General features: G+C 34.4%; 2 protein-coding genes across 3 annotated transcripts in view; one reads left to right on the top strand and one right to left on the bottom strand.

Moving 5' to 3' along the window:
* The window catches only part of LOC123563788 (zinc finger protein 98-like), a 10,668-nt gene extending 8,679 nt beyond the window's left edge, over positions 1 to 1,989 (bottom strand). Inside the window, exon 1 of one of the 2 annotated variants that reach the window (XM_045356814.2) lies at positions 1,953 to 1,989. The gene's annotated coding sequence lies outside the window, so the exon portion shown is untranslated. Of the gene's footprint in view, positions 1 to 1,918 lie in introns of both variants that reach the window. The other variant, XM_045356815.2, reaches the window with a different exon arrangement.
* Positions 1,990 to 27,449: 25,460 nt separating this feature from the next.
* Positions 27,450 to 49,144, top strand: LOC128554707 (mammalian ependymin-related protein 1-like). The gene is made up of 7 exons (XM_053536019.1): positions 27,450 to 27,606; positions 28,915 to 29,075; positions 33,127 to 33,237; positions 40,606 to 40,684; positions 43,754 to 43,912; positions 45,353 to 45,450; positions 46,316 to 49,144. The coding sequence occupies exons 2-7, from the start codon at positions 28,926 to 28,928 to the stop codon at positions 46,385 to 46,387; spliced, it is 669 nt and encodes a 222-aa protein (XP_053391994.1). The 5' UTR covers positions 27,450 to 27,606; positions 28,915 to 28,925; the 3' UTR covers positions 46,388 to 49,144.
* The last annotated feature ends 22,945 nt before the right edge of the window (positions 49,145 to 72,089 follow it).

Here is a 72,089-nt window from a genome sequence, read left to right as displayed (position 1 = left end):
CACCGTGACACCGGCTTCCCATAAATTTTGCAACGTATGATATTCACATTTATAGGCATGATGACACTAAATGTAGACTTTTTCAAGTGAATGGGTTCTCCTGAATTCTTGTGACTAGTGAATAGTTTCTTTGTGACAAATAAATGATGCATAATATTTTTAGCTAAATCTGATTTCTTTGAGCTCGCTTTGAGGCTTTGCCTTAGTTCATATTAGCGAGCTCGAAGAGCAGGCCCAAAGGGCCTGCTCGAGAATCGAGCTTTACGGTAACGCAAGTATACTTCCACACTAGGTGATGGATTTGAAAAGTTTCGTCGGAAGTTCTTAAAAAGCGCACCCTAACGGATAGGTGCTCACAGGAATTATTTCTTTCCGGAGTGAATACAGAACTTCATTCAATTGCTAAAAAACATTTATCACTCAACAATAGTGAAAGAATGCTTTCCAGTTGTTTGAAAAAAAAAAAATTTCATTTAAAAGATCAAGCATAGGCCAGAATATGAAAAAAAAATGTCATTAATAAGCAGAAAGAAACGGGAACGCAGTAATGACGCCAACGTGACACCGGCTTTCCATAATTTTTGCAACGTATGATATTCACTAAATTCTTGTGAGTAGCAGGAAGGTCTAATACGGGGAGTAGAAACCGTATAAATCAATACATTTATCTGTATTATGCTGTCGTCCATACCTGTAATATCGACCAGTCGTTAGCGATCGATATTTTGTTTTCGCCACTATCGATTAGCGTGTAATTAGCATATTACCTCATGTTAATCATGGAGCTATAACACTTATTGTTCAAGCGGTTTACCAGTCACATGTTAAGTGGCGATAATTAGATGATCAGAGATTGATCTAAAGGGATTCTGAAGCAGAAACAGCATGCGACTGCACGTGGTGATATGCTTAATTATTATGAATTAACGTGCTCACTTCCCTGAAGAAATATTTTACCAAGTAACTTCAAACCTTTATCAAAGGGTCGATTTTTGTTGGATTTGAATTAAAAAAATGGAAAATAACAGAAAGCTGACACTTTTCTTAATCTTGTAGAGCCATAATTATAATTATTGTTCATAATGTCAGATTTCTACATACAGAAACAAACATTCTTCCTGAACGTAGGGAATGTTTTAAACAAAAGTGTTGTTTAAACTCCAAAAATTAGTTTAATCTTAAAACTGATGTGTGAAAAATACAATGTATTTAAATTAAAATAACAATATTGTTTTTAAAAAGGCCGACAACGAAGTTACATTTAGTATTCCGAACTTTTAGATAAAACTGCAGAAAATCATCTAGGTTTAACAAGCATTTAAATGGTGAAGAACAGAGCAATATCATAAACAATATCATAAACAAATATTTTCAGGCAACAGTTTACAGTTTTGACTTGCTATTTTCATTAAAATATGTCCTAATTTTTTTGTTCTAAATACTCTGAATCAATAAGGCAAATATCATGTAAAAACGACATCTTTCTCTCTGGGTAAGACAAGTCTAGATTGTGGCATTTTCACAGGGCGAAAAGTAACATTAATGTAGATATTTTCCATTTAAAAACAGATGCAGGCAATAATTTCATGGCAGAACTTTTGTTTTCAACAAAAAAAATCAACAAATGCTTTCCCAGATTTTCACTGAAAGGACGAGTTAAACTGTAAGGCGTAAGTGCTTGAGTAATAGCAGAATAACCTACGGCATACGCTTCGATTGGACGACAGCATAAGATAAGATAAATGCCGGTTTCCAGTCCCCGTATCAGTTGTTCCAGTGAGTAGGGAATAGTTTCTTTGTGACAAATAAATGATGCATAATATTTTTAGCTAAATCCGATTTCTTTGAGCTCGCTTTGAGGCTTTGCCTTATTTCATATTATTCGTCTGTTTCATAAATATCATAAAATTACATATACTTTCCAGATATAAACTTTGCTCATTGTTCATTACCCAAGGAATAATTTGCTGCAAATGTCGTCTAGATTTCTAAGGGAGGTAAATAGAGTAATTCACGTCTATAGTTCGGCACGTGATTTGGTTGCGTTCCCGAAGTGAAAAGAATTAGGAGACTTACGAAGTATTAACCTTGTCATCGTGATTTTGAATTCAACTTATTATGGTATCATTTTAAAGATTAAACGTCTATCTTATGATAAATGAAATGGAATCCTTAAAGGAATAAAATAAATCTTGTAGATCCAGTAAAATCGGTATAAATTAAAAATATTTCGGGACGGGTCAATTTTTCAAATTTACGGAAAAACTTCCTTATGCATGCTGATATTATTTTCATGGATATTGCTGAAATACAAATAGAAAGCTGTAGTTGTGTTCCTTAAATAGACCAGTGCCAACACGTTTGAATTTTACATTTAGATAAATAGGTCACGCTCTTCGTTTCCGGGGTCACGATTTTAATTCAAGAAATCATAATTTTCTACTGAAATGTGAACAATTTTAGAATTTCGTTTTAGTAGATAAGTAACAAATTATCAGCGGAAACTGAAAAAAAAAATGTATTACAAATCAAACTGTCCAATTTGTATTTAAAAATGATCGTAACCTTTTATCCGACTATATTCTCAATAACCCCAGTTACCATCATACGTTTTCTTACAGGAATGATTCCGCCTAACATTTCAATATAATATTATAATTGCATAAAGATTAATATTTCTATTGTCAAACCGTGCTTTGCATGGAAGTAAAGGCGCACTGATTAAAACAAGAAGCCGGAAAAGATATATATATATATATATATATATATATATATATTTCCAACTCCATGATACCGTTGTGAACGTGAAAACAATTTCTTTGATAACTGAATAAGGCATACAGAAATGAAATTCAAACTTGAAAGAGTACGATTGAAACATGATACATAAAGCAAAAATTACGTGTAGGTAGTTTTGTAATTACATAGATAAAATAGTCTTTTCAAGAAACAAATTGATATATTTATACATAGAATATTGGTAATTCTAACACGACCAGCAAATAACCCACATACATGTAGAGCAAAATCTACCTTGGGTTATTCTGCGATATACCACTCGCGTGCAAAGACGTCATCCGATCCAGGTGCGTAGCACGGTCGTAAAAAGTAGTTACCATTTTTTCTTACACTTTTGATACTATTATGTCCTGTTAGAATCGAAATAACAAGCTCCCAAGTGTGATTTATCGTAAAATAACCCTTGTTTTTCGTTCTTATGCGACTACGGCGTTCGTGATATATTCTTACGCATAAGAACTCAAAACTTGGGTTATTCTACGATAAACCACTTTTGGGAACTTATTATTTGTTAAACACTCTCTTTTATATGAATTAGTCCTCCTTTTAAGTTCAACGTAATTCATGCTGTGACCTCGCAAATATCTCGTTTTCATTGGATTTTTGTATTTAGATCTATTTACAAATCATATCAGTTTTTCTTTCGAGCAGAGTGTGATTTTTTTGTGGGGGCGGGTTTAACGTCGCACCGACACAACTATAGGTCATATGGCGACTTTCCAGCTTTGATGGTGGAGAAAGACCCAATGTGCCCTTTCGTGTATTATTACATCACGAGCGGGCACCATGGTAGAACCACCAACCTTCCGTAAGCCAGCTGGATGGCTTCCTTACATGAACAATTCAACGCCCCGAGTGAGGCTAGAACCCGCATCAATGATGGGCAAATTATTTGAAGTCATCGACCTTAACCATTCGGCCACGGAGGTCCCCGAGTACAGTAAAGGTGCAGTAAGTGTATGTACCAAGCGCGGTTGTTTTCATCGTGTTTCTTAATATGTACTTGTAATTAAAAGAAATAGGACCAGTAACGACAATCGGCAATTATCGTGCGATTGCGTTTTCCGAGTGCGTTTGCGACTAGCATGGATCCAGACCAGCCTGCGCATCCGCACAGACTGGTCAAGATCCACACTGTTCACTAACAGTTTCTCTAATTACAATAGGCTTTGAAAGCGAACAGAGTGAAACCTGACCAGCTGCGCGAATGCTTTTATTGCACGACATTCAACTTTTTTCGAATGTCGTATGTCGTGCACTGAACGTTATTCATATTTTGCATGTCAAAGTTCGAATGTCGTATGTCCAATGTCGTTTTTTGCACGACATTTAACTTTTTTCGAATGTCGTATGTCGTATGTCGTGCACTGAACGACATTCAAATTTTGCAAGTAAAAGTTCCGATGTCGTGTGTGCAATGTCGTTTTTTGCACGACATTCAACTTTTTTGGAATGTTGTATGTCGTTTGTCGTGTACTGAACGACATTCAAATTTCGCATGTCAAAGTTCAAATGTCGTATGTCCAATGTCGTGCAATAAACGACATTCAACTTTTTTGGAATGTCGTATGTCGTATGTCGCGCACTGAACGACATTCAAATTTTGCATGTCAAAGTTCGAATGTCGTATGTTCAATGTCGTTTATTGCACGACATTCAGCTTTTTTCGAATGTCGTATGTCGTGCACTGAACGTTATTCATATTTTGCATGTCAAAGTTCGAATGTCGTATGTCCAATGTCGTTTTTTGCACGACATTTAACTTTTTTCGAATGTCGTATGTCGCGCACTGAACGACATTCAAATTTTGCAAGTAAAAGTTCCGATGTCGTGTGTGCAATGTCGTTTTTTGCACGACATTCAACTTTTTTGGAATGTCGTATGTCGTTTGTCGTGTACTGAACGACATTCAAATTTCGCATGTCAAAGTTCAAATGTCGTATGTCCAATGTCGTGCAATAAACGACATTCAACTTTTTTGGAATGTCGTATGTCGTATGTCGCGCACTGATCGACATTCAATTTTTTTTGTCAAAGTTCGATGTCGTATGTCCAGTTTCGTTTTTTTTGCACGACATTCAACTATTTTCGAATGTCGTATATCGTGCACTGAATAATATTCAAATTTTGCATGTCAAAGTTCGAATGTCGTATGTCCAATGTCGTTTTTTTCACATTTTTCGAATGTCGTATGTACTGAACGACATTCAAATTTTGCATGTAAAAGTTCCAATGTCGTTCACATTCAACTTTTTTCGAATGTCGTATGTCGTGTACTGAACGACATTAAAAAAAATTGAATGTCGTATGTGGTTTGTTTAGCCAACTTCACACAATAAAAACAAAACATTATTCTGAAATAAAAGAAATTAAAAATAACTATTAAGTTTTAAAATATCGTTTATTTACCATAATATAGGTATTTGCATTGAACACAAAGCGACATATAATGTATATCTGAGTGAACCTGTAAAATGCACCTATCTTTGAAGAACGATATCTTAAAAAAGTCTGCATTCATAATCTGACCGGGAACTACAAGATTTTTTTCCAATAAAACATTGACTGTTGGAATAAATCATTTTTACCGACATCGGATTGCAGTTGTCTTACATACATGTATATTTTGCCTAACTCATAAGTATGAAAACAATACGAGACGCAAAATCATTTACTTACAACAACAACAACAACGAAATTCTATTGTCTAGAGATTTGAAATATAAATTTTAACAAAAAAAATGTTTTACAAAATATATTGGGTGTATATTTCAGAAATAACCTGCACCGTCAGCACACAGGAGTTGGTTGCAAAAACTTGAGTTGTCAAACTTGATTTCTAAAGTGATATTTTTGTCATTTACGATGTTTGAGTATATTTTTTTCTCTCTATAACGAAAAAATATTCAAGAGAAAGTGTCATGGGATAAATAAAATTCCTTACTCTTCATCTCTTGATTGATTTAAATGCGTAATAACAATTTTATTGAAAACAACTCATGACGTCAAACAATGAAAATTCAAAATTTGAATAATTTTATTGTTTTGTTTTGCATAGGTTGCAGAAAAAAATAATATATTAGGAATGCCGAATCTTGTACTTTCTTTCGATCCTATATTGATGTGTTTCAATTTGATTGAACAGGAAACATATAGCTATTACGAACCCATACTATTGTCTGTTCATGTATAGATGCATTTTTGTTTCTTCGTATTACGTATATCATTTACCACAAATTTCACAATTAGTGCCTCACTCCAAATATTGGTGCTCATAATGCTGGTCAACACTATTTCACACTGCAATGGAGTTCAAAAGCCGATCTTTACTTTTGAAATAGTCATTAGCTTAAATTAAATGTAGAATGTAGGCTAATAAAAATGTTACAGGTACGGCGAATTACAAATTATATATTATCTTTAGTTAATGCATATGCATAGCTAGGAATCGGACATATTTGCTAGTATCATATTGTGATCATTTTCATTTATGAACAATTTACAAAACAAAGTTTGAGATCTTTTCTTTATACCTCACTGGCGGTGTAATCTTAAAGTTGTGCAAACATTTTCTTTAAACAGATCTAAAACTTAGTTTGGCTTGTTTTATTTTCCAGATAATATCGTGACTCGTGGTTATAAAATTTTGTATGTTTATAAATTCATGATCTCAGAAACTTTAGGAGAATAAACTTTAACGTTGTTCCATGTCAGTAGTAATATTTCTAAAGCCAAATGAATTCTAATTTTCATTTTCGAAGGAAAATCAAGAAAATATTTCGTTCCACATTTTTTCTTCTTAAAAAAAACAGCTCTTGCGTGCAAATGCAAATTCAGGCAGGTTATTACCGCACATGAAACAATTTCTATACCAAAAATGTAAATTAAAAGGGTTTTGTAAAGCTGTTGGAAGTTTGCCAGAAAAATACGGACAGTGAAACGGATATATTGAGCCGATGAATGGCCTCTTACATTCAAATTACATTTTTTTCCGGTCAAACAATGCTGCTGACGCGTTGCCATCAAATTTGCCAAGAAAACTTTCAATAGCAGAAAGTTATATATGATTCTAAAGACAGTGAGGGTTATTTTTTTTTTGGGTTTCTCAAAACAACAAAATTTAATAAACTTGGTAATACTGATTTTAGGTCTAATCTACAATTCTTTTCATAGTTAAGACCCTGTTTGAGCGCAAATTAAATCATACAAATACTGACCGATGTTGAGGGTATTTTCAGAATTTTAAATACAGTCAAACATGTCCCATGATCACCATCGGAAAAGGAAAATGTGGTCTTTGTTGACATGTGGTCTCCCAACCCATTTTTTTTTACGATATTATTGGAAAAGAAATTAAGTATTGACGTATATATGCAGCTTTTTTGTAGATATTTCAATCCGGCCATTCATATACTGAGAGGTTCTTTTTCTTGCATGTCACATTCTTCAATTAATTGAAAGAATGAACTATAAGGAAAGCTTTTCTTTTATTAATGTACTCTTTTATCATAGTAGCGCATGAATTTACGCATTCATTTATACATAACAGCACGTGAGTCTGGCATATAACATCCTGGGATCTAAGACTATAAGAATATTTCACTGATTAAAGATGACTGAAATTTCTTGCTCCAGGGCAGGAGTTACCTTAAAACAGTTATCTGAGAGCCAAATATTTCCATCCGCACTTTCTACATGTACCGGTGATAGATTATTTTCTGAAGAAATACATTCTGGGTATAAGTTTTTCAAGCATCATCAACATAACACGGGTAAAGTCTGTTTTGCCTGCAAGGATAAAATGGTTCATCTGTCATAAACTTTGGAAAATAGCAAACCGCTATGGGGTAATACCCGATATCCAAACGTTTTATAATGGGCAATACATGGTATTTTGTCAAACTCCTCGAAAATCAATGAAAATGCCATTAATCTATTCTTTATGATGTAAAACGGTGGCAAATGGTTGAAAACTCTTACATTTCTTGTGACTTTGGAATGAAGATAAAATTTTCGACCAAGTGGCTCTATTTTGGTCCGTTTTAGGACCTAGTAAATGTCTTTTCTTGCATTTTAGCACTACAGTTGTCTAAATATTATTGAAATTAGCATGCTTCTGAATGAAAAAGACAAACATCGTAACAGTTAAATGGATCTTGAATGAAAATTCGACGATTAAGGTAAAATAAATTGAAATATTGCTTGCACAGGGCTAAATTTCGCGTATTTTTGGGGATGGGGGTGACCTGTAATGAATTGTCATTTCTCTACATTTTCTCAATATTTTGCAACAAAACTAAGCAGAATCATTGTAAAATAGGTGTACCTTGAAAATGAATGCAAATTCATGGAAAAATCAAACATTAGTTTTTTTCTTATAGGCTGATCACTACTAAATAGAGTGTAAGCCTCCGCTGGTCTATCACAAGTAGTCCAATTTAAATAGTACTGTTATTTCTTTCCTTTCCTAGTGCATTTCCTCGACAGCAACGTGCTTACTTTTACCCTACCGCGTTTCAGTATGTATCACTTTGCATTCTATTGAAATCCGCATGTTCTTATCGCATGCTAGGTAAAAATGGCGGCGTAAGAATTTAATGTCGCGAAAAGAGAAATTGAAAGAAGCGAAAAGTAGTAAATTCAGCGGGTTGTATTTACCGAACTGTAGCTTTCTTATATAAAAGTTAACAACCCTTTTCTTTTCTTTTTGTAAAGTAACGATCTAGTTCTTTATGGGAATATAAGTCTCTGAAAATCTGATATGCTAGAAAATGTCGAAAAACCGTTATAAAGTAAGTGGATTTTATATGAAATAAAGAAAAGCTGGATTTAGTGGTGTTCAGCCTGCCATATGTACACAATGACTATTTCCTGTTTGATTAAACAGTGTATCATTGTTTCAATTGTATGTTTACGGATCATATAGTGACATTGTAATGCAGTGACGGAGTGTAACGAAGCCACAGGAGGAAATTCAGCTTAATTCATATGAAGGTCAATAACAATCTGACTAAAGTACTTGATCTTCTAAACAAAGATCTGAGGATGACCCATTCACATTCCCGATATTGCTATTTTTATTTTCTCAAATCTATTTTTTAACCAATCAGACGACTCGTTTCAACAAGCATTTTAGTCGAATGTCAAATGGTGAGAAAAATGTGTAGTCAGTCCGGGACGCGAACCCGGACCCCTCGCTTACAGGACGAGTGTTCTACCGACTGAGCTAACAAGCTGCCTGACACCGTGACATCTGATACCTCTCAAAACACGAGGACGCAGTCATGATGTGGTCGCCTGTCAAAATAGAGTATATTTTATATTAAATTCTATATAAAATACCTGTGGTTTTGCGTGCAGAAGTGTGGCACGTGGCCGTTAACTGTTACCTATTGTAATCATGGGTTGCATACACACAATAGAATTTGAATAGCCGCGGAGCAGATCTTTAACGAACTGTAGTTTTCTTATGTAAAAGTTAATGTCCCTTTTACTTTTTGTTTTTCTAAAGTAGCGATGTAGTTCTTTATGTGAATTCTCTTATTATAAAGTCGCTTAAAATCGGGTATGCTAGAAAATGTCGAAAAATCGTTATTATAAAGTAAGTGGATTTTATATGAAATAAAGAGCAGTCGGTTTTAGTCGTGTCTTAAAAATCAATCATGCCATTAATCTATTTTAAATGATGTAAAATGATGACAAAAGACTAAGAACTCTTAAATTTCTTGTATTTTTGGAATTTATACCAAATTTTCGATCAGGTTGTCCTATTTTGGTTGACTTTAGGACCCAGTAAAATTTCCTTTTGGCACACTTCAGCACTACAATTGTCTAAATGTTCTTGAAGTTAGCATGTTTCTGATTGAAAGTGACAAACATCTTAACGAAAGAAAAATGGATCTTGAATCAAAAGTTCACGAATAATGCAATACAATTTGAGATATTGCTTGCACAGGACTAAATTTTGCGTATTTTTTCTTAAATGGGGGCGACCTGTAATTAATGATCATTTCTCTAGATTTTATGAATATTTTGCAACGGAACTAAGCATATCATCGTGAAATTGTACCTTGAGAATGCTAATTTTGGAAAAAAATCTTAAACTGAAGACAAATATCAAAATTTTGTGACATGCCCTCAAGCAGGGAGTACGAATTAATGTCTATGGGTAAATTGAGGTCACCTTTAGCTTAGTTAGAAAAACTGAATGCAGATGATGGTTAAAAAATTGATTTCTTTTAGAAACCTATATTTTAATAGTGATTACTACAATGATCAGTTTTGAGATTAAAAGTATAGGTTTGTAAAAATAGCGAGTAAAATTTCTGTAATATGCCACATTAAAAGGAATGTCAAGATACGAGTAAATAAAGGAAGGTACTTATAAAGAATAAACTGAAAAATTGTAAGATATGAATAGTACTATACAGCGACATTGAATATACATTTTGTTATCATATGTCTCGGGGTAGATGTACATGTCCTGGTTTAATCACGGGTATTCGGTCATATTTGCGTATCCACCTTTGCCTCATCGTTTTAGCAAGATTTTGGTTTAGTTTATGTGCCATTAACTACAAGTTAGGTAAGTTTTAATTTATTATAATATTTCTCTTTAAGTTACTGCTTTTCACTTGATGTATTCGCGATGAGTACGGTTACAAATTAAATTGTTCGAAAATGCTAAGTAGTTTAATATTTAAGAAGTAATATTTCCCAAACAGAGATCTGTCATTCAATAAAATATTTGTTTAGGGTTTAGATGCGAACAAGTTATATCACGAGAGCGCAGACCGAGTGATATAATATAGTACGCATCTTAACTCCAAACAATGATTTTATACAATGACAAGTAATTCACTGTCTTGGATACATTATTTCTTAAACAAAACATAGTAAATGAAAGGCTACATTTCGATCCTTTTAATTCCTTCGGTAAAATATTTTACATTTAGAAAAATATACTAAACCATATCGTTCTGTAATTCATCCAGAAATTCATGAACATTTGTGAACATCAATAGTTGTTTTATTCATGAAATACAACATACATCTACATTATTTGACTGGTATGCCATTCAATACGTCTTTCATTATGCCTATATGATATCAGAAATACATTTTCACAGATTTGGTTTTCAGCCTTTTTCAACCTTTGATGTTTAATATATACCTGTCATATAGTACACACATTTGAACAACCGAGTTTATAAGAAGTCTTGTAATACATATTTGAGCCGTCATGAGAAAACCAGCCTAGTTGGTTTGCGACCAGCATGACTCCAGACCAGCCTGCGCATCCATGCTGTTCGCTAATGGTTTCTCTGATTGCAATAGGCTTTGAAAGCGAACAGCATGGATCCTGACCAGATTGCGCGGATGCGCAGGCTGGTCTGGATCCATGCTGGTCGCAAACCCACTGTGTTGGTTTTCTCCTGACACGTCTCATTTCATTTTCAGAGACCAGTAAAATGTTTCAGAGGATATTTCTGTCCGTGTTTGTTTTAACCTCAGTGGTACAATGTCAGATTAAGCCGTGTTGTTTTCCTGACCAGTGGGAAGCTTTGCAGGGAACACTTGCTGGGTCGGTGAATGATGAGGGCGAGACGTCGATAACAAATGTAAGTGGTATTAGACCGAAATTAGGAATATGGTTGTATGCATATGTATGGTACGGAGATAAAGGGAATTACATATTAAGTATGGATTTTATGATACGGAAATACAGCGATAGCTATTTTATGTATCATATTAAGCTGATGACACCATTATGAGAATTGAGCTTTTCTTCTTGCATTCCGGACCGAAGATTCCGATCTTTTCATAGCTGCTGGAAAACTCCATTTTACACCAAAAATGGGGTGCAAAAATAACTCCTGTTTAGTAAATTCATGTAGTATCTTTAATCTTTATGCGCAGATGCCATGAATGTTGCGTTTCTCTGTTCCATGTGCCATTTCTCGAAGCAAATGAAAATTGTTATTTAGTACTTTAAGTAGGTCTAGTTGTGGTACTTGTTCCAGGCATACACCCAATTAGCGTATGACGCTAAAGAGCAAAGGATCTATCGAGTAGAAACCTTTAACTACTGGGAGCATGACAAAACAGTTCACGTCCTTGCAACTGTATCACGAGGTATGGTTTTTTGCTGTTTACATGTCGCTCTGAACGTTAAGAAATACATTTGATCGATATAGCTACATAGATAGATAGATAGATAGATAGATAGATAACTTTATTACTTTCATATAGGCTACAAATGATGACATATGATTTACATAATACAAGATATAGCAAAACAGTGGTAAACATCACACTATGCGAAAAAAAATTATTTTTTTTAATTGGAATTTAAAAAATTCTGTTCCGGAGAAGGTCAGAAATAGCTATGAGAAAAAATCTGTCCTCTTACCTTTTTACTACTGAAAATAATGCAAAAAAAGCAAAACAAAAAAAAAAAGACAAAAAAAAAAAAAAAAAAAAAAAAAAAAAAAAAAAAACATTTACTGTAAATTGTTAAACAATTTGGGACTCGTGGCAGTAACTACTCCAAAAGTGTTTGTTTTACCTGACCTTCAGTATCAAAAAAAAAAAAGAAAGAAAGAAAAAGAAGATACTCTTAGATATTTCTGACATTATCAAAATACCGGTAGTGTAAAGAGTGCAAAATTTAGAAATTGTTATCGGTATATAATAGATACATTTACATACATGAAAACAATAACAAACACATATTACACCTATCTATACAGATATACATGTGGCACATATCAATATATATTATTAAAAGATTACGAAGAAAATTACACTCACAATTTTACATATACATACATATAATTATATAACACATATAATATAATAACAAAGATGATATGTGACTAAAAACAGAACAAAACTAAACAGTTAACCTTTAAAGAAAGGAGACAAAAGACAAAGGATAACTGAATGAGTTTCATTCCGATGAGATACTACAAAAATTCAGGGGTTTTTTATTTATTTATTTTACTATATATATATTTTTTTTCTTTTGGTAGCTCTAACCGAAAACCGAAAGCGTTAAGAGTTGTTTTTTTTTTAATTTGCACACAATCGATGCTTAAACAAAAGTCGTTCCTAAATATTTATAATGAAGATGAAAGCAAAATGTTTTGAAAAAATATAATGTCCTACAAAATTGTTTTTCTGATTTCAAATGCATTATGTATGAATTTTCCTAAATTTCATACTATATTTGGGTTTTCTGAATTTAAAAGTTCTATGAATTTGAACATATTCGGTCTGTGCCAGTATCTTTTTGGTATGAATTGTTTTCGTAAGTCCTTAAATATTTGACACTCTAATACAAAGTGATACTCGTCTTCAAGTGTTTGACATACAATACATTTTCTATCATTTACTGGAATACTAACTGGTCTAACCCATCTTCCTGCCTCAATCTGTAACCTATGAGAGGAAACTCGTAAACGCGAAATTGACTGGCAAAATTTATTAGTATTGAAACAACTAAGATACGGTTGAAATCTAAACGACGAAATGTGTCTGTACAATAAAGCTCTACTTGAATTATTTAGTCTTGAATTCCAATTTTGAATAAAATGGTCACTTAGTCGTTGTTTAACTAAACACAAGAACAGATCTAAATTGCCCACACCTTGAAATATCCAAGCATCAACAAAACCTAAAGAACACAATAAATCTTTAATTAAAGAACACCAATTACGTACATTGTTTTGTTCAAGATCATCCTTTAACAAGTTATATGTCACATACATATACTTATTGTGATTAAGTTGTAGTATTCTTAACCAGTATTTTATAACATTATACATATGAACTGTTCTAAAAGAGACACGACCTAATTCACCATATATAAAATCATTTTGTGTACACTTTTTAACGCCTAAAAGTTTCTTACAAAATTGCATGTGTACTCTTTCAACTGACGGATCGTTAACAAAACCACATACTTCACTACAATAATTTAATATGGGTGATACAAGCTTATCAAATAGGTCCAACTGGTGTTTTGGCGGTATGTAGGTAAATTTATGTAAATATTTATTTAACTTAAATATAGCTTTTTGTGCTTGACCAGAAAGCGTACTTTGCACTGTGCTAAGTGAACCACCAGAGGTAAATGTAATCCCCAAATAACAAAATTTGTTAACAATTTCTATAGGCTGGCCATCATATAAAAACTCCGTATTTCTAGAAATAACTCCACCTTTTCTAAAAATCATTACTTTTGTCTTATCAACATTTACTTTAACTTTCCAAGTCTCACAATAATTATGTAATAAGTTAATATTATTTTGTAATTCCTCTGCTGAATTAGCAAATACCACTATATCATCTGCATAAAGCAATAAAAATATCTTAAACATACTAACATCTATACCACTAACATCACTATTTATAAATACATCTTCTAAGTCGTTAATGAACATGGAAAATAAAAAGGGAGATAAACACTCCCCTTGTCTGACTCCTAGCATGCAACTATATTCTTCACTTAACTTATTACAATGTTTAACTCTAGATTTTACTGATGTATAAATAGATTTAACTATGTCTAAAATTTTACCTCTTAAACCTAATTGTATTAATTTGTACCATAAATTTTCCCTTACGACATAATCAAAGGCCTTAGTGTAGTCTACAAATAATGTGTAGAGTTGCTTCCCTGATTTAAAACATGTGAAATTAAACCATTTAATACAAAAATGTTATCTACAGTTCTCATTTTAGACCTTAAACCCGCTTGAGCTTCGATATAAACGTTGTAATTTTCCGCCCAAGCTTTCAATCTGTTATTTATTAATCGAGTAAAAAGTTTTCCGATACAGCTTAGCAGAGTAATACCACGGTAATTTTCTACATTATTTATGCTCCCTTTTTAATCCCCCGCCGTGGCGGAGGGATTATAGGAATGGTCTGCGTCCGTCCTTCCGTCCGTCCGTCCTTCCGTCCGTCCGTCTTTCCGTCCGTCCTTCCGTCTTTCCGTCCTTCCGTCCGTAACAAAATCGTGTCCGGTCCATATCTCCTAAACCCCTTGAAGGATTTTCATGAAACTTGGGTCAAATGATCACCTCATCAAGACGATGTGCAGAACCCATGAGTCAGACTTGTCGGTTCAAGGTCAAGGTCACAACTCAAGGTCAAATGTTTGAGCCTTCCATTTTGTGTCCGCTCTATATCTCCTAAACCCCTTGAAGGAATTTTATAAAACTTGGGTCAAATGATCACCTCATCAAGACGATGTGCAGAACCCATGAGTCAGCCATGCCAGCTCAAGGTCAAGGTCACAACTCAAGGTCAAAGGTTTGAGCCTTCCATTTCGTGTCCGCCTATATCTCTTAAACCCCTTGAAGGAATTTTATAAAACTTGGGTCAAATGATCACCTCATCAAGACGATGTGCAGAACCCATGAGTCAGTCCCTGCCGGCTCAAGGTCAAGGTCACAACTTAGGGTCAAAGGTTTGAACCTTCCATTTGTGTCCGCTCTATATCTCCTAAACCCCTTGAAGGATTTTCATCAAACTTGGGTCAAATGATCACCTCATCAAGGCGATTGTAGAACTTATGAGTCAGCCATGTCGGCTCAAGGTCAAGGTCACAACTGAAGGTCAAAGGTTTGAGCTTCATTTCGTGTCCGCTCTATACTCCTAAACCCCTTGAAGGAATTTTATAAACTTGGATCAAATGATTACCTCATCAGAACGATGTGCAGAAATTAGAGTCAACCATGCCAGTCAAGGTCAAGGTCACAACTAAGGGTCGAAGGTTTGAGCCTTCCATTTGGTGTTCACTCTGTATCTCCTTAACCCCTTGAAGGATTTTCATCAAACTTGGGTCAAATGATCACCTCATCAAGAACTCATGAGTCAGCCATGTCAACTCAAGGTCAAGGTCACAACTGAAGGTCAAAGGTTTCAGCTCTGTATCTCCTAAACCCCTTGAAGGATTTTCATGAAACTTTGGTCAAATGATCACCTCATCAAGACGTTGTGCAGAATTCACGAGTCAGCCATGTCAGTTCAAGGTCAAGGTCACAGCTAAAATCAAAGGTTTTACCCTTTCACTATCCATAGCAGTGGCGGGGGATTTAGCTGTCTTTCAGACTGCCTTGTTATGTAAGGGTATAACATACCCTTCTGACAATCGTTCAGGAAAGTATCCAAGTTCAAAAATCTTGTTAAACAAAGAATACAAAACAGGTACTAGAATATGTTTGCCATGCATAAAAAATCATTGATAATTAAATCTGGTCCGCCACTTCTATTAGTTTTTCATTCTTTAATTGCCACATGTATCTCATCTATGGAAATTTGACGATAAAGTTCCTGAAACATTACCTTGAACTCATTTGTTTCATAGCGATTTACAAACTGGATAATGTCTTCATCTGGACAGAAAAATCTATCATTTGGATTATTTACAATTTTGAAATACTGCTCAAAAGCCGACAATGGTATATTTGATTGTTTTATCCCGGTAGACTCCTTGAACATGTTCCAGTATAAACGTGCATTTTTGTAATTTATAGCATACACTGGACAAACTGAATGATTTAAACGACATGAACGATTTATACGATATAACTATACAATTTAAATGGTATGATATATTTAAACAATATGAATATCGTTCAAACAATATAACGATATGAAAGATTTAAATAATATGATCGATATATTTAAAAGATATGAACGATTTACGATATGAACAATTTGGACAATATTAACGAATTAAACGATATGTGATTGATTTAAACGATATGAACAACTTACGGTATGAACAATTTAAACGATATGAACGATTTAAACGATATGAACGATTTAAACGATATGAACAACTTACGGTATGAACAATTTAAACGATATGAACGATTTAAACGATATGAACGATTTAAACGATATGAACAATTTACAATATGAACAATTTTAACAATATGAACAATTTACAATATGAACAATTTAAACAATATGAACGATTTAAACGATACGAACGATTTAAACAATATGAACAAATTATACAAAATATTAACAAATTACAATATGAACGATTTAAACGGTTTATTTTCCTATTTGAATGATATATAATACTGTGAAAGAGTATATGAAATAATTGGACGACTTTTTTACAGTTTAACAATTATTGTCTTTTAGAGAGCTCGATAATTGCTCATGTGGGCAATACCTAAAAGGTAACAATTGTTTTATTACCAAAATCAACTACTCATAGCCTGTTTAAAAACATGCATACATTTGCAACGGTAAGTACATTTTTCAAGGTTTTTTGGTCTTAAAATTTTTACGACGCCATTTGTTTTGGTGTGAGAATATCATAACGTCACACCAGGAAGTCCATACATGTTTTTGGCTCCACTCACGTGTGAGATTATTTTAATATCATAAATCTTTTTCATGCCATTAAACCAATAAAAATAAATGATAAAGAAAGGTTTCATAGATCATTGATATATTTCAGTGTTCAATATTCTATTGTGAACAAAACATGTACACGTTCGAAGCTAGTGGCTTGGAATAACCAAAATTGCATCCCCGGTAGGTAAATGTGGGTTTTATTTCATACCAATATAAAATTGACCAATTGAAAAGTTTTTTTTATCTGTCACGTAACGATACAATAACAATAACAACCTGGGCCCAGTTGTTCGAAAATTTAACAGGCTGTTAAACTAACAGCCGGTTAGATTTTGATTCAAATTACTATTCTTGATGGGAAACCCTAACATGATGTGTTGATTTAATGTTAAAGATTGTTCAGTTATTATTCTAAAATGTCGAAAAATAACCCTTTCAGTTATTCAAATGTTAGCTTAATCGCCTGTTAAAGTTTCGAACAACTGGGCCCAGTATTGTACTGCGTGATTTAAAATGTATTCACGGTCTTTTTAGTACTAGTTTAAGTATATATAAATATCCGAGACCTACAGTCGAGAAAAGTTATACATTTCGCTCTAATCAAGAAACTGACTGCTTCGTTGCGTTGAATTTTGAATGTTCCCTATCGACATATAAAGTATTTGAATAATTTGCTTTTCTGTCATTTTTGGTTGCGGGATTTATATAGCTAGTTGTTTTCCTCACAAAAAGTGTGTTTGTTAAGCACCTTTTCGATTTATTTCACAGGGTAATCACATAATATGCAATGGAGTAAAGGACACACTTTAGCTGGGTGATTAAGTTGTTTGCTGTGTTTCGCTTTTCAGATGTCTCGGTAGAACAAGGTTTACTATATTTTTCAGTGTTGTCATAGTATGAAATACTTACTGTATGATCATATCAGTGAATATACAAGTCCATGGAAAAGATCAGGGTGATATTGTTCCGCCAGCACACCTGCCTAGGTCCGGGAACAGTTGTTGAGGATTTAGGATTCGAACACAGAATGATCATAATTCAGGCTTAACTACTAGCATAGAGACAAGGCTGGAATCCAGTCTACATCTTTATTTTCATGTAGAACAATACCTTCAGTCAATTTGGAAACAGCGGGAGTCAGGTCATAATAATATAGGTAGTTATGGGTTAGCTTTCCAGATGACCATTATTATAAATACAGTGAGATAGGGTACCTCTCCAGTTTTCCTTTTTTTAGACATTTAAGAGTAAATCGAAGTAACCCGAAGTAAAAATGAGAAAAGTTTGATACATTAAAGGTAGATCTTTTGATCGAGACCGGGTTTCCTAAATGTTATGGGAGAATAAAGGGTAGAACGATGATAAACATGATCTGATTCCTCGGCGTTCTCAGACACAATAAAAGAAACATGAGGTCTAAAAATAAATAAGTAGCATTTCAAAATCTGACGAGACGAGTGACCTAACATTATTAATCAAGGTCGATAACTTGGATATTTACCTCAGCTGTTCAATATTTATTACCATTTATACCTGCGTGGTTGAAACAATCAGGAATTACCGGTAGTTACACACCAGAAATATAGAAATATATACATTTGTGCCCTGTCCAATTATTCACATATTTGGGAAAGAGGACACTTAGATTTGCCCTCTTTCAGAAGAAGCTTCTATTTAGGGTTTAACTTGAATAACTGTTTAAGCCTGTGCTATTTAACGCTTTGTTGTTTTAGAAACACAGGTGGAATGTCCACTGACAGACTAATTATTTACGTCGAATAGACATGGATTAAAAAAAAATCATATTTGAAACAAATGACCCTGTCACATGAATTGAATGGAAAATGTGTCAAATGAGCAAACTGTTTTACTCCTCTTGTAAAACTAGACATTTCGAAATTAGTTTAAATGCACACTATATATCCTGGAGTAGGTCTATAAGTACTTAAAGAATTTTATATATACTTGTACATTGTTAGCACATTTACAACAAGAGGTGCATTAATCGTTTTAAAAGTAATAATGTACTTTTGCAGAAATATTTTTAATTATTATAATCATATTTATTTTGAGGCAGAGGTACTTGATTGGATTCTCCAGATCTCTGAAAAATAATTTGGAGCAACTTATAAAGACAAGACTGCCGGAAGCAGACAAAAGCGAGCGTAGTTCACTGTCAGAACATTATCTTGAAGACAAAACAATAAATTAAACTTTTGTTTTCAGCCAATGCATCGTTTGTAAGCCAGTATAGACTCGGACTGAACCAAAGCATCATGGTCACGGACTTCAGCTACAACACTGGTACAGTGACGACGGTAATGACTGTGACAAATGACCTGTGTGTCCCAGTCGTTGCACAACGTACCGGAAATGTTAACGGAGGTATAGTTTCCAGATTTTCTTCTTCTGTTGGAGGATTTATAGACTGAAATTAAAGTAACTTAGACTTACTGATGCGTTTTCCGGATATTGATATTTTGTTGTCTGTATTTTGCGGGTGCCTTGTCGCCTCAGTAGGTAGATTCCTAGACCATTAATCGAGAGGTTTCGAGTTCGATTCTAGTGTTCGGTGTATGCTCTCCGTTATAATCTTAAAGAAGACATTCGTTTTTCACCGGAGAGCAAGTCGGTGCTTTTTCTGACTCTAGAAGCATGGAAATTCTTTATAAATGGTAACAGCTTCGGTTTCTTTTACAGTGGAATTATTGTTAGCTATGCACTACTCATTTACATAATTATGCAAATACGTGTTTTCACTGTGACAACAACCATCTAGTTGGAGTTCGTTTTACAGTACTGTAGTACAGATGGAAATAATGTTATGATAGAAATGTCAGAATACTTTTGTATTCCAGTGCATTAATTATGTTTGTTTTACACATTTCTCTTACTCATGCGAACAAAGTTAAATTACTTTATCCTCCAATAGACGTTAATTATCTATATCGCTCCCCCACCCCCTTTACGTTATGCAAATATTTTTGTCGAACAGATTTATTCGGTTTTACAGCGGAGTTGTGGTTTGCGTCACACGCATCTCTAGGCTTGCAAATACATTTGATCAAAGTAAAACTTTAATTAGGAACTCGTATTTCAGTGATATGATATCATTTTTTTAAATGCAAATATATTATTTGTCATAGTGCACCAAACCCTTTCACGTGTAGCATTTTATTTTCATTTTGAAAAAAAGTAGAATTGTTGTAACCTTTACACCTCTCTCTCATGTATGCAAATGCATTTTTGTTCAAAGTTAACGTTCGTTTTACAACAAAATTGATGTTACCTGGGTTGCGGGTTGTGGTCACACAATTTTGTTACATATGCAAATACATTTTGCCAAATCAAAAGTGCCATTCCCTTTAACAATGAAATTGATGTAAGCTTTAAACATCTGTTTTCATATACAAATACCTCTTTTTGTCATCGCAACAGTTTCAATTTGGTTTACAGTGGAGTTGATGCTATCTGCAGGTTTCCAGGGTATAACAGCAGGTATTAAGGACCCATCTGTATTTAACGTTCCAGATATTTGTAAATCTTGTAATGTTGTACGTATCCTACATCACCTTTAGCTCGATAAAGTTTGTAGAGGCACAGTGTGACACGTTAAGGTATCTGAATCTGCAAATAGGTAACATTTTGATGCCCATGACATGATAGGATGACCATAAATGATACGCACGAATCAATATACAGTCATGTATTTGGCTGCTGAACGATGAATCTTACACAGTAATAACTGCATTTCTTTTGAAGTCTATAAAGTATATAAATGAAATTCTATCAATATTTTTGTAAATTAATAATGTAATTTATATTTTCTTTTTCAGTAGACAATGCACTTTCAAATAATGCCAAAATTATTATATAAGCTTGCCAGGCATCAATAGTTTGATATATGAATATGTATTTTAATAGCACTGTTATACAGAACTTGCGTATTCGTGGATCGGATACCTTAATGAGGCCCAGAAGGCAGTGTAACAATATTCAGTGTTTGTAGTTTAGTAGTTTTCTCCCTGAAAATGAAACAAGTACATAAAGTTTTCCTTTTTTAATTCAATGTTTTGAACAATTCATGTAAATGAAAGCGTTACGTTCTTTCGATTCATTTTACTAACAGTGACAACGACTACTTTAGCAGTACAACTGTATTTTCACATCAATAAATGTATCATTGAGCTACTTTGTTTAAGTTCATTTTTACAAATTGACGATTGCAAATATTTTTGTGATAAAATTAATTAGAAAAATAGAAAAAATCACACCCTTTTTTAAAATAAATGTGTTTTGTTAAAGTTAATGTCGCCAGATCGGCTTTTGATTAAGAGTTCCATTATATACATAAGTAAGTTATCTAGCTTATTTGGATGGGGGAGAGGGGTGGGGATGGGGAGGGGTCAGTGGTTCCACAAAGATGTCTGAGAGGAAGGACGGCATACAGAATTTTTGTCTGTAGAAGTGCCGAGATGTGTCACAAAAAGGCGCAATACATTTCTTTTGAATTGGGTATTGCACAACGTTTAAAGCTAAATTGTATTACTAGTAGTGTGACTGATAGCTATTTACTCAAAGGCACACATATATTATTGAATAATAAACAAAAGAAAGACACGAAAAGTCATTAGGAAAATTTAGTTTTCTTCAGTTCAAAATAGTGTCAAAAGTTTCACTGCCTTGGAATAATTGTTTTGCACTTCACAAAATTATATCGCACACAATTCATACAGATACATAGACACTGTTCACACCAAATAAAATATCTCATTTCAGATCGATGACAAGGAAATGAAGAAAAGCATGTCATTCGCAAGAGAAGAGAAGCATAAACTCAGATTTCATTAAATTGCGTCTTATCATTTTGTTGTTGGCTTATTCCTTTTCGATTATTTTCCAACAAGTCATTTGATTAAAGTGGTAAAGCTGTCGGCGGTTTCGGGCTGAAGCCCAGATGAAAGCCATAAACTAGTCTTTTTGTCTATGTCTATATTTCACAACTTACTCGTTTTGCTAGAGCTTGCTCAAAGATAGAGGATTTTAATGATAGAAATCTTCATATCACCAAAACATTATTACAGCAGGGTTACCGCGGTATCATAACCTACGGAAAGCTTTCTGTAAATTTTACTACAGATCTTCTGAACTGTTAGAGAAATATAATACAAATGTACTAACCTAAAACACTTTTAAAACTTAGACTTACACATCCGGAATACTATGAAGATGTAGTTTATAAAATTCGGAAAATTAAACATAGTCCTTCTTTTAATCAGATATTTGTAAAATGTGTAAAAGGTTTATCAAAAGAGGATACGATGCGAAAATCGTGAAGGGCAGTGCATTTTATGTGATTTTGATCCCTCTACAGTTAATCGCTACGCTTTCCTATTTGATGGTGCGATGACTAATAAAGTGTAAGACTTCATGATGCTTTTCTCCTAAATCCTACATTAAACGGACGATGGGAGTGGAATTTTGTCTTGCAACTTTCTTTCTTAGTGGTGCCCTTACAAGTTAGGCTCTTGGTGCTCTGACTTCAGACAAGTTGTTGAGTACATTAGTGTAATTATACCTTAGATTTACCTTAATTTTATGTTTTACTTAATATGGTCTGGTATCTTATTCACTAATGTTAGAGCCCTTCTCAGCGGGGATTTTATCTATATTGTGTTGTCTAACTTGTTGAAAATATAGTAAGTGCGAGGCTGGCATGCCCTAAAAGAGTTTAAAGCCCCAGTTTCCTTTATATAGGTTACTGACAGTTCCAAGGCGGTGCTCCTATTTTCAACTTATTTTCTGTCGCGTATGTTGCCTTGTTTATTGTTAGCGTTTCTACCCTCTTTCTCCTCACCACCCGTATCGTTCCCATCCTTCCCCCTTGCAAGCAATGGCGCTCCCTTGTTATGGCATCCCCTCCCCCTTTACTATGAGTAAGTTATCGTGCCCGCCTTAATTTTGGTCGCCGGAATCCTTATGCGGTGCTTGATTGTTTTTTTTTCCAGGTGTGTCTTGGGCGATGCCCTAAGTGTTGTTATATCTTACTTGTGTTATGTTAGTTAGTTGTGTGTGGGTGTATGTGTTTTGTCTTTAATACATGAATGTCTGTGCTAATGTGGTTTACGTTGTAGTGTAACTATGATCAAGGAACGTAGTATTCCATTTGTATATTCATCCTTGTTCTACTTTCCCCTTCCACCCTCCCCCACCCACTTTCTACCCCTTAATCCCTCCCCCCACCCCCGTCTATTTGTATTTTGCATAAAATCAAAATGTTCTTGTTGAATTTTTGAAACAACCCGTCTGTAATATTTTTTCCGTTACAGCTACTTTTTGTTGTGGGCCTACGTCGCAATAGCTAAAAAAAATCAGCTCAGAGATGTTTATAGCGAGCGCGTAGCTCGCCTTACGGCAATGTGTAGGCGAATATAACAAAGGTGTGCCGAATGGGGCAAAGTGATGTAGCTGAAAAATTTTCCTCTCGTCTGGGCGCCGCCATTTTGGGTGCCGCCATTTTGTTCTCCTTCCGTCAAAGTCGGGAATTTTTTTTTTTTTTTTTAATTCTATATTTGAGTTACAATCTCTATGTTCATTAGGTGTCTTTATTTTTAAGAAAGTTATGTTATGGAAATAATTTCAATTTTGCTTTTATTTTACAAAGTGCGTGTCCCTAGAGGACAGGTGCTCACAGGAAATGCTTTGTTGGCAGTGAATACAGAACTTCATTTGATTGCTGAACATTATCCATCACTCAAAAATAATGCAAGAAAGATTTCCAGTTGGTAGAAAAAAAATATGATTTTCTTTTAAAAGATCAAGCATTGGCCAGAAAATGGGATAAAATGTCATAAATAAGCATAAAGCCATAGAACGCCAAAGCAGGTAATGACGTCACCGTAACACCGGCTTTCCATAAATTTTGCAACGTATGATATTCGCTGTTACAGGTATAATGACACTAAATGTTTGTTTCTTTTCAAGTGAATAGGTTCTCGGAATTGTTTTAAGCAGTGAATAGTTTCTTTACCGTTTTAAACTACGCTCGCTCAGAGGCTTTGCCTTTTTCATATTATGCTGTTACGGATCTCTGCGCTGAAACGAATCCCGTCCTGAAACCCAGAAGTCTGTCACGCTATAATTTCAACAAATGAAAGGCAATGGACTCACCTTTTACTTTAAAATATTTCTAATCCATTTTCCTTTGATCTGACGTAAAATAATAAATGCAACATAATTTTAACACAAGTTATACACTCAAGTTTCAAATTGGTACCCCTGTCTGCAATATCTTGTCCGCCATTGCAGTTGTCACATGATCAGGATACTCTTCATTTTGAAAACCAATAGGCGGTATAGAATCTTTATTTATTGACCTTTCCTGTGGACTTAAACATTCAAAGATATGTTTTTATTGATTTTATCAAAAATGATTATGTTTATGATTAAATTAAATTCATATGTACGTAAAATTTTGATATTGATTTTCAAAAATAACCACGTGCTCTGAACTATTGCATGACGTCATCAGATTCTCACGAGAGACTGTGTGAGATGTTGCGGTTTGATACTGGTTAGATAACCAAATGGGGTTTCGCCATAACTTAATGGACGCGACCATCAGAAAATAAAAAAAACAGCGTCAGTTAAGTTATGGCAGCCAGAACTAACGTCGCAAATGCGTGGCTGTGAGGCTGTGTTGCTCTGTGCTTCCGAGAAATCCACCCTTACCTATTATCTTTTTTACATGATGACAAGCTTAAATTGAGGCCGATGATTTTGTTTATTGATAAAACATTGTGCATGGTATTGCGTATGTATGTAATGACTTTTATTATCTATTGAAATGTTTAAATTTTTTGGATACTGTAAGGATGGCTCTCCGACCTCTATTATACCAGTTACGGGGATAATAAATGGGGTTACCCCGCACGGGGCCACAGACAAAAAAAAGCAATTTTGACAGTACTAAAGAGTAAATGACGGGTGGTAAACACGCAATCCATTTCCCGCTGGGAATACGCTTAAAATGGGTTGCGCGACGTCGGTTGCTGGTGTTGCGCGTAAAAAAAGAAATTGAGGTATGTGAAGTTATGATTTTGCTTAAGTATGAGACAAGAATATTTTTTTCTTGAAAAAAAAAGGAAAAGGCTGTTCGACACAAATATGATGATACATCATATATGTAAAATATCTGGTTTGTAATTTATGATTCGGTTCCATTATCACAAAAGCTCTGGCGACACGAAGCCTGAAGAAAGTATGAAATCAACAAAAATGGCACTCTCTGACCTCATATGCCTAATCTGAGAACATCTGATGCTTTTTATGATAGCTCAACTGTTATGAAGTAACACATATCAAAATCATTTGCTTCAAGTCCTGTTTACGTGGACATAATTGACAAAAATCATCGGGAATGGGGTTGCGCACCGGGAATGGAGTTGCTCGTATACATCATAATGTATATAATGTATACGCGCAACTCCATTCCCGGGGCGCAACCCCATTCCCGATTGTTTTTTTTTTTGGCAATCTTTCCCCCAAAAGCAATATTTCATTCAAGTGTATGTAATATTCATGACTGTTTTACACATGTTTGATCATTAGAAGCGGCTCATTTCCAGAAAGAAGGCACAAGAGTTAGAAAATTTGCATTTTTCATGATTCCATGCTTTTTTGACATATCGAGCCAGCAGCGTTTTCGTGATAACAGGGCTGATTCTTAAATTAATAATTTGGTATTTCAAACATATGATCTTTATTCATTTTTGAGTCGAATAGCATTTTGCTTGTTTTCGAAAACACTCGTAAATGTTTCATTATTTACAAAAACAAAAAGCCACCTACCTCGATTTTGTATATATTGATGCGCAACACCAGCACCGGAAGTCGCGTAACCCATTTTAAGCGTATTCCCAGTGGGAATTTGATTGCGCGTTTACCACCCGTGTAAATGTTCAAGCCATTTTATAAACAGTTTCATTTCTGAACGAACGAATTGATTATGATTGCAAGGGAAAGACAGGTAGGCGGGCTATTTCACTATTCGTACGGGAGTGCCGTATGAATATCCACTTCCTTAGGCAAATTAGCCGTTTCCGACTCCTTACGGAAATTTTACGGACGTATCCGAATGATGACGGTTGTGTCACTGAAATCGAAACTTAACATTTGTATATCCGTTTCCATCGGTGGAATCTATCCATTTACAAGTAAAATACAACGAAATATCTGGTTCGAGGGTTACTTGTTAGGCGGTAACGAGGCTCTGTCGAGTTACCGTAAAACAGTTACCCGAGAGCCAAATATTTTATTCGCGCATTCAACTCGTGATATACTAGTACATTTTTTTCTTTAATACCTTATTCTTCAAATATCAGGACCCGGGGTGTAAGCTAATTTTTCCCTGCACCGTCAACGAAAACACGAGTAAAGGCTGTCTTGCGTGCAAAAATAACACGTCGTCAACTTTTGAAAACATGCTACCCTAATCCTTAGGACACCGGGCATGTTTTTATGCATTCTCGCCAGGCATATGTATGTTTTTGACAACACAGAAAATGACGTCACGCGACCTTCAGCTATTTCCGGAAGTAAAGAAAATGAAAGTAGTCATGCAAAACTTTAAAACGAAAGTCGCCTTTGGATTGGTCGATAGTCAGGGGTCACGCGCTGTGATCACCCCGTCAAAATGTTTGCGCGTGGACAGAAAGTTCAACTATAGTAACTTGATTCGTCTATAATTTATCTATACAAGTGAAACTGTAGGAAACAACCACCATAATTTCCCATGATATGATATACTTAATGGATTTGTTTATTAGGTATTGAATAACCTGGCATAATAAGCATGCGAGTCGAAAATTTGATAATTTCTGGTTGCTGGTTTGATAACCCTCTGCCTCTACACATCGAAGGGCATACGAAACATAGTTTGAAGATATATATCAAAACACAGGCCCCGGACCACAAGCAGCGAATAGGAAGGCCTATGGGTATACGGAGGTCCTCTTTAACTGTATTTTAAAGCTAGTTTCAAACACTGATGATACGAAATTTTAGTTCTTTTAGAGACCTATATCTTAATAGTGATGACTACTATGAAAGTTTGTAAATATAAAATTAGGTACTTAAAATAGCAAATAAAATTTCTTAATGCGTAATATGCCACCTTAAATACGAGTTAATTATGAAGGAAGTCAATAAACTGAAAACTTGTAAGATATGAATAATTTATATAGCGACATTGAATCTAAATTTAGATTTTAACGTTATCATATGACTCGTGGTACAGATTTACATGTCCTGGTTTATGACTACGTATCACGGGTATTTGGGCATATTTGCGTATCCATCTTTGTTTGATAGTTTTAGCAGGATTTGGGTTAAGTTTATGCGCCACTAACTGCAAGTTAGGTGAGTTTTATTTTATTATGATTTGTTTTACACTGCTTTTCACTGTATTTATTCGCCATGATGCGTTTTTCAATTGTAGTGATTCGGAAATATTGTTAATCGTTTAATGCTGTACATTAAAACAGCATTTGAAATAAGTGTAGTAGAGATAGACCCTAAAATTTTCAATGATAGTAATACATTAAATAAAATCTAGAAATTGATTTCCAAGTCCTTGAAATAACCAAAAATGATTTCACAAATGTGAAGTTTATGATAGTTTTGTTAATATCAATAACAGAAGTTTTAATTTTTAATTTTAAAGGTGATCCACAAAGCTACTATTGTTCAATATTTGATATTTTGCAGTAAGCTTTACATCGTTAGAAATTGAACGTTTAGCATATTTCGTTAAAATACATTACAATGCTCGTAATACGGAAGCCCTTAAGGGACATTATAAGCTAATACTTAGGGGATTTTGTGACCATATGGTTAACGTCGCTAGTTTAAAATCACTTGTTCCTTATCGGTTTGGGTTCGAGTCCAGCTTTTGTCGTTTGCCTAGAAGATAGCACTCAAAAGTAAGGTGTCTACCGGTGCCTAAAATAATATCCAGACGGACGACAAGCGAATCATCGACCATCAAAAGCTTGAAAGTATTGTATCTGCGTAACTTCCAACTCACCTGACAAATACTGACTATTCCTTTGTTGTTGGTTTGTTGAAACTGCTGGTTAAAGGGTACAATTCATTACATTCTACTTGTAACCTCAGCACTTTAAAAACTGCTGTTTTAAAATGTTAGGATCACATTATTGTTTTCCAAACAAAATTATATAAAGGTGAAATTCTGATATGGATTTCTATACTCTGCTCCTTTAAATATTTAAGCCAGACATTAACTGTCTCGACCGTTTTAAGCAACGACGTGCAAAACACAAAACAACAAAACATACTAGTATAATATGTAAATGATTAGCTGCATTTCAATCCAGCTGATTGCTCCGGTGAAATTTTAACATTTAGAAAATATGCTTATTATAATGATAAAATCGTTCTGTAATTCATCAAGAATTTCATGAATATTTGTGATTATTTATACATATACCTTAATAGTTGTTTTTATTCATGAAATACAGCATATTGTTTACATTTATTGACTGGCAACACATTCAGTAAGGGATTTATTAATATATGACATCTGAAGTGCATTTTCATAAATATTTGTTTTTCAAGTTCTGATGTTGAATATAGACCAGACATATAGCATAAACTATTGACAAACGGAATGAATAAGAAGTCATGCAATACATATTTCACTTTCAGAAAAAAGAAAAATGTTTCTGAGGATACTTCTGTCCGTGTTTGCTTTAACCTCAGTGGTACAATGTCAGATTAAGCCGTGTTGTTATCCTGACCAGTGGGAAGCTGTGGAGGGAATACTTGCTGGGTCGATGAATGATGAGGGCGACACGGCTATCACAAATGTAAGTGATATAACACCGAAACTAGGAATATGGTTTATTGTATACCTACATGCATTCGGTCATCAATACAGCTTGCATTTTAAAAGTAAATATGAACAGGCAGAATAAATCCATATTGTACCTTTTGTGTTGTATGTTGTTGGACTACTGCCTTTAATATAGATGACCTCTCACAGTTCTATAAATTGCGCACACAAAAACGTCATTTTTTCTATTCTAACATCTGAAAACATCTAAAATTTCATTTGATTACAAAACAGCAAACAGAAATGTGGAGATATATAATGAATGAGTCTGACAACAGTAGCAAGATCTAGGATTTTGTATTCGGCTTCGTGGATATTGCAAAATTTGATCACACTAGGCGCTGGTAAAATCCACTCGAGTCGAATACAGCATCCCAGATCTACTAGTAAAATAACCCTGTGATACAGCTTTGCAATATCTTCTTCACCGGATCTAAAGACAGGCCTCGACACTGATAGTGTCCCAAAAACCGAATTCCTGCAAGGAACACAGATTATTCAAAGCTTTGTGTTCCTTTAGGATACCAATTTTAACAAGAGATCGCAGAGTGATCTTGGCACCCACCAAGTCATTTTTTTAATGTTCAAAATTTCAAGACTAGCTCAAAATTCTGCGTCGATAATTTGAAAGTTACACTTAGTTTCAAATGGTATATTTCTCGATAAAGAAAAAAGGCTATTTTACAAAAAGTATAAAAATGTTACACTGCGTATGGCCAATGAAGACTACCCAATCATAGATAGTTTGCATTATGGTCAATGAAGACTCGCCCATCATAAATAAGTTGAGAACAATATGCATGCACTATTTTTATTTGATTGGAGCAACACGGCTGTTCTATGAAAATATTTTGAAAAATGTACAATGGTATATATATTTAGAGTAATGTGGCTGCGCTACTGTAGATATTGTAGATGTGTTTAGAGCAATACGGCTGCCGAATTGTGGATATGATTTGAGCAATACGGGCCGGCTGTAATATTGTAGATATATTTAGAGCAATACGGCTGCACTATTGTAGGTATGTTAAGGGCAAAACGGCTGCACTATTGTAGATCTGTTTAGAGCATTGCGACTGCATTATTGTACATATGTTTAGAGCAACACGGCTGCACTATTAACTATTATAGATATGTTTTGAGTAATATGGCTGCACTGTTGTAGATATATTTGAAGCAATACGGCTGCACTATTGTAGATATGTTTAGAGTAATACGGTTGCACTATTACAGATATGTTTAGAACAATAGAGATGCACTATGGTAGATATGTTTAGAGTAATATGGATGCACTGTTGTAGATATATTTGAAGCAATACGGCTGCACTATTGTAGATATGTTTAGAGTAATACGGTTGCACTATTACAGATATGTTTAGAACAATAGAGATGCACTATGGTAGATATGTTTAGAGTATAACGTCTGTACTGTTGTAGATATGTTAAGAGCAAAAGAGCAGCACGATTACAGATATGTTTAGAGCAATAAGACTTGCATGTCTATTGTTGATATATTTAGAGCATTTCGGCTGCACAATTGCAGATATATTTTAAGCAATGCGGCTGCACTATTGCAAATATTTATAGAGCATTACGGCTGTACTATTGTAGATTTGTTTAGAGCAGTGCGGCTGCACTATTGCAGATATGTTTAGAGCAATGCATCTGAACTATTGCAGATATGTTTTAGAGCAATACGGCTGCACTACTGTACATATGTTTAGAGCATTACGGCTGCACTATTGTAGATATGTTTAGAGCAATGCAGCTGAACTATTGTAGATACGTTTTAGAGCAATACGGCTGCACTATTGTACATATGTTTAGAGCATTATGGCTGCAATATTATAAATATGTTTAGAGCATAATGGCTGCACTATTGTAGATATGTTTGGAGCATTACGGCTGCACTATTGTAGATATGTTTAGAGCAATGCAGCTGAACTATTGTAGATACGTTTTAGAGCAATACGGCTGCACTATTGTACATATGTTTAGAGCATTATGGCTGCAATATTATAAATATGTTTAGAGCATAATGGCTGCACTATTATAGATATGTTTAGCGCATTACGGCTGCACTATTGTAGATATGTTTAGAACAATGCGGCTGCACTACTGTAGATATGCTAAGAGCAATGCGGCTACACTATTGCAGATATGTTTCGAGCATTACGGCTGCACTATTGTAGATATGTTTTTAGCAATGTGGCTGCACTATTGTAGATATGTTTAGAGCATTGCAGCTGCACTATTGTAGATATGTTTAGAGCAACAGAGCTGCACTATTACAGATATGTTTAGAGCATTGCGGCTGCACTGTTGTAGATATGTTTAGAGCATTACGGCTGCACTGTTGTAGATATGTTTAGAGCATTGCGGCTGCACTATTGTAGATATGTTTAGAGCATTACGGCTGCACTATTACAGATATGTTTAGAGCATTGCGGCTTCACTATTACAGATATGTTTAGAGCATTACGGCTGCACTATTACAGATATGTTTAGAGCATTGCGGCTGCACTATTGTAAATATGTTTAGAGCATTACGGCTGCACTATTGTAGATATGTTTAGAGCATTACGGCTGCACTATTACAGATATGTTTAGAGCATTGCGGCTGCACTACTGTAGATATGTTTAGAGCATTACGGCTGCACTATTGTAGATATGTTTAGAGCAATAGAGATGCACTATTATAGATATGTTTAGAGCATTGCGGCTGCACTATTGTAGATATGTTTAGAGCAATAGAGATGCACTATTATAGATATGTTTAGAGCATTGCGGCTGCACTATTGTAGATATGTTTAGAGCAATAGAGCTGCACTATTATAGATATGTTTAGAGCATTGCGGCTGCACTATTGTAGATATGTTTAGAGCAATAGAGCTGCACTATTATAGATATGTTTAGAGCATTGCGGCTGCACTATTGTAGATATGTTTAGAGCAATAGAGCTGCACTATTATAGATATGTTTAGAGCATTGCGGCTGCACTATTACAGATATGTTTAGAGCATTGCGGCTGCACTATTGTAGATATGTTTAGAGCATTACGGCTGCACTATTGTAGATATGTTTAGAGCAATAGAGCTGCACTATTATAGATATGTTTAGAGCATTGCGGCTGCACTATTATAGATATGTTTAGAGCATTACGGCTGCACTATTATAGATATGTTTAGAGCATTACGGCTGCACTATTGTAGATATGTTTAGAGCAATAGAGCTGCACTCTTATAGATATGTTTAGAGCATTGCGGCTGCACTATTATAGATATGTTTAGAGCATTGCGGCTGCACTATTATAGATATGTTTAGAGCATTACGGCTGCACTATTGTAGATATGTTTAGAGCAATAGAGCTGCACTATTATAGATATGTTTAGAGCATTGCGGCTGCACTATTGTAGATATGTTTAGAGCAATAGAGCTGCACTATTATAGATATGTTTAGAGCATTGCGGCTGCACTATTGTAGATATGTTTAGAGCAATAGAGCTGCACTATTATAGATATGTTTAGAGCATTGCGGCTGCACTGTTGTAGATATGTTTAGAGCAACAGAGCTGCACTATTACAGATATGTTTAGAGCATTGCGGCTGCACTATTGTAGATATGTTTAGAGCAATAGAGCTGCACTATTGTAGATATGTTTAGAGCATTGCGGCTGCACTGTTGTAGATATGTTTAGAGCAACAGAGCTGCACTATTGTACATATGTTTAGAGCATTGCGGCTGCACTATTGTAGATATGTTTAGAGCAATAGAGCTGCACTATTATAGATATGTTTAGAGCATTGCGGCTGCACTGTTGTAGATATGTTTAGAGCATTGCGACTGCACTATTATACCAGATGTCTCGCGACGCACCTGCAACATAAAGAGTACATGAATTATTTAGATAAAAAGTTTTTATTAATCTATGAATTCTGTCTGCTTTTATTGTCATTTAAGCATTAGAAGTAAATGAAGCTTACTATCTAATATTTTAAATTGTTCTTATTGTGGCTTATTCCAGGCATACATTCAAATAGCATATGACGCTAAAGAGCAAAGGGTCTATGGTGAAGAAACGGCTACTACTGGGAGCTTGACAAAACAGTACACGTTCTTGCAACTGTATAACGAGGTATGTTTTAACTGTTTATTGTAGTTTTGATCGTTATAAAATACATTTTATAGATGTGGCTAACACTGGACGATATGAATGATTTAACGATATGATTGATTATAACGATATGATTAATTTCAATGATATGAAGAATTTACGATATGAACAATTTACAATATGATTGAGTTTAATGATATGAACGATTTATGATTTAAACGATATACGATATACGATAATGATTGAGTTAAATGATATGAACGATTTACGATATGAACGATTCAAACGATATGAATATATAAACAGTTGCTGATATGAGCGGTTATTTTCCTATTTGAACGGTTTATAACACTGTGAAAGATAGAACGATATGATATGAAATAACTTAACGACTTTTAAAACAATTTTACAATTATTATCCTTTATCATGTCGACCAGGCCTAAAAGATAACAACTGTATCATTACCAGAATCAACTACTCATAGCTTATTTCAGAAAAATACATGATTTGCAACTGTCATGTTTTCGTGTTTTGATCTCAAGTTTCACACGACGTTACTTGTTTTGGCGTAAAATATTATGACATCACAGCAGGAAGTCAGTACGTGTTTTGGCGCCACCTACTAGTCATTATATTTAACAAATAATCAAGGCCTTCGAGTGGTTTATCGCCTGATTTACCTCGGTTCAGAGTTCAGATGCGCAGAAATTGAACCACGAGGGCGTTAGCTCGAGTGGTTAAATACTGAAGCATCTGAAGAAAGAAGAAAACGAAGCTCTGTATATTCTGCGATAAACAACAGTTGACGCGCGGACCGCTAAGAGAGCATTATGACGTCAATTATGACGTCAGATTGCCACATGACGTCCGATACATTACTCATCGCGTAAATGAAGTCCAGTAAAATATTTATTAAAGTATATCATGTCAGAATGAAAACAATCAAGGCCTTCTTGTGATTTACCGTCTAATTTACCACGGTTCAGAGTTCAGATGCTTCAGTATTTAACCACTCGGGCTAACGCCCTCGTGGTTTTATTCCTACGCATCTGAACTCTGAACCATGGTAAATCAGACGATAAACAACGCGAAGGCCTTGATTATTTGTTAATTATCATAATGAAGACGAAGTTTTGTAAAAAAGGGACTGAGAAATATACTTTAGGTAATTTAGAGCTTACGATATAAATATAACGATAATGCATGTTGCTAAAATGAACAATTGTTATAAACCCTATAAACTTTTCTGAGCGATTACTTTAAATTGATGGCGATTTGAAAAAGGAGTTTCTAGCAACTTATTAAAGCAGCATGCCGCCAGATTTGGCTAAAAATAGTCTTTCTTTCAAATTGAAGCTTGGTCATATAATGAACATTAGAATATGAATTTTTGTTTATAAAATATTTTAAAAGTTCCAAATCTAGAAAAGTGTTTGACCGCGCCGGGAATCGAACCCCGGACCGCCGCAGCAATAAAAACATTTTGCCGTTGTCGTAACCAATAGCGCTGTAGCTGAAGTAGTAGATAGATAGATAGATAGATTTATTTCGATGATTGAGCAAAACATAACATAGTTACAATACATGCATATAATAAAATTTATAATCAAATATAAAAGTTGTCATATGAAGTAATGTGTTATGAACTATGTCAGTCACATCAATATCAAGGATGACACAAGAAAGAGAAAAAAAATCTCTTATTTCCATTGTGGTCCTTGGTACCAATGGTCTGACATAGAGAGGCATGAAACATTAACATGAATATATATAAAAAAATTACCGAGTTCATTATTATAAATAAACGTATATGTTATGCATATGTAATTATAATTGCTCAATTTATGATTCTTAATTAAATGAAAGACATATGAATAAATAGACACCAATATCACATCAATATCACAGTACATTGTAAAAATATAATTTCTTAAAAAAATGCATTACAACCAGGGACTAGATAACAGAAAGAACACATAAGTTCAGCAATGAAGCTTATCGTTAAGAAAGTGGTCCTTTACCGCCCTTTTAAAACTAGATATGTTGGGCAATTGTCTTATGTGGGGAGGCAGCATGTTCCATAACTTGCAGCCCAAGTAGGAAAAAGACTTTAGGCCAAAACCTTTAACTTTCGGTGGCACAAATGACCCATTTTGGCTAGATCTAGTTTGGTATGTGTGAACAGAATCCTGTTTAACGATATGATGACCCATGTAATCAGGGGATTGACCATTTTTATTTTAAAAACATGAAAAAGAGTAATTTGTTCAACTCTTCTGGAAACGGGTAACCAGTCTAGGGAAATAAAATGATGTTGTTCAATATGACATCTGTGTTCCAAGTTCAATACAAATCGGATCAATTTATTTTGTGTAACCTGTAGTTTGTCCTTCCAAAATTTTGTTAAACCAGGATACCAAAATGAACAAGCATAGTCAAAATGGCATTGAATAAGGGATAAAACCAAAAGTCTTTTAGTATGTTCATTAAGATAGGCCTTCTTTCTATAAAGAAATTTTAACCTGGCATTAGCTTTCTTAATAATGGAACTAGCCATAGATTCACCAGTTAAACTCTGATCTAAGGTTGCACCCAAGTATTTGACAGCTGAGGTAGGATTAATAATTTGACCATTACACTTTATATTAAGGTCCCTATTAGTCCTAAGTTTAGGCTTCGAACCAAATATAATAGATTCAGTTTTACCCAGATGTAGAGACAATTTATTATCAATTAACCATTGACTAACCATTTCAAGATCTTTAGCTAGATCATTTTCAATAGATGACTTAGTTTTACCAGAGACCATTATAGCAGAATCATCAGCATAGAGTAACAGTTTATTTTTAACCACTGCAGACATATCATTCACATAAATTAAAAACAAAAGAGGTCCTAGTATTGACCCTTGCGGAACACCACAAGTAATTTTACAAGGCTTAGAAAAGTTCCAGAGACATCTACAAGTTGTGAATAATGAACGCAAAATATAGATATTTATGATCGAGACTGTTTACCTGGAGTAAAAGCGTGACTAACGCTGTTCGATTTTCATCGTAAACAGTAGTAAAAACAGCAAATTCTCATATGTTTCCGTAACATAAAGTTTGTCAGTAATTAATTAAGTTTTAAAGCATTCTTAAGAAATAAAGCATTTATTTCAAGATATCTAAAAAATTCTTTTTGTTGTCGAACGATCTTGAGGCATGCTGCTTTAATTAAAGCGACTAACCCAAACATCGTGAAGTCAGTTTTTTTTTTTTTTAATTTTTGCTTTATCACATTATGTGCTGCAAAATTCTGTTGAAAATCGTTGTTTTTCTAGTACATTTAAAATAAAAACATTCGTCTACAATTTCTGATAAGGGTTTCATGGTTTATAAAAAAGACTGAATTCCCGTCAGCACACTTCTCGTGATTTTCAAGAGCGCACACGTATTGGTATCGCACACTGTTTTGACGTTTTGAAATAAGAACAAACACAACAACTGCATAAAATAAAGTCAGTACACTAAGTACGTTAACGATGCAGCCAGTGATTTCTCGTTGGCCTAGTGCGGTGACGGTATTCGAACTAAACTTTTTCGTCGTAAGTTCGATTCCCAGACCCATTAAATTTGATCTTTTTCTTCACTGCAATTCAATGAAGTCAAAACCAGTTAGTAAATCTAGTTCTAACATGTTCACTAAAATTATATGTCACAACTGCACGTCATTATTTCTAAATACATTCAGCCTTTGATATGATCTAAAGTTTTTTTTTAAGCTGTCTTGTGATATTTTCAAACCTGTACGGATTATGTTCATAACAATCTTTCATTTCACTTTAATACAGACATTGCCCGGCCATAATTTTAGGATTGATTGATTAATAGATACTTCCAATCTTATACGAAAATAAGAAACAAAACAATAAATTAGAAACCAGAGAAAAACAAACTTACACAAAGTATTTAATGCAAACTGACAAAATGGGGATTGAACTCCCGACGAAAAGGTATAATAGAAATACCGTAACCTCTCGGCTAACGAGGAGTCAATGACTTAATCATAAACTTAGTGTTTTGACTTATTCTATGTTATTGTTTTGTTTTCACTTCTAAACGCCGTAAGATTGCACTTCTTTTGAATTGAATAGAAAACTCTGATTTACCATGAGGAAAACCCTGAATTACCAATAAAGTATAATCGACTTTTCCGATGACGTTCTCGTTATCATTTTCTATTTATACGATTTAATGGTTCTTACCTAAATAAGGCAAATTAAATCATGCTGACTTCCCTAATCGGTAGACGAATATATAAAACTGACCCATCAATTTTGAAACTACATGCGCACTTTTGATTTGCTGCTCACGTGATGGTAGCTTCTAAAAATACTGTCGCGCCCGTTCTACATATCTATCAATGTTTACAAAATAAAGAGTTGTAACGGTTTATAAAAGTAAATGAAAGAAAACTGCACAAGTTCGACTGTTCCCGTTCTGAAAACTATGAACTGGTCCACCATTATGTTTCATTTAAATATATGAAACAGTGGCGGTATTTTGCCTTTTGGTGATAAATTATTTCAAAAACTACAATAATTCACAATGGATGGGTTAGGAGCTTTTGTCGCCGTTTGGTTTGCTCAGTGTTTTGGGTATTATGGGTTCTATAAGGGGCTTGTCGATGTAATGATGTAACACTGTAATTTGTAAATAAACAGACTTTAATATTCTATGTTAAATATGAATGTATAATTCATAGATATAGCAGTTCTCAGATGTAATGGCGATTGTCTATTATCAATCTATTATATTGTATTATATTATATTAAATGTAATGTACATACAAAATGTAAACAAACATGTAAACAAACATGGCGGTCAACGGCCGGAGGTCAACTTAAACAATGGTATAAAGAAAACTTACAAATACATGAAAACGCAACAATATATCAAATATTCATTTGCATATAGGTCTTGGGAAAAGATCACACAATGTTTTGCAATGCATTACCTGTAATTTGTAAATAAACAGACTTTAATATTCTATGTTAAATATGAATGTATAATTCATAGATATAGCAGTTCTCAGATGTAATGGCGATTGTCTATTATCAATAGCCAATCGGCGTACACCAAAGACCTGAAACTAATTTACATAATAATAGAGGACAGGTAAAGAGTGTAAACAGGTGATGTATTAGTAAATATGCTACGGCCTACGTCTGACTAGTGTAACATAACTACTGACTACTGATATTACAATATTCTAATCTTTTGCAAATAATTATTATAGGAAATGTTTTACATATAGGACTTCTTTCAATGAGTATATATATAGGGATTTTATAAGGCAACAACAATATTGGAACATATTCTTTTATTATATTTAACACCTGTGACACTTTATTAAGGGGACGCATATTGCTACATTCACAGTTCATACAGCAATGCGGAAGGGGTGCATATTCAAGAAATCGATGGTGGGAAAATAAAAAACATATTCCTAAACTGATATAATACTGATGGACACCTGTAATATTCAGTATTTTGTGGATAAGGATGTGGTACTATGAATGTAATAGGAAAACAGAGGTGTTTGTGAAAGTACATTCAACACAAAATATTAAGCTTTGTATAAGGAAAAAACAGGTTTTTTACAATAACAGTGTTCCAAATAATGTTGAAGGGATGAGATTTTCTTTCTAACACACCAGGTTTGCTTAAACATGTAAAAATTTAACGCCACGTCAGTTCATCTCGGGATGGACGCCATATTTCTCATTGATAAAAAATGTAAACAAAAAAATCAGAGTGGGATTAGCATTGCAAGGGCATAACATGACATTCTACACAATGAATACCTTAGAACAGATATCTAAGATGCTACACAGGTCAGGCGGGTTAAATGCATAATGCCGATCACTTGAAATTAATCTTGAAAAGGTGGTTAATTTTAGTTTGTTTACATGGTTTTTAATTTTCCCACGACTTCTCGGCGATTCACTGCAAATGTATTACTGCGCCGGACGAAAGGTAACTCTAATAAACAACGGGAGACAACTTAGGTGTCAGCACGTGTACGATTTTTAAAAAAAACATGTCGATGATTATAATTTCTTATCAAATAATGAATCCTATTCAGATATTCGTGTTTAATATTAGAAAATTATTAATTTCTGTGGACATTTGTCAAAAAATATTACCTACAGTGGACTACTTTGCGCATCAAACTGGTTTCCGCTTCAGTTGTGAGGCACTTCCGTTATACTTTTGACAACAATAACAAAACACAAAATGAATCGATAAAGTCACTTATAAACCGACTGCTACTTAAATTAGTGTAAGTAAAGTTGTTGTTACAACATTATACATGTTCGTTACGTTATGAGATAAAGTTTATCTTGAACTGCATAATCCATTAACTACGTTTACATGATATTGCATTTACAACTTATTTGACCCCATTTTTTTACGTGAATGACAGCATTCTCGTGCAACTCGTGCAAACAGAGTTATGAAAAGTATGGTGGAGAATTCAAGGACAAATTATAAATGACATTAAAATGAGGATAACTGTATATTCGTCCAGTTTTGATCATTGACATTCCTGCTGTGTATTAGTAACTTTTGTGAACAAGTTTAGAATGTTGCTTTTGCACATATACACATTGATTGGACCTCTCAACAAAATTTCATACCTTATTTTAGGGATTTTTAAGACAGTACATTTTCAAAAGTTTGTTGAATGTATTTTGATATTTAAGTGCATTGCAATTCATGAATACCAAGTTAAAAATTAATAATGGCAACATTTCTAGGCCTTTATTGTAAGCCACTAGACTTCTGTAATGATAAATGTTTAATGTATTAAGGGGAATATACTCTTTTAGTTTTGTAATGTGGCATTCCTTGACCACCGTATCTTTTCTTATGCACTACTTTGTAAACAAACTAAATAATGTGTTTTAGCTCACATATGCCAAATGAAAAGCAAGACAGTGAACTTATTTCACATTCTTTCTTTAAATTAGAATCTGTAGGACATTGATAAATGTTTGGACAAAGTGAAGCACTATTATTTTCGCACCAAAAAGTCTTAATTGTTGACTTTGAATGTACACAAGAAGTCTTATGTAATTCAACAATAACTTTCTTGTTTCAGTTTTTCTCATTTTTATTTTAGTGAGCAATCCTTTGTGTACTTATAACAGTTGAAACAGTATTCATTTCATTTACCAAAACCGTGTACTTTTTTGCAGGTAAATTTTATAATACCCCACCCACTTTTTTTCTAATTTCAAAGTATGCGTCCCCTTAAGTAGTGATCATAAAACTAGATGATAAAGAAAGTTTTCATATACATACTAGTATGTTCAATGATGTTTGAATATATTTCAGAGTGTTCAGTATACAATTGTAAACAAAACATGTACACGTTCGAAACTAGCGCCTTGGAATAACCAAAACTGCATACCCGGTAAGTATATTAGTTTTATTTCATACCTATATAAATTTAACCAACTGTAATAGTTTTTTTTGTGTCATAACTTCCAGTATTGCACTACGTCATTTGAAATGTATTCACGGCCTTTTTAAGTATATATAAATGTCCGAAACTTACACTTCAGAAAAGCTGACTAAAGTACTTGATCTTCTAAACGACGATCTGGGAATGACCCATTCACATTCGTCTTCTGTATATTTTGGATTTCCTATATTGCTATTTTTATTTACGCAAATCTATTTATATTTGAACCAGTCAGACGACTTGTTTCAACAAGCATTTGGCTGAACCATCAAATTAGCGTCAAATGTCAAAGAGTAAGAAAAATGTGCAGTCAGTCCGGGGTTCGAACCCGGGACCCCTCCTTACAGGGCAAGTGCCCTACCGACTGAGCTAACCGGCTATCTGACACTTTACGTGACCAAGTCCATACCATGACATACGATTTCTCTCAAAACATGAGGGCGTAGTCGTGATGTAGTCGTCGTAAGAATTGTAGATATGAAAAATCCAGGCTAAATATAGATTCTTATGCTTACAAAATGTTGTAAGTAAGCCGTCTGATTGGCTAGCGGAAGTGTTGTCAGAATGAGGCTATCAGTAGCACGTCTTGAGATCCTAAACGCAGCGTAAATAGGGGATGTTCTTTAGTCAGATTGGACTGGAACCCACAAGAACCATACGATTTTTGCATTGGAAGGGACAACTCTTCCGATTCTCTATTCAAAAAGTCGTTCGGGATTTCTTCCCTTGTATAATGGAACTACACTACCAAATATAATAGTGTAAGCAGTCAGATTCTTAGTTAGAAGGCTGAACACCACTAAATCCAGCTGTTCTTTATTTCATATCAATCCACTTACTTCATAACGGCTTTTCAGCATATCAGATTTTCAGAGACTTATATTACTAGAACTAGATCGCTACTTTGGAAAAACAAATAGAAAACGGGGTGTTAACTTTTATATAAGAAAACTACAGTTCGTTAAATACAACCTGCTGAATTTATTACTTTTCGTTTCTTTCAATTTCTCTTTTAGAGACATTAAATTCTTATACAGCCATTTTTACCTAGCATGCGAAATGAACATGCAAATTTCAATAGAATGCAAAGTGATACATACTGAAACGCGGTAGGGTAAAAGTAAGCACGTTGCTGTCGAGAAAATGCACAAGGAAAGGAAAAAAAAGATTAGTACTATTTATATTTAAACTACTTTTGATAGACCAGCGGAGGCTTACATTCCATTTGGCAGTGATCCGCCTTAGAACATTGCCAGTCCGATGATCATGGTTTGGCTTAAAAATGATGAAAAGTTGTTTTTAATGTTTTGGAGCATGATAGTACACACATCTTACATACATATTATGAAAGAAGAATATTAACTATTCTAAGATGCTTGTCTATGTTAAAACACTCTAACGGTAGAATGACGTCACGTTAACGTCAAAGTTTTTCTTGCGACCAAGAAAGAGCGCTTCTATATTTATAGCTGTACTGGATAACAGGCATATTATAATCGAAATAATTTATAGCAAAGCGGTATTTAACACGATTTATACACTCGGGTGTTAATACGTCCGTACAAATAATTTCACTAGGGCAGCATTACGCCCGACGTATAACCGCCCATCGTGCATAAAAAGTGTATAACACTTTTTGTTATGAAATTTTTCTTAACTAATATTTGTTGTAAAGTATTTGGAATGTTTCGTAACGTCATTTAAAAATGTTTTAATATTTGTGTTTTTCCTGTCAATTCTTTTTATTATGGTATGCAATAAAAAGATTTTCAACAGTGTTGAGTACAATACTGAATTGTGACATGGGAGTCTATAGAAAGTGAAATTCCTCGCAAAAAAGTTATATTCCTTCAAAAACTCACAAAACTTGAAACAACAAAAACAACAACAAAAGGGGAAAACAACAAAAAATAACAACACGTTCTGTGCTAAATAGCTAGTTGTTTCCCTAACGAAAAGTATGATTGTCAGCAAAAAACATGTTTGTTGAACTCCTTTTCGATTTATTTCACATGAAAAACACATTTGCATGTTGTAGCTTGTATAGGAATTAAGGACACATTTAGCGGGGTAATTAAATAATTTGATTATATGGTTCGCATTTATTGTATATTATAGGTGTCTCGGTAGAACATGGTATACTAAAAGATTCTAACTTTACCTTACTGCTCTTTTTTCAGTGTTGTCATAAAATGAAATACTTACTGTATGATCTAATCAGTGAATATCCAAGTCTATAGACCCGACCAGAGTGATATTCACCAAGGTCGATAAGCTTGCATATTTACCTCTTCATCGTACGATAACTGTTTAATATTTCTTTGTGTGATCGGAACATTCAGAAATTAGTTATACACCAGAAATAATATGCAAATATAATATATAATTTTTGTCCCCCTCCCCCCTCCCTGCTTCATTTGTTCATTTGTTTTGGGAAGAGGAGGGAAGTGTGGTGGTCATTCAGATTTGCTTTCTTTTAGAATAACGCTTCCTTATTTTAGAAACACAGGTGAAATGCTTTCGGTAGACTAAGTATTTACTTCTAACAGACCTGAATTACAAAGAAAAACATATTTGAAACGGGTAACACTGTAACAGGAATGGAAACTGTGTCGAAACGAGCAGACTCTTTACATCTCCGGCAAAACTAGACATTTCGAAATAAATATTAATGAAAACTGAAAGGCACACAATACATCCTAGGTATAAGCCCCTACTGAACGTTAAGAATTCTCTATATATACTTGCAAATTGTTAACACATTTACAAGAAGAAGTGTATTATTTATCTTTAAAGTAAACATGCACTTCAGCATATATACGTTTAGTATCATATTTACTGGCAGAAATCCTTGAATGATTCTCAGGCAGATGTCTGTCAAAGACAAATTTTGTGCAACTTATAAAGGAAAGACTGCTGAAAAGCAATAGTCGAGCGTAGTTGACTGTCAGAACATTATCTGCAGTGGATGCGATTTTAAGACAAAATTATAAGTTAGAGTGTTTTCTTATTTTTCAGCCAATGCATCTTTCGTAAGCCAGTATAGGCTTGGACTGAACCAAAGCATCATGGTTTCGGATTTCAGCTACAACACTGGCACAGTGTCGAATGTGGTTACTGTGACAAATGACATGTGTGTCCCAGTCGTTACACAACGTACCGGAAATATAAACGGAGGTATATTTTCCAGATTTTCTTCTTCTGTTGGAGGATTTGTAGACTGTAATATTAAAGTAACCTTTACTTACTGATGCAATTTGCCGGATGTTGAAATTTTGTTATGCATTTGGCGGGTGCCTTGTTACTTCAATAGGTAGATCCCTAGATAAAAAATCGAGAGGTTGTGAGTTCGATTCTAGGGCGCGGTGTAATTCTTCGTTATGATTTTACAAAGAAAAAAAGAAGAAGAAAAGTGCATTTGAGACCATTATCCTTCACCTTAAGTCTTACAGACAACGTTTAGAAAGAAAGTCAGTGTTTCCTGAGTGACCACGCAAGTTTCTTTATAAATAGCAACAGTTCCAGTTCCTTTTACAGTGGAATTAATGTTAGCTATTAACCATTCATTTACATAAATATTCAAATGCGGCAACTGTCTAGCTTTGTTTTACAGTAGCAGAGAATATCGTACATTAGAAACCTCAGATTAAGTTTGTATTACAGTATGGAGTTGAGATTTTCTCACACATTTCTCTTACACATTTTGTCAGAAAACAAAATTCTGATACTTTAATCAACGGAACAGATGTTATCTGTATCGCTCCCTTTTTCGTTAAGCAAATATTTTTGTCGAATAAATTTATTCTATATTCACGCTTGCAAATACATTTTGTCAAAGTAAAACTTTAATTAGTAGCACGTATATCAGTGAAAATGACACCCTTTTAAAAATGCAAATATATATTTTTTCATACTGTCGTTTCATTTAGTATTACAGTACAAATCATTTCACATTTTCACTTAACTTCTCAGTTTCATTTTACATTAGAACTGATATTTCTTCTCTTCATACATATTATACCAGATTTATACAGTGCCCTGTTTATTATGAAAACATTCAAAGGCACTTTACATACAAGTGCAGCCACACAAGCGCCATTCATCCGACGTACCTAGTGAACAGGCCAACTAGACAAAAAAGCGAGAAAGACTCCTGAACAGATGGAGTGAGAATTTAAGTAGACACTGGCCTTGACACTTAATTTAGCCTCACTCTTTAAACATTTAAAGTGCAGGGTGTATAGCACCGGTACACGCTGAGCTGTCTTTCTTTTGAAGAAAGTATTGGTTCTTAGGTTGGAAATATTCAAGAACATCTCAGAAAGCTTTGTCTTGACAGGGCTATAAACCCCGAACCTCTGGATTGACAGTGTGTAACCACTGGACGACAAGACCACCTATAAATAGATGATAGCGTCACGCCTCTTTCATACACATGCACAATTACATATGAGTTGGTGTTGCGGTCACATAGCTTTGTTATATATGCAAAATACATTTTGTCAAATCAAAAGTGTCATTCCTTTTACCTGTTTTGAAACTGATGTAAGTTTTATACATATATTTTCATATGCAAATGCATTTTTGTCATTACAACAGCTTCAATTTGTTTTACAGTGGAGGTAATGTTATCTGCAGGGGTCCAGGGTATAACAGCCGGGATCAAGGATCCATCTGTATTTAACGTTCCAGATATTTGTAAATCTGGTAAAGTGGTAGGTAGTCTTCGTCATCTTTAACTCCATAAATTTTGCAGAGGCTATATGAGAAACGGCAAACGAAAATGTTAGATAGATAGTCCTTGATGCCAGTGTAACAATATTTTTTTTATTTAACTTCAATATTTAGTGTTTGTATACCTGTAAATGAAACAATTACACATATAATTTCTCGTTAAATTCAGTGTTTTGAACAATTCATGTAAATGTAAGTGTTACGTTCTTTGGATTCAATTTTGAAACGGTGACTACAACTACTTTTAGCTGTACAACTGTATTTTTCCACCAGTTAATGGAACAATGGGTTACTTTCTTTGGGTTTAGTTTTACAAGTTAATGATTGCAAATATTTTTGTTGTAAAATGAATCAAGAAGAAAGAAGAAATCACCCTCTTTTTTTAAAGTAAATGTCATTTGTTAAAGTAAATGTCCCCAAACCGACTTTTGATTTAGGGCTCCATTATATACATAAGTAACTTACCTACATGGGATGAGGGACTGGTAGGTCAGTAGTTCCGCTAAGATGTCCGAGAGATACATGTATAAGGAGACATGCAGAACTGCCGTCTATGAAGTGCAGAGATGTGTCACAAAACGACACATAGAATACATTTCTTGTTAATTTGGCATAAGACCATATGTAACGGTAGACTGATGGATACTTTCTTAAAGGTACACATTGGAGTATTGAAAAATTACAAACGACACGGACAGACATCAGTAAAATTTAGTTTTCTTATACCTTCAAAATAGTGTAGAAAGTTTAACCGCCTTAGAATATTTTTTTTCACTCAACAGAAATATATCGCATGCAAATTTCCATACCAATACCGATCACACAAAATAAGATATCTCATTTCAGATCGATGACAAGGAAATGAAGAAAAGCTGGACATTTGCAAGAGAAGTGAAGCATAAACTCGGATTCCATTAAACTTATTCTTTATTGTTGGCTGAAACTTACTCGATTAATAAATAGAAATAGAAGTAGAATTGCTTGGATTTTAGACAACTTTATTTCAATAGAACATGTTCCAGACACATAAAAACGAGGACTTATATTTCATGTGCACGTCCATTCTGTTGGATACTATTTATAGTCTAGTTTAAATTTAACGTTTTACAAATTCCCACCATTTTGCCCAAAGAATCTTCGAGGTGTGATATATTCAATATTCACGAAAAACAAAATTTTTCTTTTTATTTTATGCTCAATTACGTTGAGATGTGTATTTTCCAACAATTTTTAATCTCAGCGCGGGAAACAGACGCGCGTAAACAGACATGACGTCAGACGTGTTGTGACGTTAGAAAATCGCACACAACATAAAGTTCCATTTTTTTCTGCTGCATAACGTTATGAAATTCTCATTAAGTAAAATAATTTGAATCGAGAAATATACTATAAAGAACAAAGTGCGACTACAATTTTCACCCTGTGTTAAGCAAATAATTTAAAATTCATACACAATGTATGAGCCGGGAGCGGAGCTAGATCTATATCTCTCACAGTGTGAAAATATAGATTTACAGTGTGAGTGATGAGATATAAAAATATTTAACTGAAAGAATACAATGTTATATTATCTTCGGCCTTTTCGAAATTATTTTAGTGATACTATTTGTATACAAATAAGCCTGCAACTTTAAATGTTTACTAACTTTGTGTTTTTCATATTTTCCATACAATGAATTTATCAACTTTAAGATGATATTATTTCTGTAATTGATAGTAATTGATTGTTGAAGAAAACGCGTTTTCCTTTTGCGTAATAAGCGTTCACATAACTTGTCCGAACCCCAACGTCTTGCACATCAGTATAAAGGGCATTATTACATGACTGTTTTCTGTTGTTTCTCTGATTGGCTGAAAACGGTTCGAAAAGTAATGAGTACATATCATATCAACTTATCTTGGGTTATAAATAGTACGAAAATAAAAATTGATCGAAGTAGGTGCTTGGAAAACGAGTATCAACCTGATTTTGTCTAAATTTATTCCTTATTTCTTTATTAAAGATACAACTGTAATAACAAGACTGACTATACATTTATTCATCCTGTGTTAAGCAAAAAATTTAAAATTCATACACAATGTATGAGGGGGCGGAGCTATATCTCTCACAGTGTGAAAATATAGATTTCATATTTTCACAGTGTGAGTGATGAGATATAAAGCCTTCGGCTCGGTGAATATAACTTTTTTCGGGTTGATGAATCCTGATATCAACCTATGAACAATTCTATAATTGTATAGTATTGCTTTTTCATTCCGAAATCCAACCTACGCGCAGGAATATTGTCTAACAATCATCCCTGCCTTCAAGCAAATCATGTGACGATGGTACAACCATGTGATTACTTCATTATTTGTTTAGTTTTTAGTTCGTTGTACGAACAGAATGTATAATATTTAACTACTGAGATAAAAACTTCGTACAACAAAATAGAAATAAAGAAAAATGTAACTCGGCTGAAATTCAGCCCAATTTTTACGTGGTGGCAGAATTTATTGTACCGATAAGGGGAAGTAACACTGTGTTGGAGTTTGTCCAAAATCTATAGTCTATCTTAATCGATCTGGCAGGGTAGATTTTCGCTACGGTCCACTTCATTATTGTGCTGGATATGTAGTAAATTCGTCAAACTGATTTCTTATTCACTGGCCATCTTCGTTATCATTTATTACATACGCATCTACACGTATAAATATTATGTAAATATCATAAATATGTTCAATAGCCTGAATAGGACTGACAATACTGAACTAAATAGAAAAAAATAGTGCAACAACACACACTGAATTACGTCTGTATCCACTGCCGTTCTACCTATTTTGCTAGGTTTTTTTGTGATAACCATTATTTGCATAAGCCATAGATGATCTCCGCCCCGCCAGGTCAAATAAAACGAATAATACCTTTAGATTGATATAAACGCATATTTTTGGACAAGATGAGGCAGTGCCTTCTTTGAATATTTCATAAATAGCGGCAGATAAACAAAGGCAGTATATCTGCTGCCCTTTGGAAAACATTGTTGAAAGTAATCCGACACGTGAAACTCTAGGCTCTTTAGATAACTTTTGTTCTTAAAAGAATAAGAATAATACAAACAAAATGGTAGGATTGCTTAAATTGCCCTAATTAAGTGACTGAACAGTAACCCAGCACAACTTTATTACCTTATAAGCATGGCTTAAGTGGTCGTTATTTAATTATCGAATTACATTTAACATTTCTTCAACTTTTCCGTGTTCGGGTAATCATCTAATTACGATCCTATGTCTATAGCATCAACCACCATAGATTTTGCAAAACTTCACGTGAACAATAATCCTGCTTAAACTGAACCTAGACGGTAAGATTATCAAATTGTAGTACAGAAGTATGGGTTACAGAACAAAAATTCATGTTTAAACCTTAGAACAGTTATGGTCTTTCAATTTAATTGATACCACTGTGGCATTATCTATATACCCTGTATACAGTAAACTGCGTTTTTACCGAACTTAGGGTCAAGCAAAATGTGTTCGTTATAGCAGGAGTTTGTAAGAAACCATATAGCTAAAAGTTCCTTATAAACAAACTGAATTACTGATTCATATAATTAGTTAATTTAGCGTGCATTAAAACTTACCAATGGACTGCAGTTTTATAAAAAGATACATTAATAAACTATAAAACTATTATTTACAACTTGTTTCATACCTTACTATTCGATTGCTTATTTCTTATTAATCCTGAACGTTTGAAATATCAAAATCATACGCCATCTATACTACATTTAACGATCTGAAAGAAAAGAAAAGTGAAAAAAATGTGAAGGTCCATAACAGAGTTATAATACAATGTCAAAAATTGACCAAATGTTTGTTGTACAGCAGTTATATTTTCAAGCATAAAAGCTTCCCGCAGACATTTGTTTTGCATAATAAATGGATACATGACTGTTATAATTGTCGCAAGGTTGTAGAAAATAAACTTCAATAGAAATCAAATAATTACACCAAACTAAATCAATCGTAATGACAGGTATGACGTAGGTACAATGTCGTACGATATACAAGTATCTGGCGAGATAATTATTTCTTTTTTAGATATAAAAATATTTGTTATTATATATTTTTTCAAACTAAATTAGATTTACATACATTATAATAAAAAAAGTCTTAACAACATTCTAACAGATTCCGAAATTAAGACTACAGTGTTATACTCGGTTTTAAATGACATTGAGATATATCTGCAATCACACAATGTCTACCAGTTGTAATTTAAATGTATTTTTATTTTAACAATGGGGCATGAAAATGTATTTTATGTATAGCTTTAGTGATCGAATGAGGTTGACAGGCCATTACATGAAACACGTGCAGACCAGTAGTCCTTTTTACAAAGGTTATTGGCTTGTGTTTTAATCGTGTCTCTCATTGAGTTGAATGCTGGTCGTGAAACATTTGCATTTCATATAATATGAGTTGTGCCATGAGATAACCAACATAGTGCATTTGCGACCGGCATGGATCCAGACCAGCCTGTGCATCCACGTAGTCTGGTCAGGATTCAATGCAGTTTGCTAACGGTTTCTCTAATTGCAATAGCCTTTGAAAGCGAACAGCATTGATCCTGACCAGACTGCGCGGATGCGTAGGCTGGTCTAGCTCCATGCTGGTCGCAAATGCGCTATGTTGGTTTTCTTATGGCGCGGCTCATTTAAAGCAATCGGTCTGATTTATTTTTCCATTACACCGTGTCAATTTGCGGCGGCCAACCATGCAGTATGTCGATCCGGTCGGGTTTATAGTGGTCGACGAATTTTAGAGGTTCTACTTATTTTCTTATTTTGGAAATTTATTAACTAAATCAAGTGGATACTCAAACTTCATCATGTAGAATCTGGCGAGTTTAAACACAACTACTGATTGATTTTTGTGAGCACTAAATGTCGTCATCGACATTTAAGTTCATTAGTTTAGTTTAGTACTGATTTATTTTAGCTTGATTGTGATGAAAGCTTCAAGCTTATTTGAACCACTCTCGAGCCTGCTTCCTGGAAAAAAAACAGTACTCGTATCATATGAGAAGGCATGGTCGTGACCCCAATGGGGCTAGAACCAACGATTCCCGGGTTGAGCACCCGACACCTTAACCACAAGACCACCGCACCCCTTCGTGTTATCCACTGTGAGCAAAGCTACAGAGAGAGACAGAGGGAGAGAGAGAGTAACAACTACTCACTAGCGCAAACTTTATTATTCCAGCAAAATAAAACACCATGTACATATGTACATAAAACTACAATAAAACAAGAATATTATTATTATAAAAATGAAGCGAAAAATAAATACAAATAAATATTTAGAATATCATTTCTGTTAAGATACAACTTAAGTGGTAATTATAATATTCCATGCCGGTGAGATATTTGTTACGTCCTAATTGGAATATTCTATTCCGTTATAGTAATTGGAATATCATATTCCGTTGAGATACCAGTAGAGTTGTAGCTGGAATATATTCCGTTGGTAATTGGAACATCCTTTTCCGTTGAGATACTTTTAAGGCTGAAACTTGAATATCATATTCAGTCGGTAATTTGAATATCATATCCCGTTGAGATACTTAATTAAGTTGTAATTGGAATATCATACTCCGTTTGCTATTGGAATATCCTTTTCCGTTGAGATACTTGTTAATCGGTAAGCATGCTTTTTACGTTTCAATGATTTCCGTCGCCGTCGATGACACTGGTAACACAATAGTGCACATAAAGAACCAAAGCAAGAAGCTAGAAATATCCCTGTAAGAAAACCGCCAATTCCTAACACGACGACCGTCAAATATCTGTCAGACAGCTCTCCCATCACCTCCTCAAAACCGACCACAATCTCTTCCACGTTCACTGATACGGAAAATTTAGCCATTGTTCAGAACTTTAGTTATCCTCTAGCAAAGACTAGAATCGACACGAATGGTCCGATTTCAAATGTCCGTGAATTACATGCAGTATCTTACGTCATCTTTTGATTCTTAAAACACAAGAAAAAATATCTTCCTCGCAGTCCTTGATTAACCCTATCTTTAGAAAAGTTTTAATTGCTATCCCGTCTGCTCATTCATTTTTCATTTTCAATAAATCCTGTATTATAAATTAAATCATCTGATCAGAAACAAGTGGGCACAAAATTTCCAAAAACTGAAGTTTGCATTCAACAATGCAATCCAAAATGTAAAATATAATGACATATAATGACATAGTGGAATAGTGTCAATGATTTTAATTAATAATTTATTATGAACACTTATTTCGCCACATTTTATACCCGCTGACTGTCTTCTTCCGTCAGATCAATGTACAAATCGATACACACACATGCGTCTTATAGATATATTCATTGATACAAATCTGATTCTTTTGATTAACACTTTGTTAAATTTTGGTGATCAATAATTTTTGAACGCTTCATAAATTTCAACACCTTTATGAGTAATACAGTATGTGTATTAGGTAGATGGGTATATATAAATGCTAAGCGTCCATTCAATACGATTAGTCTTAAAATCGATACATTATTCCGTGTTCTTTCATGTTTTAAGAGATAGGCTTTTTTTATAAGTGATGTGCCTTGGATAAAGGTTGATGATTACAAATGTTTGTTTCATAGTTATTATCTTTTATGCTGATGGTATTGTAAGTTTTAACCTTATCAATTCAAGATCGCTCTTTTTACCTTAGTTTAGTCTACAATTGGTTTGGAATAATTTGGCTGCTGATAGAAAATGAAATTGTTTTAATATCGGTATAAGACCGTTGAAAGATACTTCAAAACAAGGACATTTTTGATATACCTTAATAAGACATTGTTTCAAATTATACCTAAATTTAAACTATTTAGTCAGGCATAACAAGAATATAGTAGAGAAAAATATGGTAAAACGAAAATTGAACGATATACATTTATTTTTGCAAATTGCACTTACAATTATAGCTATATTCATGTAAAAAGATGGTAGTAAGAAGTTGAATAAACTATTGAAATATATCACTGTGTTTCTAATATCAGTGAAAGCTTATTAACCTTTCTTCACAGAAAAACAAGAGTTTGGCATTTTTAGCTTACGACTTAAATATTTTCATGTGTGATACAATGTCAAAGTAACAGTGACGGCTGGTACTCCTGATACATCCGGTCTACCTTACATTATTCAACTCAAATTGAGCGTGTACCAGTTTATTTTGTTAAAAAACAGCTGCCTTTAAATATTGTTTTAAGAGATATTCCCCACCTAATCGACTTCATGGTAGCCTGCAAATAATGTAATGTAGTTATAAACTTGTAAGATGATTTTTTTCACAATTTAAAGTTCATCATCATCTCCCTTTAAAATGTAGTTTAATTATAAAAATTGTATTCATAGATGATTGTAGTTAATAAAACTGTATAATTTATAACGATAGATAAAATCGAACTGATGGTAAAAAAGTCGCATTCTTTTATACATGGTATTAGTAACTCGGTTTAAATTAGCAGAATACAAGTACAATTGATATAGACAACAATAGCGCTGAGCTGCCGGAAGAATAAAAATGTAGGCTTATAGATAAATCTTTCTTAAGCTTTGAATAATGAATAGGTGCACTGACTAAGATCCTGTTTTAGATTATATTGACGATGTAAGGTGGTCTTGCCGTCAATGAACTTTTAACATGTTCTGTGAATCTTTGTGAATTAAGAGTTTGTTGATTTTTCCGAAGGTTCTATTTTTACTGAGAAAATTGTGGCAAAAAAACTGAAAACAGCACCTTCATGTTATAACAAGCGCTAAGAAAATATCTAAATAAACGTGGATAAACACCTAATGTGTACTAACTACTACACATAATATGATTATTTAAAGTTAAAAACTTGGTTATTTACTATTCAGTAAAATACTTCTCAACATCAAACATTATAGCTAGCTGTTAAAGCGACGTGGTAGAATGTCCCGATCAGGGCACCTTTGGAGCCCAACGTTAAATAATTCTCGAGTAGATATGAATGGACACATTTGAACGTCCAAAAAAAGTACAAACTCCCAGGAATTCGAGGACGAATTCGAAAATGGAGGGATTGTATGTAGTAGAGTAGAATATAATGGTACGCTTATACTTCCTTGCTATTGAGCTAGTGTGGTAGTGTGTCCGCCTTAGGTTCGATTCCTGGTCAGGGCTGAAGTATTTTCAGTCTGTTACAAGATTGCCGTCAGAACATCATTATTTCTAAGGCATATTAAGAAATAGATGACATAGTTGTAATCTTGGTAGTTAATTCGATTTTCTATGGAATGTGATATCAAAATATATTAGTTAATTACCGTCCGCTTAGCTCAATAGGTAGAGCGCAGATCTACGGATCTGGGGGTCGCGAGTGCGATCTCCGGGCGGGTCGAATGTTCTCCGTGACGATTGTGTGTGAAATCATTCGTCCTCCGCCTCTGATTCATTTGGCGAAATGGACAGTTACTTGCGGAGAAGAGGTTTGTTCTGGTACAGAATCCAGGAACACTGGTTAGGTAAACTGCCCACCGCTACCGTCATAACTGAAATACTGTTTAAAAATGGCGTTAAACCCCCGTCCCCAAAAAAATTAGTCTCATACCTGCTTTTTGACATTAAACAATCGCTTTTGAGAATTCTTACACATATTTGACAAACTACATGAGTTAAAGCAAAATCTAACTTATTATCATTATTTTTTTTTTTACATTTATTACCATTTCAGAAAAATATGTAGACGAAAATCACCTTAAAAGCTTCATGTCATAATGAAATTAATAGGCTATGCCATGGTGTTTTGATTTTGTTAGCATTGGAGCGAAACTTCATTTTTTCTCCCTGTAACCATATAATTAAGGTTATTTGTTAGGCCAAACCAACGAGAAACACTTTTGGTGTCTTTTGTTAATTTAATAAAAAAAGGCATTTACAACTTTGCTCAGTCCTTAACGGTTACAACTTTTACTAAAGACTGTTATTGTTGACGTTCTTTACGCTATGTGGTAGAAAACGCCAACAAGATAATTTGTTATTCAGTTCTTATTTAGATTTGTATTTATTTTAGACAGTGATGAGAAAGTTACGAACATTTCAGTAGTTACAAACTGGATATCTTAACTTAATTAGAAAAGTTCATATCTTTTTTTTTTTCTCTAATTTGCATTGCAGAAACTATTGTTATTCATCTACTGACAGTGAAATTTGCAAAATGGATAACTCGACAGTGATTTAACCTGTACTACCTACATGATCAGGCTTTATTGTCATTCTTTTTCAGTAGTGGCGAACTTTGAAAACTATTTCATCTTTTGAATGCTTTAAGACAATGACTTCCATATAAATCTAATTTAAGTTAAGGATTTCTTTTCTTTTTAAGGAAACTGTTAATATATGAGCCGCGCCATGAGAAAACCAACATTGTGGCTTTGCGACCAGCATGGATCTAGACCAGCCTGCGCATCCGCGCAGTCTGGTCAGGATCCATGCTGTTCGCTAACGGTTTCTCTAATTGCAATAGCCTTTGAAAGCGAACAGCATGGATCCTGACCAGATTGCGCAGATGCGCAGGCTGGTCTGGATCCATGCTGGTCGCAAAACCACTATGTTGGTTTTCTCATGGCGCGGCTCAATTATAAAAAATCAAATAAGTTATGGGGAAATAACAGAACATGTTCAATAATTAAAATCATAACCATCTTGAACATTTTCTGATTAATTACTCATTTATAAAGACGCTCGCCTTAAAAGGACACCTGACAATAATTATGTGTATAGTTTGATTGACATGCCATTACAAAAAGTAGACAGGTCTAATATATATCTTGACAATGGTCTTTTTGTCATGCGGATAATGTGTTTTTAAAAAATATCTGAAACGACAAAAATCTGAAACAAATTGGTGTCATTCAGATAACAAAAACAATATGTATTTAGCGGCATTCAAAAAGACAGTTTATACCTTTCAGTCAAGGTTGGATATGATGTATATTAGTGTATACATGCTTTATATGCTATGTTCACGTGCCTTATATCCTGTTTGACCTATGTACTTTTCCCTGTCACTGACAATAATCTTTTACAGACGGACACGAGAGGGTTTTCAGCTTTTTTTTTACGTAAAGTCCTGCAGAATCTTATATTTTTCTTGAGTCTCTGGCCTTTAAGTCGACAGCTTTAATCGTACAAAAATCAAAATTTTAATCATGGTGTCCGTTTTAAGGTTACCTTGCGTTGCATAATTAGACATTCGTTAATGTGAGTGTTATTCATAACTTGATTGCGTTTGGATGTTTTTGGTATATTTGGTAAAAAGAAATAGCTCTGCTTAAACTTATATTTGATATTATATAATACCATTTCAAAATTTCTTCTGTTTAATTCCGTTTTTAGCTCACCTGAGCACAAAGTGCTCAGGGTGAGGTATTGTGATCGCTCACCGTCCGGCGTCCGTCCGTCCGTCCGTTGTACGTCCGTCCGTTGTACGTCCGTCCACACTTTCCTTTAAACAACATCTCCTCCTAAACCAACAGGCCAATTTTGATGAAACTTCACAGGGATGTTCCTTGGATGGCCCCCTTTCAAAATTGTTCAAAGAATTGAATTCCATGCAGAACACTGGTTGCCATGGCAACCGAAAGGGAAAACTTTAAAAATCTTCTTCTCAAAAACCAGAAGCCTAGAGCTTAGATATTTGGTGTGAAGCATTGCCTATTGGACCTCTACCAAGTTTGTTCAAGTCATGACCCCGGGGTCAAAATTGACCCCGCCCCAGGTGTCACTTGATTTTACAGAAGAAAATCTTAAAAAATCTTCTTCTCAAAAACCAGAAGCCTTAGAGCTTAGATATTTGACATGTAGCATTGCCTAGTGGACCTCTACTAAAATTGTTCAAATCATGACCCTGGGGTCAAAATTGACCCCGCCCCAGGGGTCACTTGATTTTACATAGGAAAATCTTCAAAAAATTTCTAAAAATAAACCAGAAGGCCTAGAGCTTAGATATTTGACATGTAGCATTGCCTAGTGGACCTCTACAAAATTGTTCAAATCATGGCCTCCGGGGTCAAAATTGACCCCGCCCCAGGGGTCACTTGATTTTACATAGGAAAATATTTAAAAAATCTTCTTCTCAAAAACCAGAAGCCCTAGAGCTTAGATATTTGACATGTAGCATTGCCTAGTGGACCTCTACTAAAGTTGTTCAAATTATGACCCGGGGTCAAAATTGACCCCGCCCTAGGGGTCACTTGACTTTACATAGGAAAATCTTCAAAAGTTTTCTAAAAATAAACCAGAAGGCCTATAGCTTAGATATTTCACATGTAGCATTACCTAGTGGACCTCTACAAAAATTTTTTCATATCATGACCCCCTGGGTCAAAATTGACCCCGCCCCAGGGGTCACTTGATTTTACATAGGAAAATCTTCAAAAATTTTCTAAAAATAAACTAGAAGGCCTAGAGACTCGATATTTGACATGTGGCATTGCCTAGTGGACCTCTACAAAATTTGTTCAAACCTTGTCCCCCGGGGTCAAAATTGACTCCGCCCTAGGGGTCACTTGATTTTACATAGGAAAATCTTAAAAAAAAATTCTAAAAATAAACCAGAAGGCATAGATCTTAGATATTTGACATGTAGCATTGCCTGTTAGACTTTTACAAAATTTATTCAAATCATGACCCCTGGGGTCAAATTGACCCTGCCCCATGGGGTTACTTGATTATACATAGAAAAATCTTCAAAATTTTCTAAAAATAAACCAGAAGAGCTTAGATATTTGACATGTAGCATTGCCTAGTGGACCTCTACAAAAAGTTTTCAAATTTTGTTTTTAAAGTTACTTAAAGAAAATTTCAACTATATTTTCTCATAATTCTTTTGATTGATTTCTATTATGATCTTTTGACCTTGAAGACTTGTCCTTAAGTGCAATGCTAACAGGTGAGCGATATAGGGCCATCATGGCCCTCTTGTTCTCTAAAACATCAGTTTGCGTATAAGTTGTAACATTTAAACTCACGCAAATTTTGCAGTTATATAAACTAGTTAAAAAGAAAACGTATCATTTTTAAAGGTATAAGTAAGTGCATTAGTCGCTTAATATATGGTTGTGTCGCTTTAAGACAAAACATGTAAAACGTGCTGTATGTATTTATGTGTCTCAATACATCCCTTCATGATAAAAAATATCAAATTACACATAATAAAAGGCGTTGACGTAAATGAAGCATTAACTTGTTAAGCAGTTTTGTGCTAATTAAACGCGTATGTCAACTAAAGACAAAGGTGTTATTTGCTATATTTCGGATAGAAATATTTCGACAGACATTTCAGCTTGTTTTGCAGCCGATCTGTTGGTACACGCTAGTACAAACACAAATGAAATTATATCATCTATTGATATAAAATAACAAATGGAGCATAACTTGGGATTTGTAGATCGAAGCAGCTGCTACTGTACTGATATACTCTTCAAGGATTATCATATCGCATTATATCAGAAAATTCTATTTTTTTTTAAATAGTGTCAAAGTTTCGTTAAGTGTGAACACGTGTAGTAAGAAAAAAAAACCGGTTTTCAGATGCTGAAAAGTGCATTATCATAATATGTTTATCAAGTAATTTATGAAACTGTATTTTCTTCGACTTTGACTTTGAGGTAGGTGTTTCTGTTGATTTGATCGAGACAGGGTGCTGAACAATGACTAAATTTACCGTGTCGGTGAACATAGAAGAAATTGTTGGTGGTTTTGATGAAGCGATTGGCGAATTGTCGGACAAATACTTGACGTTCGTCTTGATCGGACTGGGATGTTTTCTTACAGGGATATTTATAGCTTCGTTCATTGGTTCTTTGTGCGGAATGTTGTGCTTCCAATTTTATCGGCGACAGAAATCCTCTAAAAAACGTCGAAAGAATTCTTACCACATAACTAGTAACCCAACAGAAAAGGATATTTAAACTGTGAACTGTGTATTTATTTTGTGTTTTATAAAGGTATATTGCTGAAGATCACCCTAATTACTGATAAAATTAAGGTAGTGCATCCGTTATGACAATCGGCAAAGTACGGAACTTCCAAATGCAGTTCCGGCGTGCACTGTGTTTTACGGAAATCCATATACACAGTGAGCTATATTTATATCCGAAGAATTGCCTTACGATATTGCATCATCACACGGAAATTACCGAGTGTCATTACAGACATCACCTTAACGCCGTCATGTTTGTTATCTTATCAAACACGTTATTAAACCATCACGGTTAGACCATTTCATCATGAGGGTCCTTTTTGTAAATGTTCCTTTTGTATCAAAAATTTAATTCTCTTATCTGACAACTCAGGCATCCACGAACTATTATTATCCTTACTTTCCATTCAACGCACGTGGGTTATTTTGTCGCTTTTGGTTTCATCCATTTCATATGGAATCTGGTTAGTGCCACATTGAATGTCGTTTGTCGTGCTCGGAGCTCGACACTGGATTCGACAGCCGATATTGCGACTTGACGCACGACAATGCGATGCGACACACGACAAAAGAAAGCAGGATAGCCACGTAGTCGCACGTGAAGCACGCAATGTCGCGGTAAATATCGATTGTCGCGTCGCACTGTTTGTTATCTAAACGCGACATGACATGCGATGCGACACACACGGCTTGCCAAGCGACCACGATATTATATTGTTGTGTGTTTATTGGTGTTCTAGTTACTTAATCACACAATGAAGTAATAAAACGTACAAGTCTCTGTGTGTGCGGTGAACTGTATATACCCCACATTACACCGCAGACGCTGAGCTTGTTCTTTTGTGTGAACAAATATCTAGGACACCGGTAGACACATAATAATTCTGCGACATTTGTACGATATGCTGTCGTGTGTCACTTTGCATGTCGTGTGTCGCGCCGCACTGTCGTGTCGTGATGTGTGTTATAAATCGCTTGTGGAATACGATACACCACATCCGACACGATACTCTGTTCGACACGCGCAGGTGCAACGCAACAGACGATACGACACACGACCATTTCACACGACACTTGAAAGTGTGACGCGACAGACGATACGACACTCGGCAGTGTGACTCGACACTTGATATTTACTGCGACATTACGTGCTATAGACGCGACACACGACAGTGCTACAACGCGACTGTCCTGTCGCGTCGCACTGTCGTGTAATATCGACCGTCGTATCGAGTGTCGCATTGCATTGTCGTGGGTCGTTTCGAGTTATATATGGCATTCAATGTGCTAACCGGATTCCGTAATTTCAGTTGCTTTCATTTTTCGCTTCACAATTTGATGAATATTATAAGACAAATTGAAATGTTTTTTCTTAAAAGACACCGTTTTGTACTATAGTTTCGCACAATAGTTTTGGATAAATTGATTGTCATACTAGAGAAACTTTTGAGGCTGTGGTACATTCTTATTTTATGTAAGATTTGTTTTTAAAGGGAGACAATATCTAAAGTAAAATGAATGTCATGTTTATTTCAAATCTTTTTTGAAGTCATTGCCTTGCATAAAAAGTATTTTAAGTGTTCGTCTGAGTCTAATGATCGATATGATTGTGCAATTCGTCAAGAATAGATATTGATTTTTGGGGGTCCATTATTGATAAGTGAATTCGTGTCATAGTGATTGATTTATCGCTAAATAAAATACACATTAAACGCATGTGTAATTACACATTGCACTGTATTGATTCATTGTTTCAGGTATAGCATTGGTGTTGTCAGAATATTGCTCCCAAAACGTCATTTAAAGTTTCGTTGTTCAGATTATTCTCTTCCATTTATAGACGCAGATTTGTTTTGAATCGCAGAATGACAAAAAATATTGAGACAGAATTTTGTGAATATGTGAAACGATTAGATGAAATTTATGTTTTTGATCACTTAATGCATGAATGATTTGTTAATTTGTTTGTTTTTGGTTTAGCAGTCAGTTAACCTTACATGTGTTACTGGATTCTACACCAGTACTTCCTGTTTTACGCAAGTAACGCCAACTTCTCCATATCAATCGCAGGTGGAAGACGAACTGACTTCAGACACAATATATTTTATAAAATCGTCATGGAGAACATACGCCTCGCCACAACCCGTAAATATATGCTTTCCCTGTTGAGTTAAGCGATCGAACTAAGTACCAAGGAGAACTTTAGGTGCTTTTTGCCTTCCCCTGCATTTGAAAACCAGCCAAAAACATTCTGTCTAACATGGAAACTAAGAATTGATAGAAATTTTTGTTTATGAAATGAATAATAACAGATAAAACTGCTTATGAAATGAGATAAGAGTTGCGTCTTTAAATGATTTAGATCTCTGTGGTAAATTAGCTGCGTACATGAAAAAAGCAATAGAGCACAATTGTTAGGTTACAGTAATCCTTTATCATCGATCTGCCGCCTTTAGCTCTTCTGAATTAAAATTGAAAATGCTTGTTTATGAACATTGTGCTTTAAATTATTTTCTTCTACAAAGTACAAATGTATTTAACATATCTAGTATGAAAGATATACCGCAGCCCGATTGCCTCTGCCACTATTACCTAGAACTAAAGATAATATATATTCATTTGATATCTCGCACGTTATATATAATAGAGGGATCGATTTGATCGATTCCCTGTTAAAATCACCACGACGAGAATATTAAATTGAGATCTGCTGACAATGAATGAAGGTAAGATTAATAAATATACAATGTATTGTTGATTAAATTTTAATCTTGAAGGATACAGCAATAGAGATTTTCTTATTGGTTCGGCTGACTTCGATTTAGTTTTAAAACAGGATTCTTAAAAGCTGACATTTTGTGCACGCTTGTACCTCAAATGAAGATAATCAAAATGGACCTATTTGATCCAAGTCACGCGAACAATCAGATTTTTGTTGGATTTAGAGTTAAAGCGACACAGTGTAGGTCATTATACGCCTTTCAGATTTTGATGGTGGACGAAGACCCCAAGCCTTGAAGAAGCATCTATCAGAACTTTTTCAGCATGGCAGTGGACCTAGATTGAAACACAGGTCTTCAGTCGTCCAGGTGATTGCCTTCATCACATGAGGAATTCTACAGCCAAAGAGAGGGTACGAATCCGCACCGACTTGTCCCCTTAACTACTCGGCAACGGAGGCCTGTCAGATAAGATTTTGAAATTGTCTATTTCTGTTAAATTTGAAAAGAAATTCATTAAAAGAACTTGTTCTGAAATGGATTAAAAGAACAAATAAGTTCGTACAAATTTTTTTATTTCATACATTCTATTATATCCAAAATGGAATACTGGACAGAGACGCCGATCAAGAGGTAAACTGGTATTGTTTAAGTAATGGTGCAGACCCAACACACGGATTTTGTCTGATTTTGTCTCACACCCCCGTGATAGGCACTTGGTGTGTGACCTGCTTTGATGTTTATCTTCTTTTGTAAGAAATTCAATGGTTCGTATCTTATTGATCCGCCTTCTGCAGATGACGTATATCATTAGATGGCTCATTATGTTATCTTTTTTCCGGCCGCATGACTGTATAGATTTCATCTTTACTTCCTGTTTATATCTGGGATGAAGGTCATTTAGCAGCTGATTAAAACTGAACATTTTGATTGATGGATGAAAAAGGTTTCCGAATGGAATTGATAATATGTTCTTAAGGGATGTGCAGGTGCTCTGGCCCCGTGTTCACAAACCATTTTCAGTCTCAGCTGAGTTTGATAATGAAACTTTATTTGTTATTCATATCTAAATAGCATGTTTAAAACTAAATTTGAAGTTAATAACTACTTCCATATGACTATTCAGTATTGATTGTCTGTTTCAGTTTGAATTTAACCTTGCAGTTTTAGAAAAATTGATATCAAAATTTCAAACTCAAACTCAGCTGAGACCGAAAAATGTTTTGTGAACACGGGGCCTGAGCTGTATTGTTAGACAGTATAATCCGTTGCAATGCTCGTGGAAATAGCTTGTTAAACGTCATAAACATGAATCCCCTGTGACAGAGTTCGACTTTGCCACTCTGATACAGAGTGATCTCTCGTAAACGATTTACAGTCAGCTCGTACCCTAGTCAACTCGTACCCATTTTGGTCATTTCGTATCCCTTGACAATTTCAAAAATGGTCATTTCGCCCCCTCCCTTACTTGTTTTGAATTTTTTGTCTGTATGTTTTACCTTATCTACATATTTTTTTTGCGTATGTTATGAAAAGCACATATCCATACATATACTGTTGAAAGGTTTCATACTGAGGCCGCTACGTATCTAGAATGTCAAGATGCCCCCTTCGTTTAATGACAATATTTGTTCATTAAGAGCCATAAAGCGCGTTTTTTACATGTAAATAAAAATTGTTAGAAAATATTTTTTAAGCATCCCTTATACCAACTAAAATAATGGCAGACTGAGTTTAATTGCCAATGAGGAATCTTGATAGTAAACTTAACCTACTATACCTACTATATAGAAGGTTTTCATAATTCACATATTTTAATACGTTTATCAAATGTGGACTTTAATTTGACCTGTCGCATAGTAACTCTGTATTATCTGTGCTCCTGTGAGAAATTTTCAAATACATGAAGTACCGATGACAATCGAAAAGCTTGCTTTTGCGGATTTTTAGATTAAGACTTTGCAAAATTTCTAACTGATCACCTCATATTTACTAATATATGTCATTAGGTAATCAAAATATTTAAGAAAAGTCCTTGTGCTAGCTCATTACATATTATGTAGTATACGGCATTAAAAATCAATTGAAAAGGTCCTTTCTTCTAATAAACAAAAAGAAATAATGAATAATAATTTTCTTATGTATTAAATCAAATTAGGTACGATCCACACAAATGTAGTTTTGAAAAAATACAGTAAGTGTATCAACTATGATTTCAAGCTTATTCTTTATAAAGGGAGATCATTTGAAACTTTAGCATTAAAGTTTTAACAAATACATGAAAAATTATTTTGGTTTGTTTTTTATATGTTATTCTGCTTCTATCAAAAATAAGTTCTAAAATGTTAAAACAAGCGCAAAAATTGAATTCATTTGTTTCCGCTACTTCAAACAAAGATAAAAATATTATTGTAGGATTTACGTAATTGCCTGCTTTTGCTTTAAACATTTCAATTAAGATGTAAATATGTATAAAATCTTGCAAAAAGTGCGGAATGTGTGTATTATTGCTGTTCCCCTGCAGCATCATAAATTAATCAAAATACCTATAAATAAGTTGAAGTTTATGATGAAAAATTTATTATCAAAGTAATCATTATTTATACACGAAAAAAAGATAACAGGCGAAAATGTGCAAATAACTTTGTTATTCATCTGAGTACAAAGGGCGTCAATGTACATTCAGTGATAGTGAAATGTGTATACATGTATTAATTTAACTCGTCATATCATTTTCAGTGATACCAAACTGTAATTTCGGACTGGATTACGTGAGCAAACAATCCAACGTATTTCGAACGTTTGAGGTCCACAAATACTTTTAAAAAGTGGTATCATTTATTCACTGATACATTCTTAAAACAGAGTTATTAAAAAGGGATTTATTTTCAAAACAAAACACATATACAAAGGATTGAAAATGTTTTAACTGACATGCTCGTATTTATTCTTTGTGACGAAAAATTTTGGAAAGAGTTTTATGTACGTAAAGTGACAATGAAAAGATGGCTTTGAGTTGTTATCATTAAAGTATACACTACTATATCAAAATATAGAAATAGCTGTTGACATTTGCTTAGAAGAAGAAGATTCTACTGATCTAATTGTGGTTTTGAGACAAAGTGCTGGGGGACAATGACGAAATTTTCCGTGTCTATGGAAGTGGATGAGATTGTGGAGGGGATTGATGAAGTAATGGGTCAAATGTCGGACAAATATTTGTCATTCGTCATTGCTGGACTGGCGTGTTTTCTTACTGGGATATTTATAGCTTCTTGCATCGGTTCGTTGTGTGCACTGTTGTGCTTCCAGTGCTATAAACATCGGAAATCCTCCAGGAAACATCGAAAGAATTCCTACCGTTTAAGTAAGGACTTAACAGAAAAGGATATTTGAATTATGTGTTCATCTAGTGATTTAAATGTATTAAGAGCGCTAAGTCATTTTACATCATTATGTAACCAAACATGTTAAAAATCATTGACAGACTGTTTCAACTGCATAATACTTTTTGTAATTATTCTATAGCTTTCAAATATGTATATTTCATTTGGCTCAACATCGGACATCCGAGACTGATCAACTCCGTTACTTTCCATCCGTTCGCCCTCGGAATGTTTCGTTCATGTTTGATATAGTGGCGAAGATTTTATGATCTGTTGCAACGTTTGTTCTTTAAAGTCGCGCGGTAACTTGATTGTTCAGTAAATTTCAAAGTATTTAGCCTGCGGTATATATGATTTAAAGTGCTTCTCTGATATAAGTTTTCACTAAACATAATCATTACTTTGAAACAGTATCAACTTACGAAACAAAATACATTCTAACATTCTTATATTGTGAAATTTCTTAATCGGATTAGACAGAACATATATTATTTCGAAAAAAGCAATAATATGTTGCAAATGTACCCGACTAATTATGACAATAGCGGCTGATTCAGAAGGTGTACTACTTTGTATTTATTTGCATCCGCTTCATGTGAGATCAATTTATCTCTTACCCTGCTAAATTTTTATTATGAAATTGTCCATCTTCCAATCTGGACAGTACCACTAACTATTAAAAGGGGTGTTTACTAAAAATATACTGACTGAATGGCGAACAGTGCAGATCATGATCAGACTGCACGGATACGCAGGCTGATCATGATCTACACTGGTTGCAAAGGCAGAATCAGTCATGTACAGCACGGTTAGGGTTAATCAAAAGTATTCACGAAGTGATTTCAATTGTGTTTGTTTTACGGTTAAGTGCTATTTTGTATTACACAACAAGGATTTATCATTGATGTGTTTCAATATTTCTTTTTAATTTCAGTGTAGATCTACATGTTATTTATTTTGTTCGTTAATTTAAGTCAGTGATATTGTACGAGCTCCTTAAATGTTGTATTTAATAGAAGTTTACAATGAAAACATGATAAATATGTATATGTTTGTATACGAAGAAGCAGCCCAGCAAATCGTAATTAATACTGAAAATAAATGCACTGAAAGTTTGACATGCATGTTTTCCTTTTTAAGCTTTCATATTTATCAATTGTGGCGACATTGTTTCAGTAGGAGATGGTCATTTTACTGTGTATAAGTTAATTGTGATACATATTTGTCATGTGTCTGCTATGTAATAGGGAGTCGATCTAACCCATCCCTTTGCGGCAACATGCGAGATATCAAATGAAACTATATTGTCAAATGAGTAGATCGTGTCCTCCCAACACGTGCACTAAGCGTTTAACTGTTTTCTGTTTAAACAGCAACGTTTCGCAAAAAGTCATTGTAAACGAAATAATGACTGGTAGGTTGCTTTCATGTCATATCAAATATAAACTTAAATTTGCATCTGCCACAGCTAGCGTAATGGTGTTTTGAAGATAACTGCATTAGCCGAATGAAAATCAAATAAGTAAAGTGGTACAATCAAACAGAGCTTGCATTATTTTCATGTTTGTTGTGTTGAGCGACTTACGGAGCTGCCGCTTTTTTTTTTTACTTCCTATCTACAGAGGGTTTGATCATGAACATAGCATGGGGTGGTCTAGTGGATGAGGTGCCGGCCGCTCAATCAAGGGTTCGAGCTCCACTGGGGTCACGGTCATGACACCAGTACTGGTTTTTCCAGCAAGTGGGCTCGAGAGTGGTTACAATAAGCTTGGGGCTTTCATCACAAACGAGATAAAAGAATTTGATATAAACTAATGGACTAACTTAGTTAACATATGATGATTAGCGGAAGTGCACTTGCACTTACAGTCAACCTGACAAGTGTAATGATCTTATCTATGAAAGATTAAACTTTGCGGAAATACTTGGGATGCTACTCATTTCTTGATATGTACTTTTGTATCATAGATAAGTCATATACATTTTTTGATAGTCACTTCATATTTACTAATATATGTCATTAGGTAATCAATATATTAAAGAAATGTCCTTGTGGTAGCTAATTACATATTATGTAGTATACGGCATTAAATATCAAGATCAGTTCTTCTAATAAACAAAAAGAAATATTGAATACTAATTCTCTTATTCATTAATAAGGTACGATCCGCACAAATGTAGCTTTGAAAAGACACAGTAAGTACATAGCTTTGTAAAGGGAGATCGCCTGAAAATTTAGCATTAAAGTTTTAACAAATACATGAACAAATATTTTGTTTTATTTTCGATATGCCATTTTGCATCTGTCAAAAATATAAAGTTCGAAAATGTTTAAACACACGCAAAATTTGAACTTATTTACGAAAAAAAAAAAGATTATTTTAGGATATTCGTGGTTGCATATTTTCTTTTAAACATTTCACCCAGGCTGTAAATAAACGTCTTTAAAGAAATATGCAAAACGTGTGGAATGTTTATATGAACCGCGTCGTGGGAAAACCAACATAGTGCGTTTGCGATCAGCATGGATCAAGACTAGCCTGAGTATCCGCGCCTACTGGTCAGGATCCATGTTTTTCGGTAAAAGTTTTACTAATTCAAATAGGCTTTAAAAGCGAATAGCATGGATGCGCAGGTTGGTCTGGATACATGCTGGTCGCAAACGCACTATATGTTGGTTTTCTCATGGCGCGGCTCAATTATTATATCTGTTAGAATATGTTCCCCTGAATCATAAGTTATTTCAGAATACTTGCAAAGCCGTTGAAAAAAATATCAAAATGATCATAATGTATACACGAAAAACGATAACAGGCGGATAAGTGTAAATACCCCTTTTTTATTTATCTGAGTGCAAAGGGCGTCAATGTACTTTAAATGATAGTGAAATGTGTATACATGTACTAATTTAACTCGTCATATCTTCCGACTGGATCACGCGAGCAAACATTCCACCGTGTTTCAGACATACGCATGCGGTCTAAAAATACATAAAACCGTGGTGTGATATTATTATACTGATGCATTCTTAAAACATGGTTATATTACAAACATTATGGATTTATTTGAAAACAAAATAAATATACCACGGATTATAGTGACAAGCTCGTATTTATTTCTTTGTGTAGAACTCGTGTGTTAAGAGTTTCGCGGATGAGAAGCACGTACAGTAACAACAAAAAGATGGCTCCGAGTTGTTATTAATTCTTTAAAACATTGACGTATTTCAAACCTATCAAAATATAGAAAATCTCTGTTGACATTTTCTCTGAAGAAGAAGATTCTACTGATTTTATTGAGGTTTTGAGACAAAGTGCTGGACAATGACGAAATTTTCTGTGTCTATGGAAGTGGATGAGATCGTGGAAGGCATGGATGAAGTGATGGGTCAAATTTCGGACAAATATTTGTCATACGTCATTGTTGGACTGGCGTGTTTTTTTACGGGGATTTTTATAGCTTCTTGCATCGGTTCGTTGTGTGCACTCATGTGCTTCCAGTGTTATAAACATCGGAAATCCTCCAGGAAACATCGAAAGAATTCCTACCATTTAAGTGACGACTTAACAGAAAAGGATATTTGAATTGTGTATTTCTTTCAGAGTAGGGATTTAAATGTACAAACAGCGCACTAAGTTAATTAATGTCATCATTTAATCAAACATAATATAAAACATAAAAGCATAATACATTTTGTACATGTTTCTAGCTTTATAATACAATGTATATATATTTCATTTGGCTCAACATCTGACATCCACGACTGACCAACTTCGTCATTATCCAGTAACATTCACCCATGGATTATTTCGTTGACTTTTGCAACAGTGGCTTCGGATTTTAGTGAAGATTTTCGTTTCAATGTTCGTGCTTAAGGACGTGCAGTAACATTGAAATCACAGTTGAGAACTTTAGTTTTATGTTTTTAACTAAGTCTTGTTTCTTATAGATAATTAAGAAACATAAGAGTAGATATTTGAATGGCTACGTGCAATACAATTATGTATTTCAAAACAAGGATTTGTCATTAATATGTTTTGATATGTTTTGTTTTTATTTCTGTAAATTCCATGTATATGTTATTTATTTTGTTTGAAGTCTTACGTCAGTACTATTGTATGATCTCTTTAAGTTTACAATGAAAACATAATAAATATTTGTATGCAAGTAAAGGAAGGAAAATCGTAAAATACTGAAAACAGTAACTGAGGGTCTGACTTGCTTCTCTATGTTACTTTGTGTCACGGGCGGCACAGACGTTATTTACTGAAATAACGTCTGTGCCACCCGTGTCACAGTTGATGAAACAGTAAATGATTTAACAGTTTGTGACGTAAATGCATATTAGTAATGTATCTTATGTTATACGTTGAACAGAGGCAAGTTTATATTTTGTCATACCAATGAATTCTATGGGTAAAAAGTATTGAGAAAGAATGTTAAAACAAAGAAATTCACAATCCCTTGAAACCACTCTACATACAACTCGAATCTTATCTATCATTGTTCTCTTCACATTTACAAAAATGTATAAGAAATGTTAGACAGGCCGGTGCAATATTACAAAATCGCCAACTTCAAGTTTATTTAGAGTTAGGGTATTTCGGTTTCTTTCCGTAAATAAAATTGAATCGCAAACATGATAAACCCCGTGGCACAAACTAATTGACATGCTTGACATGTAAACAATCTAAACTTGTTTCTTGAGAGAAATTGTATTTAATAAACCTACTTAATATTAAAAGAATTTCAATAATTTATAGTCCCTAAACCTTGTTTTCTTTAATAAAAATAAACCAAAATACCCCGTGTTACGCTATATCAGCTATGAAATTAATATATGGAGTTGGAACAGTATTATGAGCCTTCAAAGGAATAAAAAATGTAAGAAAGTACTTTTTATCTTCATCTTTACTTGTAGTCAATACAAAAGTCCAGTATCAAGTTAGTTTCCAAAATAAACATCGGCATACATTTTAGTTTATGAGACTTGGTCAAAACCGCTTTCGAAAGTTTATCTATCGGTTTCATTGTTTTAAACATGTTAATCTCTCTGTTCAAACAAACGGCCTACACATTGATAGCATTAGAAGATTACAGTTAACACTGTAACATTATCAAATTGAAAAGTACCTGATCTGAATGATGCAGCAAGTATAAAAACGGAGATCCATTGAAGACGTTCAAATTAGTTCTACTTTTTGATGAATTTAAAATCTGATTTTTTTTGGTGGATGTTTTTCTTTTATTTTGGAAAGAAAGTATTACGTGATTTAAAATTGTTTCATATGACTTCGAATTGATCAATTTAAAATTAAAATCTTACGTAATTGCGGACACTGAGAGTTATACGTTAGTACATCAGATACTCATAGTACGGAGTGTATTTGACGAACAATACATGAATAATTAGATAAGATAGAGAACCATTTTAATATTAGTCTGTTATTTATGGAAACAAAGTCAGGAATTCGTTTTGAAGAATTATAAAATGAAATAGGGAATACAGTTTTACGGTCATATTAAACAAGTATTGAAATGATTTGTTTTTAACTGTTTTACCCTAAGTGATATCGGATGCGCAGGCTGGTCTGGATCCATGCTGATCGCAAACCCACTATGTTGGTTTTCTCATGGCACGGCTCATATATTATCGAGACATTTTACGTTAGAAATATGGGAGATTTGGACATTCTTCTGTGATACATGTAAGTAACATGTCATGTATCAGTAAAGAGTGCATTTCTGTTACAAACATTTAGTGAAGGTATTCATTTAACGTTGTTGAAATGTCAAATCCGTATGACAAATTCTTTCTTTCTGATGTTATAACAAACAAAAAACAAAAAAAAAAAAAAAAAAAAAAAAACTGTTGGAAACATTTTATAGGCATCTATGCTCAACTCTTATGATTTGTAAACTGCCAGTGGTGCATTTTCCAACGCTTGGATTTTTGACCGAATAATACCCAAAGTTAACGGCTAATTTTCTCTTCGCTCAAACGTTTCTCCACCCCGTGAAATCTTCCGGAATCAACGCTTTCAATTTATCCACTACGGGGCAAAGCTTAATCCGATTGCACTCGTCAACTCCCAATTATCTGTAGTTACTCGTCAAAGCTTGCAATTAAATATACTGGAATAAAGTCTTCTATATTTCAAAACTGAAAGCGTTGTTTCCGGAGGTTACGACACATTTCATCCAACAGTATCGGTTGCATATAGACTTGTTGTGGAAGGTTATCTGAAGTAGATCATGCACATTTAGCAGACCTATTTTTGAGGATGTTGCAAAATTCAGCCAAATGGACAACGTTTTAGTCCAGTAAATGAGAACTTAAACCTGTAGTGATGTCTCTATTTCATTCCAATGTCATCTAATTCATGAGAGGTCTGAAAGCAAAATGCATGTACGTACAGTCGGATTTGATACGAGATACAGGAACTGTCAACTTTGACTTTCAGATGTAAAACATTTATGCGAATAGCAAAGGCGCCATAAATTTTGGTATTATTCAGGCAAATATCCAAGCAAAGGAAAATGTACCACTGGCGAATTGTTGATAGATGTCGGTAAATCAACAGTATTTAGAACGACTAGTTGGTAACCGAAATACACTTGTAATTACTGATACATGATATGTCTTTTACATGCGTTACAGCAAAAAGAAACCTGCTGTTTTTGTCATTTTCAGTGGATAATTTAACAGGAGAGTATAAGATGGTTAACAGACGATTCTTGCGCTCACACTCTGTTAATACACCATTTTACATACGCGCGTTCCGTGGCAAAGCGTAAACGTATAATGGTCCCAATAATTCAATAGGAAATGATGTCAACGTGATAAAACAACGCTAAACTTTCCGTGCATCTCATGGTGACTGACAATATATTCATATTCTAGCCTTTGAGACATTTTACACTAGAACAGCCCTAGCGCATGTTCATTTTATGCTATAACACTTGTAAAATCCCTCAGGATACGTTGATACACTCGTCCTACCGGGCCCGGGCACTTACCGGTCCATTAGAATTCTGCATATGTTATAACGCCAAACGCATGCGTTATCCCTAAAGAGTGAAGATCTGTCTTCTATCTATTTTCCGTTTAGGTCGAACCCCTCGCGAGGACGTAGACCTTGCACGCGTCAGTCGACAAAAGAATATTAGTAAGTATGTGAACATAAAGAGGTTTAAAAACAAAGAAATAAGGTTGGTTAAAAACAGGTTTAAAAAATAGAGCAGGTGGTTTATGGGGAGACATGTTCAATCTGGCTAATAGCCTGACTGAACTGCGGACCGGATCTGGCGGAAGAGCATTCCAGTGTATAATGATACAGGGATAGAAGGAGTATTTGTGGTAATCAGTTGAGGTTTGAATTGGCTGGAATGCTTGGGAGTGAGTGTGTCTAGATGGTCTTGCGAGTGTTTTAACATTATTTAGGAGGGAAATGGCTACCTGGTTAAGGAGAATGTTATGAAACATAACAAGGCGCTGGTCTATGCGGCGAAGGT

The sequence above is a fragment of the Mercenaria mercenaria genome, chromosome 2, assembly GCF_021730395.1.
Source record: "Mercenaria mercenaria strain notata chromosome 2, MADL_Memer_1, whole genome shotgun sequence".
NCBI lineage: Eukaryota > Metazoa > Mollusca > Bivalvia > Venerida > Veneridae > Mercenaria > Mercenaria mercenaria.
Note: the sequence above shows the minus strand (reverse complement) of the source record. Positions and strands in the feature narration are given on the sequence as shown.

What these genes read in the sequence shown, in the direction of transcription:
- LOC128554707 (XM_053536019.1), top strand. Translation starts at nt 28,926, where the DNA reads ATGTTTCTGAGGATACTTCTGTCCGTGTTTGCTTTAACCTCAGTGGTA. An exon ending in TCTTGCAACTGTATAACGAG is followed by an intron (nt 33,238 to 40,605) that starts GTATGTTTTAAC and finishes AATATATTTCAG; the next exon opens with AGTGTTCAGTATACAATTGT. An exon ending in TACCGGAAATATAAACGGAG is followed by an intron (nt 43,913 to 45,352) that starts GTATATTTTCCA and finishes TTTGTTTTACAG; the next exon opens with TGGAGGTAATGTTATCTGCA.